General features: G+C 37.1%; 1 protein-coding gene and 2 long non-coding RNA genes across 4 annotated transcripts; all 3 read left to right on the forward strand.

Moving 5' to 3' along the window:
- Nucleotides 1-11,850: 11,850 nt before the first annotated feature.
- Nucleotides 11,851-15,348, forward strand: LOC145055000 (TATA box-binding protein-associated factor RNA polymerase I subunit B-like). Its single transcript, XM_079003282.1, has 5 exons — nt 11,851-11,998; nt 12,769-13,341; nt 13,413-14,240; nt 14,485-14,618; nt 14,687-15,348. The coding sequence occupies exons 2-5, from the start codon at nt 12,792-12,794 to the stop codon at nt 15,197-15,199; spliced, it is 2,025 nt and encodes a 674-aa protein (XP_078859408.1). The 5' UTR covers nt 11,851-11,998; nt 12,769-12,791; the 3' UTR covers nt 15,200-15,348.
- Nucleotides 15,349-18,984: 3,636 nt separating this feature from the next.
- Nucleotides 18,985-24,335, forward strand: LOC145055001 (uncharacterized). The gene is made up of 3 exons (XR_013685036.1): nt 18,985-20,383; nt 20,473-20,562; nt 21,649-24,335. It is a non-coding gene; the product is annotated as an uncharacterized LOC145055001 (long non-coding RNA).
- A 25,526-nt stretch (nt 24,336-49,861) lies between these two features.
- Nucleotides 49,862-71,107, forward strand: LOC145055002 (uncharacterized). 2 transcript variants are annotated; one of them, XR_013685038.1, is made up of 4 exons: nt 49,862-50,151; nt 50,649-50,777; nt 67,749-67,865; nt 70,146-71,107. It is a non-coding gene; the product is annotated as an uncharacterized LOC145055002 (long non-coding RNA). The 2 variants fall into 2 exon arrangements; XR_013685037.1 differs by lacking the exon at nt 70,146-71,107 and having other exon boundaries at nt 67,749-67,965.
- Nucleotides 71,108-72,089: the final 982 nt, after the last annotated feature.

Here is a 72,089-nt window from a genome sequence, read left to right on the forward strand (position 1 = left end):
ATCCTTGTGGTTTATTTTTGTTACAAACTTGATTTGAAATTACTATGATACCATTTTACAATTTAATTTTCCTTTTTTCATTTATGTAATTTTCCTTAAAAAAGAAAAAACCCAACCCCCATTCATCCTGTCTTCTCTTTCTCTCTCACCCTTTATCCTTTTCTCTTTCTCTCTCAACAACCTTCTTCATTGTTCAATCACTTCAGCTGTCACCTTCCTCCACCCTATCACTACATTAATTTTCCTCACACGTTCCATGATTTCGTCAATAAACAAACAATTGGTGGAGATCCAAATATGATAACTAATGGCGGTCATCACTCATCACAACCATTGTATCTACAAACAACCAGTAAAGTCATGAATACTTGAGGATTAGAATAGGGAAACATAACCATGACATCCTAGATTCATATAGAACCATGACATCCTAGATTCATATAGAATATAACATTGTTCCTCTATTACATTCCAGAACAAGAAAAGCAAACACTACAAGTAGGCAAAATCCTAAAAAGGGCATTTGAAACGATACATAAAAATGTATAGATCTCACAACAACAAAACATAAAGGATAAAAGACTATATGAAGAGCAACTATTCCACTGGACAGAAAAATAATAGTATTGTAACACTCAGTTTCGGACTTGCTTCTTTATTCAGGGCTGCGGCCCAATCTTCAAAGTTCATGAGGCTTAGAGCCTTGGAAAGAAAGGATTTGGCCCATTTCAGATGTGGGAGTCATAGTATAAGTGATCCAAGTGTTCGATTGTGTCTTCGGAGGCCAAAGGTATAATCGTAATTGGATATCTCAATCTTTTATGGATTTTGGCTTTTGTTCAGGAGGTCTTAAGGGTTGGGTGTGTTGTTAGGAGCGTAGGGATTCTCTCCACCTTTTCATGGATATAAGGTTCATTGGATTTTGGCTTTTGTTCAGGAGGTCTTAAGGGTTGGGTGTGTTGTTAGGAGCGTAGGGATTCTCTCCACCTTTTCATGGATATAAGGTTCGTTGGAAACAAACCTAGGATGAGGGAGTTATGGTATTTTGAAGAATTTGGCAGTATTGTCCCCTGATGGAAATATTTGGCAAATCAGTCCCATGCATGCAAGGAGGGTAAGCACGTGTTGGTTGAGTACGCCCAACGTAATCTGGGGTACGCCCAACGTAAATTTCAAAATGGACGCAGGGGGTTTGAGCTGTACGCCCAACATACTGGAACTATGCCCAACGTAGTGTGCAGGATCCCAAAACCCTAAATTTTAGAGTTGACTCACTATTTAAACACCTTAAATCCCAGGTGTGAGCCTCTCTTTCATCCTTCATTGTCATAAACCCTAATCTCAATCTGTAGCCTCATCCAAGGGTGTTGCGAGCCTTTTTATGTGCATCTTTGGTGGGTTTTAGTGTATATTCAAGAGTGGAAGTGTTTGCAAGGTGGTCAATCAAGGGGAAGGCTTGTGGATTTGGACTATTTGTTACATTCTTAGCTCATAAAAAGGTAAAAAGTTCTTAAATTTCCCTTTAGAAGTTGAGAAATAAGATTATGTGGGTTTTGGTCCCATTTGACCTCAAGAGTGAGATCTAGTGGTTGGACACCACTCTAGGAGCTTTGAGTTGCCACTTTTACCAGTTCTAAGGTCATAAGTTCATAAAAATGCTTGCTTGGTGTTTAGAAATGTCCCAAGCATGTTCTTGTTGGGTCTTAATGGATTTAAATGGTTATTGGGTCCTATTGAGTCATGTAAATGCATAAAGGTGCCGACTTTATGCATTAAGAACTTAGTTGGAAGGTGTTCTGAGATTTTGATGGAAGGACTTAAGAGATTAAGTCATGATATGAGTTTTGGAGAAATAACGGGTATGCCTCGCATAAATCCATGTATGCCCCGCGTACTGACTTGAGCCCCTAATATGTATCCTTGAGTACGCTAAGCGTACTTAGGGGGTACGCCTTGAGTACACACATTTGTAGGATTTTGGGCTTGTTCATGTTTGGGCTTCATACTTGGATTTGAGTTTTGTGTGTTGGGATTATTGGTCAGAGGAATCTTAGAGTCATGGACTCTTGTTTAGGCATGTCTAGTTGGGCGTAAGTTTTGTATTGGGCCTTGGTGGGCCTAATGGTTTTGGACTTTTGGGCCATCGGAGATTTATTATTGGACCAGAAATTGTTGGGCTTTAGGATAAGGCCCATATAGGGTTGGACCTAATTTGGAAAATTAGGCCATTAGCGGGCTTTTATGTATTTTATAGTTTTGGGCCTTTTTGGTTTCGGGCTTGGGCCTTAGTTTTGGTTCATGTTGGGTCAAGGGTAAAATGGTCATTTTACCCCAAGTATGGATTATGGATCATAGTTTGAAACCCAATGACTAATCGGGTGATATTCTGGTATTGATAGCTCGGGAAGTCGTCAGGTCAGTAGCTAAGGATTTCTTGTAGTGAGCTTCAACATTCAAGGTGAGTCTCCTCACTGTTTTATGGGTCGAAGGCACCAATGCCGACCCATTTGGTTTATGTATGGTAGGAAGACCCGGAGGTAACCCTTGGTATTTTGCATGAAAGACCAGAAGGTGGCTCCTGGTAATTTGTATGAAAGACCAGAGTCTGAACTCTGACAAATGTTAGTTAAGTAGTTGTAGATTGTATGCTAGTTGTCTTTATGATACTTGCATGGAAGACCGGGAGGTGGCTCCTGGCACTTGTGTAACATCCAAAATTTCAAAACAATTAAAACTTTTCAAAATCACCCATTTTATTAACGTTGTTACAAAAGGTTTTCAATACATTATTTAACAGAGTAATTTCCCAGGTTTATATCATAAGACACCAACGCGAGGAACGGTACGATCACGCCTTTGCCTTGCCACAGACTCTTGAGAACCTGAAACATAAAACCACAACTGTAAGCCCGAAAGCTTAGTGAGATACCCCCAGAATACCAACCACATATACGCCTTTCCAGGCCCTGACCTTCCGGTCCATCACACAACATATTGCCTTCCGGCCCATAACATATCGCCTTCCGGCCCATAAGCATAAAATGCATATATATAACATAACAAATAATCATATAGCAGTTCATAGACAACAATCGATCAACAGACCACATATCATAGCATTACTCTAAACAAGATACCGATCTAGCCGGTCACTATCATAACATTACCCTATGAATCAGTCAACATACTAAATGCATACATACGCCTTTCCAGGCCATGACCTTCCGGTCCACATAGTAATGCCTTCCGGCCTGTAACATATAATGACAACTACCCGGATTTCCATCCGGTAAAAAGGGTCGGCCTTGGTGCCATAAACCCTAGCGGTATAGTGAGGATAACTCACCTCGAAACTGCCGACTGAACAGATAGCTCAAGCTGCTCCGATCACTGATACGATCTCCACCTCTAGATAGTCACCAATGCACTGAACTCAAACAATAAACAACAATTACCAAAATACCCCTGAAACCACTGGTCAATCCTTGATCAAAGACAAGGTCAAAGTCAACCCCTGACTGACCCTACTCGCCGAGTCAACCATATGACTCGCCGAGTCCCCATACTCAGAACTTCACTTAACCCGCGACCTAACTCGCCGAGTCACCCCAAGACTCGCCGAGTTCAACGACTCTGAGTCCACTCGCCCTTGACTAACCGATTCCTTAAGATTCCTTTTCTACACGTCGAGTATCCCCTTTTTACTCGACGAGTTCCTCCTGGAAGAATCGCGAGGCCACCCCGACTCAACTCGCCGAGTCTGAAGAACAACTCGACGAGTCCCAGTGAATCTTCAAGCTACTCGCCGAGTCTGAAGAACAACTCGGCGAGTCCCAGTAAATCTTCAAGCTACTCGCCGAGTCTGATCATTGGACTCGGCGAGTCCATGCCATGCAGACGAGCAACTGCTTCCTGAAATACGTATGGTCCCGAGATATACAATCATGGGACTTTCTGGACTTCTAAACATCTTATTACTGGGGTATAATCGTCTGGGTAATAACATAATAACCCATCTAATCACTAAATGGGTTTCATAAACCCTAGATTCGTATACACATCAAAATAACAGAAATGGTCCGAGTATTACCTGAAAACGCACCCTCTGTGTCCCCAAACCTCAGGACTCGATCCTCCTTGATATTCCTTTGGCCAAACTCTTCTTCTTCTTGCCTAACAAGTTCCTCCAAGTTCCAATAGCTTTCTCTCCTGCTCTAGACGTCCACAACGATTAGGGTTCTTCTCAATCGGCCAAAAGACGGACAATGACGGCCTAAGAGGCGTTATATACGATCCAAAACCAAACGGCTAGGGTTTCTGCTGAACAGCGTCGACTCGCCGAGTCCATATCTGGACTCGTCGAGTCCAGTCGCGAACCCGCGACCAAGTCTGCGGTCCTACTCGGCGAGTCTGGCTCCAACTCGCCAAGTCCCTTCTTAAAACACCCCCAAAATCATAATTATATCAATATTTGGAATTCCGGACTGTTACAACTCTCCCCCACTAGAACTAGACTTGGCCCTCGAAGTCTCACTCTGAAAATAGCTCCGGATGCTGCTCCCACATCTCACGTTCCAGCTCACCGGTCATTTCTGGCCCATCCGGTGCTGCCACCGAACTAATACTAGAGGTATCTCCTTATACCTCATAGTCTCGATCTTCCGATTTCTGATGACCACTGGTCTCTCAGCATAATTCAGGCCCACATCCTCCTGAATATCTTCTAATGGGGCCACTGCCGACTCATCAGCTAAGCACTTCCTCAATTGCGACACATGGAAGGTGTCGTGGATCTGTCCCCACTCCGCTGGCAACTCCAATCGATAGGCTACCCGGCCTATCCTTGCAATCACCCGAAATTGCCCAATGTACCGGGGGCCCAACTTGCCCTTCTTCTTGAATCGAATCACTCCTCTCCAAAGAGAGGCCTTCGGGAGTACGAAGTCGCCGACCTGAAACTCAAGCTCAGATCGGTGGCTGTCTGCATAACTTTTCCTGTCGGCTCTGGGCGGTCAATAACCTCTGTCTCATCTGCTGAATCTGCTCTATCGACTGAAGCCCGATCTCTGTACTGTCCATCGCTCTCTGTAACCGAGAATTACCCAAGATGCAACTCTGCTCTAAATCCCAACAATCACTCGACCAATAAGGGTTAGGAAACCATGAACCACCGGATCCCCGATCCAAAGCCCACTTTGTCCATCCCGGACCAACTGAGAGATCCATTCTCACTCTCAGAGTAACTCTCACAAGTTCTCCTCTTGCCATCACATCCACATGCTGAACTAGCCCCAACACCCGCAGGTTGGAGGACCCGATACACTGATGATATCCTCGAACATCTCCCAAGATGAACCACTACATCCACCCTACACTCTGATCAGAATCACACTTGAGAATTTAAGATTCTCTCTCCCCCTGCATCCCTTCTGAGCCTCAACAGACATCTCCAACCCAGATGGGTTCCTACTTCGCTGCCGCGAACACGATTCTCGAAGCCATACTCGAAATACTCTAATCATAACTCTGCTCTGCAGCTTTCATTCTCGTGAACTTGCACTCCCCTTCGGAGTTACACACCTTTCCCTTTTCCTTCCAAGGGACCCTCTTGGCCATAATGCCACTCCAACCGGTGCCACGGTGCTTGCCCCAAGCGACACCACCCTTTTTGCGTAACCGCTATTCACATACTCTGGTTCTCATTGCAGGGGATCTCAATCCCATGCACTCTCTCCACTCATCAAAATCACTGCCTCGGCTAAACAAGATCACTAACCCGGGACCAGACCTTCCAATGCAATCATACTGCAACATACACGACCCGCAATCTCAAACTGATCCAGCAATACTAACAGAGTCTCCAGCATGACTGGACCGACTCTCATAACACATACTAGCCACTCGAGGCTATTTCTCTGTGGGTCCGTACACCCAAACTCTGCGAACCCTCAGGTTCTACTCTGGGAACCTTCCGGTTCCAACTCTAGAAACATGCACAACACAAATCCTGTGGGATTAATGCAGTACAACCCATCACGTACATCAAGAATACAAATACCCTGGTCGCATAACCCCGGTTACTTACTCAAGCTTGATCCCGGCCTTCTCTCAGGCCTCCACAATCAAATGCCCTAGGTCTGTATCCCGCCCCGCATACCCGACACTCGCTCTCGTCGGCCTATACTCTGAGCTGACAAACACCGCTGAATCCCAACAGCTAAGCACCCTCACATACTCATCGATCTCCCGGAGAATTCTCCAATTCTCCCCCCACTAAAGCACTGACTAACTGCCACCGATCGTCATTAACGACCTTTCAGAACAATCCTGCACAAGAGAACATTTAGCCACTGACTGCTTCCCACAAGCATAAGCAACCCTCAGCAAAACACATCTCCTCCCTGATCAATCCACTCAAAAGAATCCGGTCTTTCAATTATCCACTCTACGACTGCAGATGCTATTCGACATTCAACCCAGTGCCGCATCTCCACTAACAACCCTCACAAGCGATAACCAACGGAGTTCCCAACAATAACCCGTAACCAAACCCACCACCTGCCAAAGGATGAATACCACATCGAAAACCGCACAAGGCTACCGGCACCAAAACACCAAACCATAACCATACCAACCCATCAGGGAACAACGAATGCCAAAGCGAAAACCTGAAGCACCAATCCATAACCATGCCCAACCCGCGAAACAACGAATACCGCATCGAAATCCACACAAGATACCAGCACGAACAATACGCCACAATCAACGCAAGGCAATCAAGACATCAAGAGAGCCTCATACCCGCAGCTGCCTCCGGCACTGCACCGTCTCCCTCTGCCGCAAGCCGATAAGTACGACCCTGAGCCCTTGGGGCTCCGCTCTGTCCTGTCCTCCTCCTGAACTCCTCGAGGTGGCCGGTGCTAGAGCCTGCACCGGTCCTGCAGAAAGCTGTGGACAGTTGACCCTCAAATGTCCAACCTGCCGACACTGATAACAAATCCTCAAATCCCGAATTGGCACTGACTGCCGACAATCCCACGCATAGTGCCCTTTTTTTTTTTTTTTTTTTTTCGCACTTGCGGCATGCACCACCGGACCAACAAGCTCCGGTGCCATCCCTCTCACACTTCCTACAAGTGTGGCCGCTCCGATCCCCCCATTCTAACATCTACGGTCCTGTACCGTCTCGGCGCCGACTGCGACTGCATCGGGCCTGCCTCAGCTCACGCAACTGCAACTCAACCTCCAACTCACGCCACATGGCGGCCTCCTGCAACTCCAACAAGGTCTCACACTTCTGCGCAGACACGAACTGTCTGATATCCCTCTTGAGCATACTCAGATATCGGGACATCTGAGCCTGCTCCGAAGCGAACTCAGGGCAAAACATCGCCCTCTCAATAAACATCCTGGTGATCTCAGTCACCGGCTCCAAATCCTGCTTCAGCTCAAGGAACTTCCGAGCCGATCTCTCCTTTTCATCCCGCGGAACATAGCGAGTACTGAACATCTCTCTAACTGATCCCCTAAAACCGCAGCCCTCTGCGCGTCGGAATATGACCCCATGGTCAATCTCCACCAATAGGTCCAGAGTACACCTCGCCCTCTGATCAGCAGGGCATAAGCTCGTGGAGAAACAACCCTCCACGTCTGATAACCATCTCATAGCAGCAACCGGGTCCTGAACTCCATCGAATGTGGGAGGCTTCGTATAATAGAAGTCCCGATACTGAAAACCCTGACTAGCTCCTCTCTTTGCCGTTGCTACAGCCGCTGTAGCCGTCGCGGCAACCGTCTCTGCGAGAGCCGCATATCGCTCTTCGAAATACTCAATCATGGTGGTCTTGATCGACCCAAACAACTCCGACAACTCAGCCCGGAGCAATGCAGCAACCCCATCACGCAGGATCTCACGAATCCTCGCATCCCGCTCGCTCGTGCTCGTCCGATCGATGACCCTCGACGGCACTGATCCACCCGGAACTCGCTCTCCAGCTCCCGATCCTGATCCGGATCCACTATCATCTTGCCTCGAGATCTCCATAATGAAGACACCCTACCAATCTCAGACACTTCCCAAAATCCTGGGATCCAACTCTCGCAACCCTACCCTAGAGACCATGGTTTCCCTGATACGCGTATGGGTCCTGTGCTTTCAGTAGTACGGGCCCATACTACCTTCCACACCTACCCATATTTGTATGAAGTACTACCACAATACCCTAGGGAATATGCATAACAACTATCAACCCTCACCACTAGAGGAACACTGAGAACATCCCATAGGGGACCCTAGGCTACAGGCATCACATATCAGGCAACATTATCATGAATTCCTGAAGATCCCTAGCCTAACTCTAGCATGCTGTTCTATCAAGCTCAAATAAACAAATTTCATGTATGGTATCTTGGGGTTACTTACTGGCTCCGGCTGATCGTACCTCCGCGTCCTCCTTTTACCAAATTTGAAAACCATTTTAATTTTCTCATTTTAAAATCCTCCTCGATTTGAGACTGGAGTCACACGAATGTTTCCCCAATTCACTCAAACCAAGGCTCTGATACCAACTTGTAACATCCAAAATTTCAAAACAATTAAAACTTTTCAAAATCACCCATTTTATTAACGTTGTTACAAAAGGTTTTCAATATATTATTTAACATAGTAATTTCCCAGGTTTATATCATAAGACACCAACGCGAGGAACGGTACGATCACGCCTTTGCCTTGCCACAGACTCTTGAGAACCTGAAACATAAAACCACAACTGTAAGCCCAAAAGCTTAGTGAGATACCCCCAGAATACCAACCACATATACGCCTTTCCAGGCCCTGACCTTCCGGTCCATCACACAACATATTGCCTTCCGGCCCATAACATATCGCCTTCCGGCCCATAAGCATAAAATGCATATATATAACATAACAAATAATCATATAGCAGTTCATAGACAACAATCGATCAACAGACCACATATCATAGCATTACTCTAAACAAGATACCGATCTAGCCGGTCACTATCATAACATTACCCTATGAATCAGTCAACATACTAAATGCATACATACGCCTTTCCAGGCCATGACCTTCCGGTCCACATAGTAATGCCTTCCGGCCTGTAACATATAATGACAACTACTCGGATTTCCATCCGGTAAAAAGGGTCGGCCTTGGTGCCATAAACCCTAGCGGTATAGTGAGGATAACTCACCTCGAAACTGCCGACTGAACAGATAGCTCAAGCTGCTCCGATCACTGATACGATCTCCACCTCTAGATAGTCACCAATGCACTGAACTCAAACAATAAACAACAATTACCAAAATACCCCTGAAACCACTGGTCAATCCTTGATCAAAGACAAGGTCAAAGTCAACCCCTGACTGACCCTACTCGCCGAGTCAACCCTATGACTCGCCGAGTCCCCATACTCAGAACTTCACTTAACCCGCGACCTAACTCGCCGAGTCACCCCAAGACTCGCCGAGTTCAACGACTCTGAGTCCACTCGCCCTTGACTCACCGATTCCTTAAGATTCCTTTTCTACACGTCGAGTATCCCCTTTTTACTCGACGAGTTCCTCCTGGAAGAATCGCGAGGCCACCCCGACTCAACTCGCCGAGTCTGAAGAACAACTCGACGAGTCCCAGTGAATCTTCAAGCTACTCGCCGAGTCTGAAGAACAACTCGGCGAGTCCCAGTAAATCTTCAAGCTACTCGCCGAGTCTGATCATTGGACTCGGCGAGTCTATGCCATGCAGACGAGCAACTGCTTCCTGAAATACGTATGGTCCCGAGATATACAATCATGGGACTTTCTGGACTTCTAAACATCTTATTACTGGGGTATAATCGTCTGGGTAATAACATAATAACCCATCTAATCACTAAATGGGTTTCATAAACCCTAGATTCGTATACACATCAAAATAACAGAAATGGTCCGAGTATTACCTGAAAACGCACCCTCTGTGTCCCCAAACCTCAGGACTCGATCCTCCTTGATATTCCTTTGGCCAAACTCTTCTTCTTCTTGCCTAACAAGTTCCTCCAAGTTCCAATAGCTTTCTCTCCTGCTCTAGACGTCCACAACGATTAGGGTTCTTCTCAATCGGCCAAAAGACAGACAATGACGGCCTAAGAGGCGTTATATACGATCCAAAACCAAATGGCTAGGGTTTCTGCTGAACAGCGTCGACTCGCCGAGTCCATATCTGGACTCGTCGAGTCCAGTCGCGAACCCACGACCAAGTCTGCGGTCCTACTCGGCGAGTCTGGCTCCAACTCGCCGAGTCCCTTCTTAAAACACCCCCAAAATCATAATTATATCAATATTTGGAATTCCGGACTGTTACAACTTGTCTGTAAGACCCAGGGTTGTGGCCCCCGGCCTGGCAAGGAAGACCACAAGGCGGCTCGTGGCATAATGTCAAGACTATGGTTGGCACATAACACCCCTATTGAGTATGTTTATGTATGTTATGTAAGGCTCGTTTGATGTATGATATGTGGTATTTGGGAAACTCACTAAACTTCGTGTTTACAGTTTGTGATTTTCAGTTTCAGGTATTTCCGGTTCGAAGGGAAAGGGCATGGCTTGATCGCAACGCATACACTCGTGTTTTCCGCAATATGTGATCTTTGAGAATGAACTTTGATAAATGTTTTGTATTGAAATGTTTGGTTATGTTTGGAAAGAATTACTCTAGTGTTTTGAATATAATAAAAATAAAATTTTATCCTTAATTTTTGGGATGTTACAAGTATTTTTGTATTAACACATCAAAACCAAAAACCATGATATATATATATATATATATATATATATATATATATATATATATATATATATATATATATATATATATATATATATTGAACAGCTTGAAAACCATGATATTAAAGGATCAAATGAAAAATATTATACTTATACAAAACATAGACTACGATTATTGGACAAATAGAACATGCCCTTTTAGAATGGTTCAAGCCGATCAACTCAAAAACTTATAAAACTCAAGCATATATTAATTAGAAAATTAGAATACAATGACTCAGTAGCAATATCACCATCCATTGGCAGAGCTTCAGACCCATCATCTTCAACAACACTTACAAATCATTCTTCCTAATCTCTAAATATTCTTTCATCTTTTATGATTTCTCCGTAACAGTTCGATTCTTGAAGATTACAAATTGAAACTCTTAAATTATCCTACTCAAACTCTAATCCTCTTTCTTGCTAATCGGATCTAACCAACGTAAAATTGACATTATCACGATTATTAACAAATCTGTGTTGATTATTCACAAAAGAATCCTTTGCTGGCCTATGTATCATATGAAATTTTTATATGCTTGTAGCCTCGGTGTAAAATCTATTTTTCCGATTGGTCACCATCGATTTATGGTCCAAGATCCAACTCCGTAAAATGAAAGAGGGGAGGAAGACGATTATGGCGCTGGAGGTTTGGACATGGTGGTTTGTTTTTACCAAGTGAGAATATACCTAAGGTATAGAATGAGAAAGAAGGAGGATATATGAGGGTTAGGTGATGAAATTTCTTTTTTCCTCTTTTTTAATAAGTTTTAGTTAAAGAAAAAGATAAAAAAAAAAATTAAAAAGGTAAATAAGCTATTTCATATAGTTTAAAGACTAACACACAAGTTTTAAAAAATTATAAAGATCATATTCGTCAAAATAAATTAATAGAGACTAAAATTATAATTTTTGATAAACCACAATAACCATTTATATAATTTTGTCTTTTACACCTTCGCTTATTAAAGAAAACTCTTTATTTTACCATTTAATAAAATTGACCGATATACCCTTAGCCTAATAAACCTTATACAGCGACACAAACGCCTGCTTCTGTCGATCGTCGCCTCCTCAAGCTAGCCCTCCCTACTCACCTCCTCCCCTGTGAAGCTACCGGCCGGACACAAGTCGCACCCCACAGCAACACCGGCGACCTTCGACCCCACAGCAAAGGTTCGTTTTTGTTCAATTTTTCCTGCTGTCGAGTCCTCTCTTGCTGTCGATTTTATTTCCTAGCCTTTCATTCTTTCCTCTTTTCCTAGTTTCTGTTAGATTATTTTGTTAGTTCTATCAGTTGATGCGTAACAAACTCATAAAAGAGCTTGAAGGATTGGTTTTGAATGAAATACCGAGGAGTTTGAAGGATTAGCCAAACACTTTTTAAAAACTCCAAACCGCTGTAACTTAATAAACTATAAATTAAATAGTTAAAGCATTTTTAATAAGCTTAGCCAAGCACCCTCTATCTCTCACTCGATTCACGCTCGATCTCACTCAAACAAGGTCAGTTTGTTTATGTTTATTGCTCCAGTAATGATTACTGATTAGGGCAAATTTTAAATCCACTGAGTTAGGATTAGAGCTGGTAATTAAATATCCATTACAATCAATTGGATTTTTCTGTTTGAATTAGGATTAGGGTAACTGTTTACTTTGTTTTTTATTTGAAATTCATGAGTACTTGAACTTGATTGCAAGCCTTCTTGGTTTTTTATTTTCTTATTTGTTCCAAATTGTTCTTTATTCCAATCAAACTAAGTTACTAAAGAAAGCAATCAGTGTAAATAATTACTTGTTTCAACCTGTAACTTATTTAATCAAACCAAGTTATCAAAGAAAACCAATCAAATTCAAATAGTTAGCATTTTGCAAAAGAATCATTAAGTCCAAAACCAATAAGAGTCTAAACTTCTAATTTCTTACATGATGTTGTGTTTCTATAGGCAATTCGGCACCCAATCCAAAGATGACAGATGGATTAGGTTTGGAATGCCAAGTTTGTGGCTTTGTGGGATTGGATGATGGCGCTGATGGTTTCTTTTACTGTCAAAGATGCGGTTCTCAAGCAGATGGAATCAGGGATACAGCTGTTGATGATGATGAGATGCTTTTAACAAAGGAAAATGTTGGTGGAATTGTGCAAAGACGTGTAGCTGTGGTCAAACCTGAACCTCTCTCTCAATCCCAACCTCCTTCACAGTTTTGGGAAACTTTAAGGACCCAAGAGAATGATGATGATGATGATGGGGTGGGTCCCACTGAGCCCATTGATTTTGGGAGAGGGCCAAGAACATTGAGTTATGAAGATTATTATTCAGAAATTAGGATGAGGTATGTGATGGGATTGCAGATCATGATTGAGTTGCAGGTTAAGGCTTTGGTTGAAAATTTTAACGTGTGTCCTATAATTGTTGATATGCTGGAGCCCATTTGGTTAAGATTTGTGGCATCCACTAAGCTTTTCACTGATGATTGGGCTGATGAGGTTATTAATGAATCAGAATCTCAAGTACAAGGTATTTGTTTTATTGTTTTCTTTAGGTATTTTTATAAAGAGAAATACCAACATTTTCTTATTCTATTTCAGGGGAAACAGAAGCTGTTGCACCAAATGCTAAACACAAATCCGAACCTCGTAACATACTTGGAAAAAGATCCGTAATGATATGGTATAGATCCGTAAGCAAAACAATACCCTTACCCTATTCTTTAGCCATTTCTTTTTTACTCTGCCACCTGGCACGAGAGCCAATTTTATCAACTGATATAGCAAAATGGGCACTCGAAGGAAAACTCCCTTATTTCACAGCCTTTCTTGAAATAGAAAAACAAATCGGATCCCCAACTAACGCGTGTCCATTAAGTTCAAGTCGTATGTTCAGACCATTACATTGTATTTCTATTCAGAAGCTGGAATCATTAGCTGCTTCAATTGCTCATTCCATTGGATTGGAATTACCTCCGGTCAACTTCTATGGAATTGCTGCCCGGTATCTCAAGCAACTGTCTCTTCCAGTTGAGACCATTCTCCCTCATGCTTCCCGGATTTATGAGTGGTCAATGCCGCCTGAGCTTTGGTTGTCCGGGAATGAATTCCGGCTTCCTACACGTGCTTGTGTGTTGTCTATACTTATTTTTTCAATTAGGATTCTTTATAAGATACATGGATTTGGGAAATGGGAAAAGGGTTTGGGTTTATCATCTTGGAAGAGAAAAGACGGAAAGGAATCTAAGATTTTGGATAAAAAGGCGGAATCGGAATTGGAATCAGAGTCGGAATGCAAGATGTCGTCTCTTTCTAATAATCTTGTTTCCGAGAGTTATGATAAGCGACTACCGAAACAATCGAACTTGGATGCTACAGAGATTTTACTTTTGCTTGAGTCAAAATACAGTCAACTCATTGATACAAGTGGTAAGCTCTTACAAATTTCAATTTAGACTCTATACCCTAATCTCAAAAATGGTATAAATCGTTGCAACCTTTGATTTTCATGAAATTTACAATACGTTAAGTTGTTTCATATGTTTAGGTTAGTGATTGAATAAGGAAAGGAATGGAATTGTTCATTCCATTTCGCTCCTTTGTTATTCCATTCCATCCAACTACACCTACTCTTAGTATTTTTCTAACAGATTGTCTTTTCTTTGTTTGGTAGTTGATGGTAGGGATCTTGAAACGTATCTTGAATATTGCAAGAATGTGGTGTTTGCTGGTGTGGAATTGTCATTTGAGGATCATGAAGAAGATCAGATAATAGAAGATCTTTGGAATTATTATCATAAAGAAGAGGTATGTATGACATGATATAATTGAGCAGAGATTTACATATGGAATTCATGATAATTTTTTTTTTGTAGGAGGATCACAAGCCATCATCTCCAAGCTCTAGTTGTGGTTCCCACAAGAGATCTCTTGATTTTTCCAAAACCAACACTAACATGAACAAGGTCAAGAAACCTAAAGATGAGAATGCTTCCGAAACTAGCAATGAGACCCAAAAAGAAAAGGCAATAAGACGAATGATATCAAATATGGAAGAAAAAAGATTTTGTTATATTCCTCCAAGGACTAACATTAAAAGACCCGATGATTATTTACATTATACAAGGAAAAAAGACGATGGAAACCATACTTATGCTTCACATGCGGATTATTATATTTTATTAAGATCATGTGCGAGAGTGGGTCGACTCGATGTTAGGATTATGCATGGTGCAGTGTTGAGTTTTGAGAGGCGATTGGCATGGCTTGAGAAGAATATTGATCAATGTGTGAAGGAAATGCCTAGTTTTCAAGTGTCTTGTGAGCTTTGTCAACAAGATGATATGAATGGTGATGAATCCATGGATTTTTCTAAGTTAAACTTGTAACATTTTATGTATATAATGAGAAAGTTGAGACTTGAAAGGTCTGGCTACAATTTAAGCCTTTCATAGTCTAAAATCTTTTAGGACCATTTTGGATCGAATGAACACAAAAATAGTCTAAAATCTTTGGTATTTTGGTTTTGAATGGTTTACATCTTTGTTTTTTTTAAAATGCTTTTGAATCATGATACATCTTTATGAATGGTTTAAATTAGATGGTGATTCAAAAGCATTTAAAAACAAATGTAAGAAAGTAAGAAAGTATCACATGTAACAAACTATAGTCCGTTTACATATTTGGTCATTGTATTTTGTTTGTACATGATTTACCATTAACTCACATATAGTGTTTAATATCTATAATTTTGATCGATAATAGACAGTCTAGTTGGTTTCAACGACCCTTCCAATCGGTTAATGACTTTACATGGTAACAAACCATGCACTTTGTACACATTTGACCTTCAATGTATTTTTTATGCAAATTATCATTTAAGTAACGTTTATGTTCTAAAAACACTATTAAACATTTTTTGAACTTTTTTACAAACTTTTACGACCACTTTTGATAAAACTTGTTTTGTAGTTTTTTATAAATTGTTTCCAACGTTTTTACCAACTTTTTAGTATTTTTATTCTTTTTTTACAACTTTTAGACCTTTTTTTACAGAAGAGAAGTTGTCAAAAAATATATAAAAAAGTTATAAAAAATGTAAAACAAGTCTTACAAAAAGTTGAAAAGAAGTTTAGAAAAGTTTAATATGGTATATTTCAAACGAATGGTAATTTGCGTAAAAAAAAAGTGAATAACCAAATATTTTGAACACTACAATGGGTTGATTATGGATCTACATTTGTCTACAATTAATATTTTATTGTGCAGTTGTCTCTGATTAACATTTTGATCTTAGGATCATAGACCAAATTTAGGTGAAAAAAAAAATATTCATTTAAACATTGCAATGTCTAAAACCACTAATAAATAGATATTTCAATAAATAAAAAATAAAAAATAAACATATTAATACATTTAAGTTTTTCTATACAAAACAAGAATTAAGCATAAGTTCAAAATTTGCTATGTTAGCTTTCTAACGTAGAAAATCTTAATTTTGGAAAGCTTTTAATATAACCGTTGGAAGTCGAAAGGGTTGGCTTCGTATTCCCGCAATATATTCGTTCCCGCTCTCAACAGACCCAAACCCCTGACGATCTCTCTAACTCCTCCGCTCCCCGGAGTCCAAAACACCACCTTACTTCCTTCGCCGGAGATCTAAGATACCCTTTGAATTCGAAAGAATTGGTTTGTGGTCGCGCGTTCTTCGGTCATTCCGCCCAGACCCATAGCGATCTATGTAACTCCACTGCCGGAGACCTAAACACCCCCAACCTCGCGCAGGAAACTCTGATTCATCTCTCTAGTCCAAGAAATTATCAAGATCATCGTAAGTATCTGTTAGGTTTTTTATTTTGTGATTACGATATTGTAATTTCCTTGTAAATTAAAATTGATGTTTGAATAAGAAAGAGTCAAAGGTTAATTGCTATTTTCTTAATCTTATCTTATTCTCTGTCTGCTCGTTGGGATTAATGCCTTCTTCTTCTTCATCTATTCGTTGGCGGGTTTTTCTGTAAACTCTGATTTTGTCTGCTTAACTAACTGCACCAGATACATTACAACTTAAAAAGGAAACTGCATTTTATTGTTCTTTTCGTTGGTATTCTTGGTGTTCATCTTCTCGTTGGGGTTTTTCTTCTTCATGTATTCATTCTTATATTCATTTTTTTTTAAAAATTCTCTATTCTACTTTATTTGTCCAGGGGTTTTCTGCTATTGAGATGTGATTTTTTTTCCTGTACAAATAAAGTTTAATGTATGGACATGAAATCTAAGTCTATCAGATCACGATGTTTTAGTCAACAATCTTCCCTCGTATTTCTGTTTGGTTAAAAATAGATATTCTTTTCCTCACCTTCTCAATTATTAAGTTACTTTTTTTTTTTCTCTTCTATCTGTCAAGAAAATTTTGCAGTATGTGGTTTTAGGGAAGATGAAAATCAAAACCTTTGCAATTCACGGATGAGGACTGGAAACAACTGAATGACATTAATTATTGGATACAAGGAAGGTGATAATGATGAACAGTCTGGGAATAAAGATGACTTCCACATGAAACATAATTATGCTTCAAAACTTACTGAAGTTCATGAGTTTGTTGCTGACTTATAATGTGAGAACCTTGATTGTTTGATGAAGATGACTTCCACATGATTGTTTGCATAAAATTTCTCAAACATGCACAGGATGATGATGACAAGGATATTTATCTCCAATTCTTGCTCATGTGATTCTTTGTCTCAGGTGAGTGGGCTATGGATGGATGCTTTACAAAGCTCACACATGGGGATAAGGTCTTCTCTCAGAGGGATAATGAGATTCACAACAGTGTTTAAAAATACAAGGTCATTTGAAAAGCTTAATAATTTGGTTGTTAATTTTCATAATGCTACTGTGGTTGCTAGGGTTGTTGGAGTGCTTAAAATTCTTGGGTTAAAAGGGAAAAAGGTTAGCCATTTATTTCAACTTAAATACTTTAAATCTCATTTTAAGTTATGATTTGCAATTAAATTTTGCACCAGTGAGCCATCTGTGACAGAAGATGAACTCAAGCTGATGTTTAGGGTTGCAGAGTTGATGAAGAAGAGCAAGCATGCATAAATAAAGTTCATGTCACTTTTGTTTCCAAGTTTCAGTATTTCTTGAAATATAAAATTATAATAATTATTTTATTCTTATATAATACAGGATATGATTGAGAATGTGCTGGAGATAAAAGGCACCCATGTGAAGGATGTTTTATAAGTCTCCTCTTGTAGATGTAGTTACGGTTGATTCTTGGTTGGTTTTCATCACTTATTCAGTGACTCATAATATTCTAATAGGTAATTCTGAAACAATTAGTTTAAAGAAAGGAAAGATATATTTAATAATTGTTAAAATTGACTCATAGGGTGCCAGTATTTCAGCACTATGTGGATCTTGAAAACCTAATTTATTTATTTTAATTATGAATAACAGTCACCAATTATTTGAAGATGAGTTTGAAGGCATCTGACACTTAAATTGAGACACGTAGGCATTCTTTTTGGAATTCATATTCAGTGCTTGCTGGGTATGTTATGCTTCTGTTATTCATTTTCAATTTGAATGTTCTAATTGACAATGTAAGATATAACCGAGTGATACTAAACATCTGTATATTTAGTTGTGTGGTCTTAATTCTTGTCACTTATAGTGTAGATACTTAATCTTCCTTATGCTGATTGAGAAATAGCAAGATACTTTCAGTTCTTAATCCAGGTATGTTCTTTCTACTAAAAATATACCAAATATAGCATTGCACTTTAAGTTTTTCTTATTTTAAGAACATTTTCCTTTGAAAAATAAACCCAACTTTAGCATTGCACTTTTCAGTTTTCTTTCATTTGAAATTTCAATAAATTTCCAATCAAACCATTTTAATTTAAAAAGTACACCAAATTTAGCATTGCACTTCCAGTTTTCATATTATATGCATATATATCCCTTTAAAAAATAAACCCTACTATTTGCATTTCAGTTTTTTTGTTAAAAGATTGTTGTAACTTTGTAATTTTTTTTTCATATCAAGGCATTTTACTTTAAAACATCTACCGGTTATAGTATTGTACTTTGCATTTTATTTTTAAAAGCATGTTTCTATTTGAAAATTCAACCGGTTTATAACATTGCAATTTTTAGTTTTCATTTGTGACAACATTTCAACTTTAAAAGTCTATACATTTTTTCCTTATCTAGACATTTTACTTTGAAAAATCCACCACTTTTAGTATTGTACTTTCATTAGCCTGTTACTTAATCAGTTCATGTTGCTTTACACCACATCTTGTATCTTTAGGTTCTACCTATTTTTGATATGCTTTAGGGCACAAACAGTTTATGTCAAGGAAAATGTAACATTTCATACAACTCAGTATGCCATAGAGTTGATCAAACAAAGTTCTTCACTATTTGTTGTAATGTCCTATTTTTCTAAAGTACTATTTTAGTTTTTTGTAATGTCCCTTTCACTTCCCTTTTCAAGCACCATGATGAAATTTCAAGGGAATTTCTCTCTTTCCTTAAAAACTATTGTTATATATGTTGAAGGAGCATAACTAAACCCTAAATCCTTAAAACTAGAATCTTCTTGAAAATATGGCAACTCATTTCATTACTTTTCTTAAAAAGTATGTCATATATGTTTAAGGAGCATAACTATACCCGAATCCCTTAAAAGGTTCTCTACAAAAAGAATATTTTTTGAAATTTTGGTACTTGTTTCATGGTTTTAGTCAACAATCTTCCCTCGTATTTCAGTATTCATTGTTTTTGTTTCTGTTTCTGTTTGGTTAAAAATATGCAAACACACTAGACTGAGTGCATGGTTTGGTTAACTTTACAAAGGCAACTACATTCCATTATCAAAGTAGTGAACAATGTTGAAGAAGCCATAGAACATATACACATCATTGGAAGGTAATTTAGGTAAATATTCATCTTTGTTGGGGGTATTGTATTAATTTTTTTTTTCCAATTTCAGTTCCTACACTGAGTGCAATGTAACTTTCTTTTTCCATTTCTTTCTTTTTGACATGTAACTCTGTTGCTATTTTGTGTAAAAAATAAAGTTACTTGCACATATTGGTAAAAAGAGTAAAGTATGTTACTCATCTAACAAATCCTCTTTTTGTGGCTTTTTGATAGAAGAATAACTTAACTGGAGCAGTTAAGAGCACCTACAAATCTTGAAAAAAGCTAAATGTCTCACTATTATGCGTCTGGATGCCAAACTATTTGATAGAATAACCTCAACACATGTTGCATTCATTCAACCTTCAGTTCTTACATATAAAAAAGCAATGTATCTTCTATTCCATCGTAAATTTTTTTACATCCATGCTTAGTGTTAATGCATTTGAAAAGCTTAATTGTTTGATTGTAAAAATATGTTTTTAAACTCCCTAGGGTTAAAAGCGGTTATATTTACCATTTAATTATGTCTTATGCAGGTGTTACATTATGTTATGAACCAATAGTGAATGGTTTGGTTACCTTTTACTAAGGCAACTACATTCCATTTTGGAAGTAGTGAACAATGTTGATGAGTATGTTGTTTTTCTTTCTTATTTTTTCAATAGCATGCTTATTAAGAAAATAAACTTCCGTGATCATAGTTTGATGCATAATTGTGTAGAGTATGACAATCAGATTTCTCAAGAAAGTTGATTGTGGCAAATTGCCAAGACACTGAGAAATAGCAAAACACTTTCAGTTCTTAATCCAGGTATGTTATTTCTACTAAACATCTATTTATTTTGGTGTGTCTTCTAAATTATTGTTGTAGTTTACATTGATTAGCACTTCAAACCAAAAACTTCAATAAGCAAATGGGCTAAATGCAATAAATAGCTAAATACTGCTATGAACTTGACTACAAATTGATTTATAAAACAAGAATATCTGATTAAGTCGGAATCACTCAAAAGATTACAAGAAAATGACAATGTGCTCTTCTTCCATTCACGTAACAACCAACGGACAAAAATGACTAGCCAACCCTCCTAACAGAAATAAAACCAAAAATGCCTAAATTACCCTTCCATTACCAAAGATGCTTTTTTATTTGGTGAATTCCCCTTTTTACCCTCCTTTAGAATGCTCAACTTTGTTGAGGCATGGAATGCACTTTTCAGCTTTCTTTTGTATAAAACATCGTACAAAAAATTTCCAATCAAACCATTTTACTTAAAAAAATCCACCAAATTTAGCAATGCACTTTCAGTTTTCTTATTATATGCATCTTCCCCTTTGAAAAATAAACCCAACGATATCATTGCATTTTTCAGATTTTTTGTTAAAAGATTGTAAATTTGTATTTTTCTTTTCATATCAAGGCATTTTACTTTGAAAAATCTACCAATTAAAGCATTGCACTTTAAATTTTCTTTTTAAAAGCATGTTTCTATTTGAAAATTCAACCCTTTTATAACATTGCAATTTTTAGTTTTCATTTAGGACAACATTTTAACTTTCAAAAGTCTATACATTTTTTCTTTATCTAGGCATGTTAATTTGAAAACTCTACTAATTTTAGCATTGTACTTTCATTAGTCTGTTACTTAATCAATTCATGTTGCTTTACACTTCGATATGTTTTAGGGCACAAATAGTTTATTTCAAGGACAATGTAACATTTCATACAAGTCAATATGCCTTAAAGTTGATCAAACAAGGTTCTTCATTATTTGTTAATGTCCTATTTTTCTAAAGTACTATTTTAGTTTTTTGTAGTGTGATGATCTACTTAATTTTAGTCCGGGAGTTTCTTGCTGCAATTCAACATGTCCTCATTATCAGGTTTGTGGTTCAGGTCTAAAATGATACAGTAGTTACTACTTCAGAAGACAATCATTCGGGCAGTGGGCAGAGGCAAAAAACTCACAACCCTGCCCGAGATTTTTCGGTCAAGTTTTAGAAAAATTGTTTCTTGTGACAAGGAATGCCTGGAAAACAACTTCCCAACACTTCTGTGACAGCTTTGTTGATTTTTATATATGGTAAATTTCAGGAAATAGCAACATCATTTTTTTTATCAATGTAGGCAATATACTTTACTTTTTACCCATAATAGCAACATACTTATATATCTTTACATATAAAAACATCATACTTGCTTACAATTCCTTATTCATAATAACAACATACTTAAATCTCTTTACAAACAATAGCAAAGTATATTGCTTTTATCAGTAAAGAAATGTAAGTAAGTTGCTATTAAGGATTATTATTACATTGGTTCTATTGGTAAAGAAATGTAACTACATTGCTGTTATTGGTCAAAAAATGAGTATGTTGTTATGTAAAAACTAATAATATACATTGTCAAGTACATTGCTTTTCAATGCAAGTTTTTTTTTGTATACTCATATAAAAATTAAGTAATGCTAATTGTGTTGTACACAGGTCAAAGAAGGTCCTCCCTCTATCTCAATGTATAACAAGGGTCTTTTGGTCATTTAGTTAAAAAGAAGAATGAAACTGATTCCGTTTTTTTTTTTTTTTTTTTTTTCCGCTGTGGTTTCTAACATGTTTATTATTGTTTTGATATGGCAGCTGTTGGAACCAGTCAACAACCCATTAGTTCAAACAAAACAACAGCTTGAATTACTTTTTCTGTTTCCGTTAGATTCCAATCCAATTCAAAAGGCAAGTAAATTTACTCTTCTACCCTCACAAACTACAATGCTAGTTACAATTTATGACATGGTTTCAGTTAATTTGAATACAATAAAACAATAAGGTTATGGGAGGTGTTATGGAAACACTATTTAAGTGAACACCTTGCATTTATACGGAGCCAATGTGGTTGACGAATCTTGTTGATGAGTCAACGCAGACTGCAACTGACGAGAGAACTCGGACTTGTTCTGTAAGTGAACGTCATAGCTATGGTGTCTTGTTCAAGTCATCCACAAAGACATCAAAATGAAAGTGACATGTGAAAGAAAGGTCACACAAAAGATAAAGAGAAATGTCAGCTCCACTTTTCTTTTCTTTCTCATATGACACCTTAGCCTCTCTATTTTCTAGACTCTCTTTATTTAGTTCTACACTATGAGACCCTACCTCATTATTCCCTTATAAAAGCAAGGCCATCAGGAAAAGTCTTATGGGTTGATCCTGTCAGCTCAAAGTCAAAAAGTAGATTTGATTGTCAATTGAACGGTATTTAGGTCCAAATTGTTCAAAGAAAGAATTTATATTCAAGAAAGAAAAAGGATGCATGAAACAATGTTTATAGTTGTTCAATGTCTTGGAAAGATGCTTGCTCCTATTATGTGACATGACATCTCCTTTGTTATGGAGTGTGTTCACATGATTCTTTATGTGGACCATGTCGATCTCCTTAAGTACATGTAAGAAAGAATTCGTTCGTCATGATGGAATTAAAGCTGCTACCTATCATGAATTTCTCTTTATTTTTGATATATTTAAAAGTTTAATGAAACATGATATATCACGTTTGGTGGTGGAGTACATGGCATAGTACTTTTTTTTTGGTTTCGTGGTGGAGTACATGGCATAGTACTTTTGGTGGCTGCACTGTGATATGCATGCTATATATATTTGGTACTATGAACAATAGTTGTCATATCTGTCGAAAAAAGACATGTGTTGGTATGGTTTTTGTGTAAAGCGAAGAAGTCTTTAACAAAGAAATTAATTTTGATATGAAGCATGTCACGAGGAATTGAGTCTCACGTTCCTAGTAATAAAGTTAAAGCCATTAAATGAATATTCAATGATGCTTGTCTCAAAATGAATTGCATGTCACTTAATGTTAGAGGAATTGGAGAGGCGGTGAAAGTCAATTGGGTTAGAAGATTAAAAAACCTCCATAAGGTCAGCTTCATAGGCATTCTGGAGACTCAACTCACTGACCATGGAGACATTGACGTTATGGTAATCTGGATGCATACCTAGCTGCAAAGTTACGGTACTTGAAGACGGAAATCAAAAAGTGGATCAAACAGTTCACGAAGAAGAAAAAAAGGAGTTGAATCTTATTAAGAACACAGTTGCTCATCTAGAAAAAATGGCGGAGACAAGAACTTTAACTCGGTCTGAACTCAACAGGCGAAGTGAAGGCTTACAAAAGATATTAGAAATGGAGAAAATTGCGGTGTTAGACTTGAAACAAATATCATGTGTGAAATGGTTGGTGGACGGAGATGAAAACACAAAACTTTCCAATGGGTATATCTACGACAGGAATAAGAGCAACATAATTAACGGTTGTTGGTGAATGGCAAATGGACTACTAAGGTGGAGGAGGTCAAATGTGAAGTACTTCGGTTTTTCCAAAACAAATTTAAAGAAAAATGGATTTTGAGGCCCAAATTTATTAGTCCAAACTTCAAGTCCTTGACTATGGTGGAAGCTATAAAATCAAATCTCCATCTCTCCGAATAAATAAAAATGTTTTTGTCATTTGTCCTATTCTTATAAGTTTTGATAAATGTCAATTTTTGGTAATTTTAAATTAAATTTTATCCACGTTTCATATTTTGGTGTTTTTCACTTTAGATGAGGAGCTGACATGGCTGCCATATCAGCTTGTTATATTAATCTGAAAAATAAATGCAGCATGGAAAGGAAAATACGCTCCCAGGTTGATTCGAATTTGAGATCTTAGACACAAAGGTGTAAAGCCTTAACCACCAAGATAAGAGTTCTTCAACACTTTGTTTTCTAATTCAATACTTATTCTACTCTTAATACTAATCTCTAAAAAAAATTGACTTTTAGCTTTTCTAATACTTACATACATAAATATATCAAATGAGTTTGACGTTAATATTACTACACCTCATTTTCATTTGTGTTAAGTTTCTTAAAAAGATTACCAATTTTCTCTAATAGATTCGATTTCTCTTAATTTTATTTTAGTTTTTTTATAAATTTTGATTACTTATATCATTTATATATATAGTTCGATTATTTTAAAAAAGTTTAGAATATGCACCTTAGGCTAAAGGGTATGGTGATGTTTTTGTCAATAGTAAAAGAGTGACACATAGGCGCCACATAAATTTTTACAATTTTTGTCATAATTTGTCTAGGAATGAGATGTGGTGGTTTTTTTAACAATGGTATATATAGTGGTATTTATGTTAAAAAAAAATTACAATGACCAATCAAGAAACAAAAAAAAAATGTTTACCATTGAGATCTGTCATTGGTGAAAGTTCACCATTGAGATTTACCACCGACAAAAAAAACGGTTGGGGTGTGATGCATGGGGTGTGATGCAGACATTTTACATATGACAAAACTCTCCCACGTTGTTTAGTTTTATAGTATTAGTTATTTATTTTTGTCTATGTTAGTTTGTTGTATTTAATTTTTATCTTATGTACTCTAATAAATAAATATCATTTACATGAAATGTCAACTTTTTTTTTTTTTTTGAATTAGACACATGTTATTTTACAACTTTATTTCACTTGTCATTTTTTTGTTTTTTTTAATTATTTTTTATTCAAACGTCACTAACTAAATGTCACCTCATATTAGTTAGTTTTATTAATATACTACTTAATGTATATTAATGTAGATGGTAAGATTCCATTTATAAATTTTTATATTTAGGTTTGAAACAAAAAGAAAAAAAAAAGTTCTTTAAAATACATATTTAAACTATAAAAAAGAAAATATTGTCGTTTTGAAATCAAAACTCTTAAATAAACGAATAGTTAAATTTCTAAAGTTGAAAAATATTATTATTATTTTTATTGAGGATTGAATCGAAACTTGCAATTCGCAATCGTGAACTCAAACATCTTTAACGATACTTTGTAAACAAAACCATCTAATTATATTTTTTAAAACAATGATTCTATATATATAAAAACATGACACATTTTGACATTAACTCGTTTTTGTACGAGCTATATTGACAAGTGATGACTTGCGTCCATCAATATGTGATTTATTAAAATTTAGTTTACATATATAAATATAAATTTGAATTATGACTCTACTAGCATATTTTCTTTTTTAATGTTTATATTATTAATTATTATTATTCTTAATTTCTAGCTAGTCAATAAATTTAATATTAACAAAACATAATATGTTATTTTTATATTTATAAATTTTGATTATATATATAATGATATTTTGGTTGAATCAATATAAATTAAACATTTATATAATGTTAGTTTTAAAACTAAAGAATAACTACTCAATTAAGAAGCATGAGAATGTGACTCTACTTTAAAAACTAAATTATAGCTACTATAAAGATGTGAAAATGGAATATGTTAAAGTGTAATGTAATTATGAAGCTTTCTCGTAGTATCCAAGTTGCTTAAATTTGTGAAAAATCTTAGTATATATGTTGATCTTTGAAAGTTTTTAGATATGTTTACGACTAATAGTCAAGTGGTGGTGGCGAGCGAAAACGGAGCACAAGTCGTTATGGTGTAAAGTGATTACAGGCATACACAATCTGCATAATAAACCCCATGATCAAATAGAAAACAGACACCTCAACGGTGTATGGAACAACATAACATCAATGAGGAAAGATCTTATAAAACACGGGATGGATGTTGATGACATTTTTCAAACTACACGTTAAATCAGGAGACAACACGAAGTTCTGGTACGATAAATGGATCACGGAGGTACCCCTCAAAGATAAATACCCCTCTCTCTTTAACTTATAGTCAAGGAAAAAATGTGTAGTAACATATAGATTTTACGAAGGTGAATTTGTGGGCAACTGGAATGCATGCCTGGGAACAGCTGGATTAGCACAAGATCTATCCAATCTTCACATGGATCTGAACTTAATCCAACTTTCAAGCGGTGAAGATAGATGGAGCAACTTACTTGATGCTGCTGGAAAGTTCATAGTTGGAGCGTTAAGAAAGAGATTTGACTAATAGGAGACAACACATGTTTCTACCCATCACCCCTAGTGGATTAAAGAAATTCCAATAAAAGTAATACTCCCTCCGTCCTAAAATTATAATCTGCCTTTCCTTTTTAGTTTGTCCCAAAATAATAGTCTACTTCTAAAAATAAATAACATTTTTATCAAAATACCCCCTTATTATTACTTAACCAACTAAGCATTTAATGTTTAATGGAACATTAAATGCAAAGTAAGGACAAAACTGACATTTTATTGTATAAAGTTAGTGGTAATTAATGCTTCCTTAATCTGTGTGTGTTTTTTGTGGACAATAATTTTGGGACGGAGGGAGTACATTTTATCTCGAGAGCGGTACAAAAGAGAACTCCGACAGTGAAGGCACTACAAGAGAGGGGCGTGTTAATCGAATCATCAGGCTGTGGATCTTGCATTTCTGGTTTCGATTGTGTTGATCACATTCTTGTGCATTGTCCATTCGCAGGCGAGATAAGAAGAATAATTGGTTCATTGCTATAGGTTATGGAATGATATGGAATATATGGAAATATCGAAATGATAGACTATTCAAATCGATATTCACTAGCCCATCCAAAGGTGTGGACTTCTGAAACAACCCCAAAATCACGACAAAAAAAAATTTCCTTTAAAAACATTACTAAAACCATAGTTATAAAACCATAACATAAGTTATAACATAAATTCGGAGTATCAATTCAAAACATGTTCTTATTATCAGAGTAAACATCCCGAGCTGACTGACTATGGTGGGTGCCATGCGATCACCCCGAGCTCTTCCCTCTGCTATTGGAAGTACCTGAAACCAAAACTGAAAACTGTAAGCACAAAGCTTAGTGAGTTGCCCCAACCTACCACATACCATGCACATAATCACATATAGCAAATACTGGGCCTCGCCCACTACCTCGGGCCCCGCCCGCTACAACAGGCCTCGCTTGGCTTCGAGCCCCGCGGTGTACAGATCTGTTTCTCTTAGGCCCCGCATGTCTCTGGGCCCCGCCTGCTAACATATACTAACATACAATCATATCATAACACATAGACTGAAACATATACTACTAGATCCTGTTCTAAGGCCTCGCCTATCTTGGGCCCCGTCCCTGTCTTGCTACTGATGAGTCATGGAACCCTGTCCACGCTCCTACTGATAGTGAGATACGAGCCCAGCCCACACTCACTCCCTTCCTACCTTGGGCCTCGCCCCTGCTCTGCTGCTAATGAGATATGGAACATTGTCCACATTCTACTATTGGTGAGGTATGGGACCTCTCCCACACTCACCTCCCTACCAAACATATACATGTATCACACAGACAACAAGTATAAACTATCATGTAAACCATTCATTGGGCACCCGCCCACTAACACTGGACCTTGGTCTTGAATATCATACTAGCATACAATGCCTAGGCCTAACTGTAACATCCCGTTTATTGATTAAACAATTAGATAAAGATTATAAATGGTTAATGGTCCTAAATTAAATAATATTGAACGGGGTGTTGGCGCTGGGGAGATTGATATAATTATGAATTTCGAGGGTTAAAGTGTAATTTCCGGGCCACCTTGTAAATATTTCTAGAGGCGAGGGCTGGTTGGTAATTGTTGGGACTTCTATTGTAATGAATTATTAATGATAGGGGGCTGATTGGTAAATATGGTATTTAAGTTGAAAGAGAAATGGTGGGGAGGGACCAGAAGTGAATAATTGAGCTAAGTTGAAAAGATCACGGGATTAAGCCGTGCCTTTTTCCCCCTCGTCGCAACAGGAACCCTAGCTCACTATTCCATTGCAGCCGCCACTCATCCTTCCTCGCTACTTCGATCAGGCAATGGTGCCGCCCGCTGCTCCACCGTTGAACGCCACCATACGTTGCTGCCGGAGATGGGATGTGAAGCCGGAATAAGGGTCGAGACCCTTAGATGAAACTGTGAACTTCATCGCGAGTCATGGTCGACATGAAACCTTTGGTAAGCCAACTACAATCTGATTCCTTCTTCCTCCTTAATTTTTCCGACATGCGTGCGACATGGGTATGCCCTAGCAGCTGTTGTCGGCCTCAGCCGCCGGTTCTGTCGATGGTGTCGCTGCCATCCTTAAGCGGTGGCTAATGGTTGTGTTGTCATCGTATTTTCTTTGTATTATGTTGCTGGATTCGGGATTATTGTTGGACGGAGGATTGGGCGCACCACCATGGGAGCCAACCATGGTGGCTGCCGTTTCAGCCATGTCTCGCCGCCACCAGCCACCGTGGGAGGTGGCTGTGGGTGTGTTAATGGGTTTAATGTTGAGCATAAGTGCTGATTTTGGAAATTTTGAGGTGGAATGAGTGTTTGTATGGCCGGAAAACCCCCACCACCACCATGAGGTTGTGGTTGCCGCCGTGAGCCGCCACCGACCACCACCGCCCGAGGTAGCAGTGTGTGGTGCCCGTTCTAGTGGAACCCTTTTGGGCCAAAACACTTAATATTGGGCTGGGCTGGTTCGTTAGTGGGCTAGAAACCCTAATTAGGGTTTAGAGAAAAACCCTAATTATAGTTTGTTGGTATGGGCCTATTTGGACCCGTGTTTGGACCAGTGGACCAAAGTTATAACTCATGATGATTCTATTGTATGATGGCTTAATGGAATAATAAAATTAATGGGTTAAGTCCTTAATGGGTTAAGTGAGAACACTTAACCCTAATCGGCATTTCATGTGAAAACCCTAATTTTGTTTGGGCCTGAGTTGGGCCTTTTTATTGGGCTTTAGTGTTTGGGCCATTAATGAGCCATCGAAGAGCAGTCATGTGGACTAGAATATTTTCATGGGCTTTAGGGGTAAGGCCCATGTGAGGGTTTTGGGCCCAATTTGGAAAATTGGGCCATAGTTGGGCCATTAGAGGACTTTTGTGAACCCATTTGGTATTGGGCCTTGGTGGGCCCATTGGGCTTGGGTTATTTCTGGATCGGATTGGTGGACCATATTTGGACCTAATGTGTGAATGTTTGGTCTTAGATTCTAATGAGGTTAATTGTGGGTGACTCGGTGTTAGAAGCCGGAGTACAACAACAACATTTATAGGATCTATCCGCCATCCGAGGTGAGTCTTCTCACTATACTTACCTGTGTGGTGATTTGTGTGAGACCGGAGGGTCTTATTCGTATTATTGACCGGAGGGTCTTACTTACACTGTTGATCGGAGGGTCTCAGTATATTATTGACCGGAGGGTCTTGGTACATATAGACCGGAGGGTCTTGGTACATTATCGACCGGAGGGTCTTATTTGTTTATTATGTGTTATGTGTTATCGTGCATACTGTCTTTGTGACTTATGATGTTATGGTAATATGTGTATATCTTGGTCTTATGTGTTTATTAGAGTACTATGATATCCTGCATTATGTCTATGTGAATTATGTTGTGTATTTATTATGAGCTTACAGAGTTAGGACCGGAGGGTCCACAACGTTAGGACTGGAGGGTCCATAGAGTTAGGACCGGAGGGTCCATTAGAGTTGTGGGACTGGAGGGTCCCACTGAGACAAATTGACCGGAGGGTCTTACAGAGTTATAGCCTCGAGTGGCTAAAGTGTATTTGTGGTATTTTGGGGAACTCACTAAGCTTTGTGCTTACCGTGTTATGTGCTATGTGTTTCAGGTACTTCTCAGGATCACGGGAAGGCGACGGCTCGATTGTACACACGAGAGGAAGAGTCATGTTTTGGAGGATCCTGGATTATTAATCAAACAATTATGGATTTGTGTTTTGTTAATTTGATAACTGGGGATTTTTGTGTAATATATTATGAGAATTTGTGTGATTTAAAAATGAAAATTTTGTATGAAAATTTTCGGTGTTACACTAACCCCCGGGTCTTCCTACTAATAACTACATGGGCCGACATTGTGGCCTTAGACCCATTCACACAGTGAGGAGACTCACCTTGCACTGCTGAAGCTTTGACTGGTACCCTCCTGATTACTATCCAATAACTCTCCGAACTGCGGCTCCTCTAGCTCCCTGAGCTACCAATATCAATATAACACTTAGTCCCAAATTGTCCTCCAGAAGTCTTACCAAGTCAACTCTAGACAAGTCGCGACTTGACTCACCGAGTCACCCCATGACTCGTCGGGTCTTCCAATCTCTGAGTCCTATCCTGTCCAACTCACTGGTCTCACTCAAAACCAGAAGGGATTAGGGTTTCGACCTGACTCGCCGAGTCCAAGAACATACTCGCCGAGTCTACCTTCATCATCTTCAATTTGTCAATTACAGTCCAATCCATTGCTTCCTAATTGTAGATCTGGATTCCTAAGGATAACATTACACGTAAAGTTGCTAACTTTACGTGCATGCAAGGTGCTATGAAGCTTAAACACCAAATATAAGCTACAAAGGAGGTCTAAGTCATGAAAGGAAGCCATAGCTGAGTAAAGCTTCTCACTCAGAGCTTCTAGAGCTCAGAAATGCTTAGATCTAATCTCTATTCATCCTCAAAGGCTCAATACTCAGGTTGGCCTTGGAAATGGTCCCAAAAGTGACAAGATACAAGAAAAGAAGGGGATCTAGATGATTAATAGCCAAGGTATGAGCTTCATACCTTCAAATGATCTGAGATGTCATCCAAACTCTGGATCTATACTCCTTTCCTTGCTCCTTTCTCCTACAACCTTCAAGATGCACTCAAAATGGACCTTAATCTTCTCACACAGGCTCAAGAATAAAGTTGGGTGGCTAGGGTTTCGTCTCTGGACAGTGGAGGCTGCAAATGAAGCCCTAGAAATGAGAATAGAGCGTTTGAATAGGGCACCAAGTCCCGAAATTAGGGTTTCCCAACCCATACCTGACTCGTCGAGTCAGCCCCGCGACTCGCCGAGTCAGCTACTTAAGTTGCAACACGGAGCCCGCTTCGACTCGTCGAGTCCCTCCATGGACTCGACGAGTTGACCCTTTAACTTAGGGCTTTCCTTTCCTTTCTTGGTGCTGCTGGATTAGGGGTGTCACAACTTCATTAAGTCATCGGTGTACCTATAGATCAAAAGTAGGGGTATATGTGAAATTTGTAAATGGAGTGATTAGGTGTCATCTTCATTCCATATGTGTTAACTTTGTATATTTTCTCGTTACTTTCTGACTATGTTTCTGTTTTTTGTTGCTGCTCCTCCGCTAGTTACTTGCTTGGAGGTGGCTTGTTTTTAATATATTTGCCGTTTAAAAAAGACAATATTTTTCCTGGAACAAATGGAAATGTAACAATACAAAGATAAATGCATTTTGCCAAGGAAATTTAAAGTTATAATTAATGTCTCCATGATATTGTCATTAAGGTGAATACACATAATAAATATGATTTGCATCATGGGTTATGAATGCATGATGATGGGATCATTTAATGTCGCAACACATTAAAAATGTTGGTCATGTGTATGTTAGAATAAATTTATTGGCATGTGTGGATTAGAGCTTTAAGAGTATTAAAGATTAATTTAAAATGATCGAAGTGATTCATGAAAAATAGCAACTTATGGAAGTATTATTTGGTTGCCCGTGTATCAGAGAGTACACCTAGTAGGGCAGTTAATGCAAAACAATTAAAGCCATACTTGGCTTTTAAAGCTATAATTAATATCACCATGGTATTGTCATTAAGTAGAATACTTATAATAATTATGACTTGCATCATGGGTTATGAATGCATGATGATGAGATCATTTAATGTCGCAACACATATTAAAAATGTTGGTCATGTGTATGTTAGAATAAATTTATTGGCATGTGTGGATTAGAGCTTTAAGAGTATTAAAGATTAATTTAAAATCATCAAAGTGATTCATAAAAGATAGTAACATATGAAATATTATTTGGTTGCCCGTGTATAAGAGAGTACACCTAGTTAATCCAAAACAATTAAAGCCATACCTGACTTTTAAGATCATCAATAAATACACAACCACCATGTATTTATGAAGGGCATTGATTTTTCCACGACACATTTTCATTGATCCACTAAAAATTTAATGCATGGACAATTATACCCCTAACTCATTTTCATCTTTATAAAATGCAGATTTGTGTATTTAATGAGGATCTTCTTCATTTCTCAATCTGCTTACTTGGTATGCAAATCAAGATGTTATTTTGCATCTAAAATCAACTGTCAAAGTATTCTATTTGTATTGGTTTTTTAGATTTTGAAATACTTCGATCTGTAATTTTTGAAGATTTCATTTTTCATTGGAAACCTAATTATTAAACGAGGATTCAACATGTGAACAAGAGGCGTTGCAGAACCACCCAGACGAAGAACCCAGATTATACACCTCATTTTGTGCCTTATAATTATTATTGTCCAGACTAAGAACACAGATGATGAACACACACACGTTTGCAAATCCATATTGAACACACACACACACACACAGCTGCACATCGATATTAAACACACACACACACACTTGAAAATCGATATTGAACACACACACACACACTTGAGAATCGATATTGAACACACCCATACATAATGATGCACACACACACCCTTACAATCATATTCCTTTGGAGTTTGGGGAGTTCAAGAAGAAACTGTAAAATCGCTAGTGATACTGGTCAGTAAATCGAAACAAGAAACCAAAAAGTATCATGCTCCATGCCAAAACGAAACAAGAATTCATATCAGGTTCCAATCATTCTGGTGTCACACATGAGAATAACACAATTATGAAAGCCAAGAGTCCAATTTTTAATGCACCTTTGAATTTTTACATGGCCGATATTCCGTTTTTACACTAAATTCAACCGATTATTCTGCTTGCCTAGGTCTTTATTTCCGTTCCAGTGATACCGTGACTTCGTATCCAAGCATGAGTGTATTTCATTTTCGCCTAGTTCACTTATTGTTCAAATCGAAGATGAAGACGCATCGATCGGCTGAAGAGGTATCTGTGGAAATTATTGAGTTTATTGAATAGGAGATGCAACTGTAAATCATTGAGCCATCTGGAAACAATTTATTTTCTCTTTCTTCAACATCATAAATTACAACTAAAATTGGTTTTGAGGGGTAGAAGTGTCCATACATTAAACTTTCAGTGGATGAATCAAAAGATAACGTGGAAAATCAGCTCCCATTTATGAAAGTGAAGTAATGTGCGTCTGTCATTCATGACTTCTACCAAACATGCCAAGTTACACTTATATTCCCTCCTGGACCATAAGGAAATTGTCATTTAGTTCATGACTCCACAGATCTTAACAATCTCACACTTGGAGGCTTGAACAACTTAATATTTCCCTGCCATCCAACTATTGTAACATTCCTATCTCTCTCTCCCTCCCTCTCTTGCCTCTTTCATCAAACTTTCGAAAGGCTGGTGGAAGCTATACAAAGCTTCAACTTCTCAATGGTAATCATATTGGTGAACATAACAGTAGCTCACATGTCGTTTTGTTTTCTTGCACTCCACAAAAACACATTATATGCTTGGCCATAGGCCACATACCTATAGGAGTATGGATGCCAACGAGATGAAATGGGAGCGTAAATAATTGTCCCCACCCTGCCCCCGAAATTGTAAAGGGATATAATGTTTTATTACCTCAATTCTCCTCATGTCTTCATCATAATGTAAATTATCACCATCAATAACACAACCTAACAAAGAAAAGAAATAATGGTGATAAGCAAAATATGTTAAAATGAATAAAACAAATAATGGTTCAGGCAAAATCATACATACCTTTTTTACCCGCCCATAGCCAATTTCGAGTGCATATGATAGTTTCAATTGTTGATGGAAGAAGTTTGTTCCTATGTGGACCCACAATTCTATCACCTGTGGAAAAAGAAGACTCTAAAGCAACATTGGAGATGAGAATGGCCAATATGTATCTTTAATCAAACACAATGCACGATACTTAATCTCATTTAGCTTCCACCAACCTAACACATCAAACTCACGACTCCTGGAGACCCACGATTCTACCATTTATAGAAAAAGAAGATTCTTAAGCAACAGTAGAGATAAAGGAGCTTATGATGATACTTTAGGAGTTATTGGACAAAGGTTTCATTAGACCTAGTTCTTCACCCTGGGGAAGGTCTTCATCTTCCTATCCAAAATAGCCACCAGCCTCTCCACATAATTCAGACGCTTATCGACCTGAATGTTGTCCATGGGGACTACAACGGAATAATCAATCACACACTTTCGAAGATGAGAAACATGGAAGGTGTTGTGAATCTGACTAAGCTCCTCAAGCATATCCAATCAATAGGCTACCATGGCCACTACTTAGAACAGTCCAATAAATCGGGGCCCTAACTTGCCCTTCTCCATGAAGCGCATAATACCTTCAATAAAACCATATCTCCGATCTTGAACTCTATCTCGGATCGTCTTCGATCAGCATAACTCTTTTGACGACTCTGGGTTGTCTGCAATCTCTACTTGGTCTGTCAGATAAGCCCCATAGGATACCTCAAGCTCTTGTGATCCATAAGATACCTCAAGCTCTTGTGATCCATAAGATACCTCAAGCTCTTGTGATTCGTGCAAATGATACAACGGACCCCATATAGATAATGTCGCCAAATCCTTAGGGTAAAAACCACTACCCCCAACTCCAAATCACGAGTCGGATATCTACTCTCATGAGGCTTCAACTGCCAAGATGCATAAGCAACGACTCTACCTCTCTGCATAAGAACTGCCCTTAAACCTGTGATCGATAAATCATAATACACCACAAAATCCTCAGCACCCTTAGGGAGGGTTAAAAATGGGCTCCACATAACTTCCTCCTCAGAGCCTTTCACACCCCCGAACCAGACGGCGGAAACGTCCGAGGGCTCGCGTGACTTAAATTGAATATCATCACAATGAATATACATGAAACATAACATAAACTTCACCATGCATTAATACATTACAACTAACATTGTTCACATCAAGTACAATGTCTAAATATTACATATTCATATCATAAATTGTTTGAAAGTTTTCAAAAGCTTAACACCCTAACATACTTGGTACTACTCCTCGGCTTACCTGTTACCTGAGAATACAAGTTATTTTGAAAAACGTCAACATATGGAATGTTGGTGAGTTCATAAGAAGGGTTGTTTTGAAAATGTTTGTATAGTTTATAAAACCCAGAAAGTCCGATATTTTCTAAAAAGACAATTGTTTATACCAAAGTGTGAAGATCCATAGTTTTGTACGTGAGTGATTTCAAAGTGTGTATAAATGAAAAGTTTTGCATGATAGTAATTGAAAGGTTCAATTGAATGGTGTTGATCTCCTCAAAAAACCCGATGTTTTCTGATAACATAATATAATATAATTGTTTCGAATTGTTATACCATCACAACGAATGATTATGCTTTTCCTTGATTACTCGGATAGTATTGGACTTATTTATGTGAGTCGTTATAACCATGCATGATAATGACTAGTTCGTCTGTCTTGGCATTCTAACGAACGCTAGAATTAACCTTAAGATTTTGTCACCCTAGACTAGCCGAGTCTAACTGTAGCGAACAACTGAGGTGTGGGGGAGTCACCCCCGTAAAGATCTATACACAAACTCCCGCTCTCCCTCTAGGAGACTTTGATTATAACTACAGACTACAAATGACCCATAAAGGTGCCGCCTGTTATTACTCACTGAATCTAAATTGAATTTGATTACCATTGATTAACGACCTGTATTTCTTTACTGAATTGAAGGTAAGCCTAACAAACGAGGATAATACGATTACAAGGTCCTGCTAATTTCGTGTATTATTTAAGGTTGTTGGGTATACGAAGAACACGTTGGCCCATTTCGCATTTGATTTATTTGGACCTTACTACCAATGGTAATGGGCCACTGAGGCCCAATAGCACTTGAAAGCCATTGAGGGTTCCTTTAGCATGTAATTGGGTCACAGGAGGCCCAATAAACATTTATTACTATCGTTGGGCTCAAACGTCACGTGAATGGGTCACAAAGGCCCAATAAGCATGATTTATAAACTTTAAAGCCCAAAGATTTGAATATTTACTTGTTTTAGGTATTGTATAATTGTCAGAAAGTTTGATTGAACGATTATTAAATTTCGTATTGGCACGAGGCCGGTCGGTTGTTTATAACGATATTTGGAATTATATGTATTTTCATCATTTTATTTTCATAAGTTATAATTTGGTACTTTTGACCCATTATCTTAATAATAAAATAATTGACTCAAAATATTGGTTTGACCCTTTTTCAGCCCTTCTTTAATAAAAATGACACTTTTAGTCCCTTATTTAGAAAAAAAAAAAGACATTTTTGGCCCTTAAACCATTTTCTTGACATTTTTTACCCATAGACTTGTTTAAGTGATGTTTTTAGTTCAAAATTTACTCTTTGGCAGTTTCAGCGCCTCCAGTAAAGAGTTTTTCAGTTAAAGTCCAAACTTTTTGCAACTTTTACAATTTTGGCCCAAAATCCAAAAAGTTTACATTTTTTATCCTTGTTTGGAAAAAAAATCATTTTAACCCCTGAATTAGTTTTGTTTACCCTTTTACCCCCTGTTTTGAGAAGTTTACCATTTCAACCCCTTGAAATTTTTATTTTTCGCAATTTTTGGCTCAATGGGCCGAAAAGCCCAAAATTGGCCCATTAAGCTACAAATTACATTTCTAGCCCTTTAAAGAGTATGATATTCATAAAAACATTTATTTTTACTGTTTTGAATCTTTTTGTCCTTAAGAAAACCATGAATGACAAATTTCAACTCAACTTTTGTTTATTTCACAAATTAAGCCCAAAAATGAGTTTTATGTTGCAATATGTTTATTATCACCTTAGAGGGTAATTTTTCTTGACTTGTTTAGTGTAATATATCTTAGATCATGTTTAACTTCATCCTAGAGCCATAGATCTTGAGATTTCCTTCATTTTTGTTACTTATTTACCACATAAACACATGAAATCACACATACACATACACATAGATCTACACATTTTACTTGTATTCTCCCCCATAAAACTTGGGAAAACCGAAAAGAGAGGGGTATGAACTCACCTTTTCTTGTTGATCACGATTTTGAAGAAGAAATGGAAGAAAGTGATGTGATTTTCGGCCCTCGCAACACTTTGGTGATGATCTCGATCTTGAGGTGATTCTAAGAGTATGATTACCACAATTGTTTAAGAGAAGGGATCTCATCATGAGAAAAAGAGTTATAAAATCATAGGATATGTGTAATTAACCAAGAAGTGATGATAATCTCTTGAAATTCTCTTGATGCACAAGTAAAATTTTGAGACTTTTGGAGTGGGAAAGAGGGGAATTTTTGAGAGAGTTTAGAAGAGTTTTGGTGTTGTGTGTGTGTGTGTGGTTTGGCTCTCGACCGATCATAAGAAGAGAGAGAGGGGGGGGGGGGGAGAAGAGAGAGAGGTGAAGGGATGGTTACATGGAGGTATGTGATGTTGCTTGGAAGTCCGTGGTGTTATATGGAGGTGGCTAACCCTCCTTATTTCATAAATTTCTATTTTTTTTTTGTTTTCCTCTTGGGCCGAGAAAGAGAGAAAAGGGAAGAGGATTTGTGCCTTTTGTGCTTACGTCTCCTAATATGAAGCACAAGTTAATGGTTTTCGGCCCAGTGGGCCCTTAAGAGGTTTTACGGGCCAATTAGGTTAATTAGATTTGTTATGGCCCAATAAGGGTATTTTATTTCATTCTAGGCCCATTATGGCCCAAAATGTTAACATAAATGAAAGTGGGTCCAATTAGAACCGATTTAAGAGTTCTAAGCCCAAAATAGTCAAATTGGGAGCTTATTGGTCCATTAGGCCCAATAAGAAATTCCTAGTCCAAAATGGACTTAAACCGGGATTTTTAGGGTTTCCAACTTTTGTTGACTATTTGAATGTTTGTATAGGGTATTTGATGGAATTTTGTTGTCATTGAATAAACACCATACATGTTTTAGCTACAATGTCATTTTTTTGTTAAGTGTTTACAATGTGTCAGAATTCCTAGTTGTGACAAAGTCTCAAACGTGACTTGCTTCTCAGGACCCCAAAGGAAATCCGCACCCTTCTTCGTCAGACGGATCAGAGGAACAACAATCTTGGAGATATCCTAAATAAATCTTCAATAATAACCAATCAATCTTAGAAAACTTTGAATCTCATATGGGGACTTCGAGTCCTCCCACTGCATCACCGCCTCAATCTCGACCGAGTTGACCAAAATCCCGTTCTGGTTGACAAGGTGTCCCAGAAACTGGACCTTTTGTAACCAGAACTCACACTTGGAGAATTTGGCATAAAGCCTCTCTAGTCTAAGTACTCCAAGTAGGTCCCTTATGTGCTCCTCATGTTGCTCCACGATCTTAGAGTAAACCAGAAATACCATCAATAAAAACAATAACTGATCGATCAAGTATTAATCTGCATACCGGGTTCAACAAATCCTTGAACTCTACAGGCGCGTTGGTGAGCCCAAACGGTATCACCACGAACTTGTAATGACCATAACGAGTTCGGAATGTTGTCTTCTCCATGTCTTCCTCATTGACTCCCATATGATGGTAACCTAACCTCAAATCAAACTTGGAGAACCAAGATGCACCCTACAGTTGATCGAAGAGATCATCAATCCTGGGGAGTGGGTAACAGTTCTTTACTATCAACTTGTTCAATCTGATAATCTATACACATGCGATGAGACCCATCCTTCTTCTTCACAAACATGATTGATGCTCCCTAAGGTGAACTGCTCAGTCTGATAAAATACTTGCCCAACAACTCCTGAATCTAATAGGAGAACTCCTGTATCTCTGGTGGTGCGAGGTAATACAATGCCTTGGAAATCGGTGTCACACTGGGGATCAGATCGATCCTGAACTCCACCTGCCTCATGGGAGGCATGCGGGTAATTCCTCCAGAAATACATCTAGAAACTCTCTGACCACAGACACATCCGTAACCGAAACTCTATCCTCAAACTGAGTGTTTACCACATAAGCGAGGTAACCCATACATCCTTGTTGAAGATATCGTTGAGCCCTGACGACTGAACAAAAAGTCGAACCAACACTGGTACCCTCTCCATAAATAATCAGTTCTCCCTCACTTGGGGTTCAAACTACCACCTGTTGTCTTTCACAGTCGATCATAGCTCTGAATCTGCTCAACCAGTCCATCCCTACGAACACCCCCCCCCCCCCCCCCCCGTAGGGATGAGAATTAAGTTGATCAGATAAGACACCCTAAGTATCTCCAAGGTATAATCCCAAAAAACTCTCATTGCAAAAATACCATGTTCGTTGGGGATGGAAACTCACAACGAACACTCCAACTCTCCAAGAATCATATCGAAACTCCTACTGGAGGATTGAGACACAAAAGACCGAATCGTACCTGAGTAAAAAAAGCATAAGAGAATTCAAGGAATTCACTAAGAAAGTACCTAGCAGAAATACAATCATAAGCATATAATAAACTAACGAGACAAAATAATAAATGAGATCATATCAGTAACAACGTCAGGCGTTGCCTTGGCCTCCTATGTTGTGAGATGAAATGCATGACACCTAGCCATCAGGGTCTCAGCCCTTCCATGTCGCCCATCTATGATCCTAAGAATGGTAGGAGCCGGTACCTGCACTGAATTCACAGTAAGCAATGGACAATTGGTCTTTACATGGCCAACCTGATCATAATGGTAGCAAATCTTGGTGCTCGACGGCGGGGTCTGATAGCGGAAATCCTTTGCAAAGTGCCCCTCCTTTCCCCAATTATGACATGTTGTCGCTGATCGACACACTCTCTTATGAGCCTTTCCTCACTTGCCACAAGTGCGGCCCTTATAACCTTTAGATTGTGAATCGACAGGCTTGAACCGCTTCACTTCTGGCTATGAGTGAGTTGGGGGTCTGACTCTTCTCTCTCGTTTGGGTTTCAATCTCAGTCTCCCTCATTCGAGTGAAATATTGTAACTCAGATAGAGAACTATACCGCTGGGTAGACGCAAACTCCCTGATCTCTGTCTTGAGCATGCTCGAGTAGCGGGACATCTAAACCTGCTCCAAAGCAGCATACTCGGGGAAGAAAAGGGCTCTCTCTGTAACATATTGGTGATCTTCATTACCGACTATGTCGTTTGCTTCAAAGATATGTACTTATGGGCTAATATCTCTCTTTCCACCAACCTCCACCAACCCTTTGCCCCCAAACGAAGAATGTTCAGGGCGAACTTGACCTTCTGGTCCTCCGGGCACGAACATGTGAAGATACAACACTCCACATTAGGTAACCACCTCATAGCAATAATCGGATCCTTGACCCCGTCAAACTCCCGGGGCTTCGTGTTACTGAAGTCCCGGTACTAAAATGACCATCTCCCCTGAACCCTTGCAATAGCAACAACAATAATAGCCTCGGTCACGGTGACTAATCGCTCATCAAAAGCTCAATCTTCACGATATTAATAAATCAAAAACCTATGGGATTGCCTCCCAAACAACCATGATCACCTGAGTGTTGATCATCTCTCGAATGTCATCATCCGTCAATCCTGGTCTCGTCGGGCCTCCCGCTCCTGATCCTGAGCCCCTAGTGATCGGCATACCGAAACAACCCAGAATATACATTAGAAAAGTCACAATGCATACTATTATAACATTATGGAAAGACCAAACCCTTGGGGTCCGTGACTTCCTTGCTATACATATGGGTCTTGTGCTTCTAGTAGTATGAGCCCACACTACCTTCCACACCTACCCATATTTGTCTCAAGGGGTCTTCACGGACTACCCGACCATAAGGCTCAACATCTAGGATACACATACATCCTATACATATTCCCTAAAGAGTGGTTAATCTTTCCTCACAGTGACCTGCTATAATCTATATTCACTCATGAAACTTGTACTAACTCTTCAGCCGCTCATGCATGGTAATCATACATAACATTTGATTCAATAGACAATTGGATACTTGATTCTACCCTAAGCCCACAACCAGATGAGGAACATGAAATAAGGCTAAATCCAACATTCTCAGGCTATACAATTTTAATTATTTACAATTATGATGAACACACTAAGCAACCATAGTAATAATGTTCGTTCCATTTAGCATAACAAGAAACTTACCTTGGCTATTAGATATCATATAACATGCAACTAGATCATGCAATTCCTGAAGATCCTTAGCCTACACACTAGCATGTAATTTTATCAATACACATAAAACAAGTGTGGGTATCTTGGGGAATCATTTTCCTTGGCTCCGGCTGATTGTGCACATCACATCCTTTTTGTCGGTTCTTTTATGATTAAAATTTTTGAAAACATTTTGTAGATCCTTAGTTTGAGTCTGGAATCGAAAAAGTGTTTATCTAATTCTCTCAAACCAGGACTCTGATACCAACTTGTAAAATCCTAAAAATAATAACGAAAAATTTCATTTTTAAAATCATTCCAAAATCCATAAGTTATACAATAGCATAGTTTCCAAAACCAAAATAGAAATTAGAGTATCCCAAAATCATAAGTCAATAAAATCCAGGATGATGTGAACAATCAAGCCTTCACCTTGCCACTATTCTCTGAAGTACCTAAAACCATAAAACCAACAGTAAACTAAAGATTAGTGAGTTCCCCCAAAGTATACTACACAACCAAACAAATACACATATTACATGTTGGGTCCATAGTCTCCCGACTAGATTACCCTATTCCATAGTCTCCCGATTGGTTTGCCTCTCTAGCCCAATGTCTCCCGACTGGATTGCCACTCTGGCCCAGAGTCTTCCGACTAGATTTCCACTTTGACCAACACCATGTCGACATATGCACAAATAAACATATAACCAACAAGTACATGAAATCACATAAATCTATTAGTCTAACACATAACTAGTATATATACAGGTAATCATACAGATCTACCAGTCTAACATGTAACCATTATAACATCATACCATATATCAGGATACATAACCTAGTGAGTCGATATTGGTGCCTTCGACCCACAAGTACAGTGATGAAGACTCACCTCACATTCTGAAAGATAACTCAACTAATCACTTCTCCAAATACTATCTCTAAAGGTCACCTATACAATAAACATAGACCAAATCTCAATCTAGTATTCAAACTACCCAAAATGACCTAAAGTCAAACTTGGTTAAAGTCAATAGTTAATGGTTAAAAGTCATTAGTCATGACCAGACCGAGTACACCGTGTGTACTCCATCTATACATCCTGCGTAGAGGGTGACTTGCCTTTTATGGGAAACTTATGGGCTACGCATTGTGTACCCTTAGGTATGCCCCGTGTACTCAATTCAAATTCCAAATCTTCATTAAGCACTTATTCCCTTAAAACCTTTCATCCAAAACTTATATCTAACCCTAAACAACATCTAAAATCATAAAAGTTTCCAACTTTATGACTTTGCTGATGGGTTTTGAGCATTACATCAATCCTATGGTGCACATGCAAACCATAAAGCTTTGGATCTAGTTTATCTAGTTGTACATGCAATAATCATCCAAAAATCATAAACCCTAGATCTAGCATACTATAATCGAAATTAACATATGAATAAGGTTAGGAATATTACCTTGATTGTTATGTAGCAATAACAATCACAAACCTCCTTGATTTTGACTTCTGAAAGCCTAGTGACCCAAGTGTTGCACCTCTAATGGAGTCACAAACACCACTAGCAATAAGGATGAACAAGAGATAGAGGAGAAGGCATAAAAACATCCAAGATCTTCTAAGAAAGTTTAGCCACATTTTTGGGAGCCTTAAGGGTCCTTATATAGCCGAGGCTTCTAGGGTTATTAACTTGGAAACCCTAATCCCATTGCTTAGTCCTCAAGCAGCCCAAAGATCCTTCCAGAAGGCCCCTTGGACGATTTCTATATGGACTCTCATATAGAATTCATCTGTTGCTTCCTTGTGGATCCTAAGCCCAACTTTGTAACTGTCTTATAATTACAGTATCAGTCCCCTTGATTTAATTAATCTCTTTTGACCATAAAATTAATTATAAATTAATTCTTGATCAATATTAATTAAACAATATGATTTCTCATTTAACATATTATTCATATAATATATTAATAAATCATAATTGATCCTCTTTCTCCTTAATTGATCCTATCAGTTGCTATGGTGAAGGCAACCCAAAAGGACCATGCTCATAATCGGGTCAAGTACGTACCAAAATAGTTATGGGCTTAGACACCTAATTCAACATTTGCATGGCTAGAAAGTGCCCAAGATCAAAACCCTAACTTATCATAAGATCCTAAGCTCCCTAACTCATGCATGGGTGAAAAGAAGGGACCAATATAGCATTTTTATGACTCTATGCACTTAAAAACGTCAGAAAAAAGCTACTCATAAGGTCTGGAGTAGTTCATACACATACATACCAAGAATATGGGACAAAAACCTATAGATAACAAGATCTAACAAGAGATTCATCAAGTTCTGAACTTTATACCTTAGGGAATGCTTAAGATGTGCAGATCCTAGATCTACAATGCTTGAAGCTTTCCAAGCAACCCCACAAACTTCTTCTTCATTCAAAAGCACCCAAAAACACTTTTTAGCTCACAAGGCACAAATATGGAGTTAGGGTTTCAAGGGAGTCGTTTGGAGAGATGGAGGCTGAGAATGGAAGAAGTTTATGAAAGTTAAAGTGTTTAAATAGGGCTCAAAACTCTGGATTTAGGGTTTTTACTTTGGTCGAGTACATCCTGTTAATGACTCGAATCAACTTCCCTTCTATGTAGCACACAGATGCTATCTACGCTAGGCCTGTCGGAAAAACCCGAAACCCGTTCTACCCACCCGACCCGTTCCGAATTCGGGTAGAATGGGTCGGGTAGAACGGGTAACGGGTATGAACATTCGAGTAATAGGTTAACCCGATAATAATATAGATCGGGTTTTAGGTATGAATATTTATTTTCGGATATACCCGAATACCCGAATTCCTTTTTTAAATAATACCAAATATACAATGCAGTCACGTACGCACACTTCAAATAAAACAAAACCCTTCGTTTCCTTATTATGTACGACGGCTCAACAGTCGACGCAAACTTGCAAAGGGAATACGACGCTGAAGCTGAAGTCCTGTACCGTCATCACAATTCTCAGTTTATCTCTATCGCACAGAATGAAATTAAAAAAAGTACATAACATATTATAATGATTTGTATTGTTATTATATATGTACTTTTTAATTGTATGAGGTATTTTCCTACCCAATTTTTTATTAAACCAACCAACATGTAAAAATAAAAAATAAAAATAAAAAAAAATTATCAGTAAGTGTCATTTAAGAAATTTTCGGGTATACCCGATAATTACCCGACCCGACCTCAAACCCGAATACCCGAATACCCGAAACCCGAAAACCCGAATTCAATATAGGTCAGGTATCGGGTATTATTTTCTTAAGGAAATATCCGTTCTACCCGACCCGTTATACCCAAAACCCGAAAATTTTACCCGTTCGACACCCCTAATCTACGCCATACGTAGACTTGAACCTCGCAAAATCTTAAGAATGAAAGAAGGGAAAGTTTTTACCTGAAATAACCGGGTGTTACAATTCTCCTCCACTTGAATCAGACTTTGTCCTCGAAGTCTGATGTTGTGAATTAGTCTGGTTAGTGCTCTCACATCTCTGTCTCGGGTTCCTACGTACACTAGGAACCCTTCCAATGCTGCCACTAAACCTTGACTAAATGTACCACCTTGTTGTGCTAGGTCTTCGTCTTCCTATCCAAAATAGCCACCGGTCTCTCCACTTAATTCAGACGCTCATCGACATGAATGTCGTCCATGGGGACTACAAACAGAATCATCAACCACACACTTTCGAATTTGAGAAACATGGAAGGTGTTGTGAATCTGACTAAGCTCCTCAGGAAGATCCAGTCGATAGGCTACCATACCTACCCTGGCCACTACTCAGAACAATCCAATAAATCGGGGCCCTAACTTGTCTCTCTTCCTAAAGTTTATAACACCCTTCAAGGGTAATACCTTCAGTAAAACCATATCCCCGACCTGGAACTCTATCTTGGATCGTCGTCGGTCGGCATAACTTTTATGTTGACTCTAGGTTGTCTGCAATCTTTGCCTGATCTACTGGATAAGCTCCATAGTTTGAAGGGCCACTTCGGTCCTCCCCATGACCTTGTGACCGACCTCGCCCCAACACACTGATCTACAACACTTCCTTCCATAAAGAAGCTTGAAAGGCGAAACACCAATACTAGAATGATAGTTGTTGTTGTAAAAGAACTCAGCTAAGGGAAGGTAGGAGTCCTAGCTCCCAACGAAATCGATAACGCAAGCCTTCAACATAACCTCGATTTTCTGAATGCTTCGCTCACTCTGTCCATCAGTTTGGAGGTGATAAGCAGTGCTAAAATGCAGTCTCACACCCAACTTCTCGTTGAATTTCTGCCAAAACCGAGAAGTACATCGTATATCATGGTCAAAGTCGATAGAAACTGGCACCCCGTGGTGAGCAATGATCTCACGCACATACACATCTGCCAACTTCTCGGCTGAAGAATTCTCTTGAATGGCGAGAAAGTCGCACTCTTGGTCAACCGGTTGACAATAACCCAAATCGCATCAAAACCCTTGGCTGTCCTCAATACTTTGTTGGGGATTAGGAACATGAAAGTATCAAAAATCTTATATGACGATGATGTCATTTTTGTTGGATATTGGGAACGTAAAGTATATGAAATCTTGCTCGCATTTGAAGATGTTTTCATGTGTCTTCTGGCCTAAAGGTCAACTTCCACAAAGTCCCTACTCTTTGGTATTCACATCTCTGATTTGGAATTACATAGTCGAGTTATAATGTTGGGTTGCTTGAAAGGCTCATTCTCCTTTACTTACACGAATCATCCAACATGCAGGTGCCAAAAATACATGTTCAATCTCTATTTTCAAAAAGTAACTCAGGCTGTCCCTAGAAAGTCATTTTGTTGCATGCTTCGTCCCCTTCCTAACATGAAATGACTATATCATAATTTTCTATTTCTTTTCCCTTTTTCCTTTTTTTCATTTATTTTTATTAATTATAACTTTGTGAAAAATGTTGGTCAACAATGTAGTATATCATGTTCCTGCCACATGTTACCTCTGATAACCAGCTACATTCGACCACCATCCTACTCTGACTACCAGACACCTCTAACCACCAACCACCTACGATCATCCCTTATAACATATCATATCTCAATATATCTTCCATGTATTCTTTCTAAAAAAACTATGAGAAGAACATCCAACAACCACTAGGTTCTACTTTCGACAACCACTTGTAATCCACCCACCCCACCCCACACGAAACCAAATTTGAATCAAATATGAAAATCATAAAACTCGAAACCTTAAAATCAAACCATAAATCTAAAATCCCAAACCTTAACATTAAAACACATCAAATCGGAAAACCCAACCCTACAATTTGAAAATCCACTTGCATAAGTTGAGCAACGATGATGTATAAATTAAGCACATCTGTGGGTGAGGGTGAGAGGGAGTAGGTTGGAGACCACGATGGGTGAAGAAAGAAGGTTCGCCAGAGGGAGTAGCCATCGATGGCGGGTTCAAATGTGGTGATGGTGGAGTTCAGTGGTAATGACGACGTTTAATTGTAATGGGGGAGATTGCGACTTCGAAAATAACCATGGTTGAGAGAGAGAGACCCTCGCCTGAAACATGCCGACAAAGTTAGTGGCTTACGGGGATGATGGTGGTGGCTTGGAGGCGACGATGACTGATCGGAGGCGATGACGACAATTACTTGCAAGAGGCGAAATCGGTGGTGTGAAAGGATGATGACGGTGGTTTGAAGGGGATGACAACTAGGGGTGAGCATTTGGACCGGTGGACCGGACCGAACCGGACCGTTTTTTTGGACCCCCAGGCCGGTTCTCGGTTCTAGGAATCCATCCCGGTCTGGTCCGGTTTTTACTGGGTTTAGAACTGGTTGGACCCGGTTTAAAAAAATTTGTAATTTGTGAATTTTTTTAAACAACCATAACACATTTGTTTTAAGTCGGATTGACACACGGTTTTTTCCAATGTTTAATTTACAATTTGTAGATGAATTTAGACTATAATTTTGTTGATTTTGGTATTATATTCCATGAGTTACAGTCTTTCAAAGTTGAGCTATCAAAGCTGAAAAATTTCAGCTTTTCAGCAACATTTTTAAAACTTTGTAATCTATGAAAATTTTTAAACAACCATAACTCATTCATTTTAAGTCGGATTGACACGCGGTTTTTTTTCAAAGTTTAATTTACAGTTTGTAGATGAATTTAGACTATAATTTTGTTGATTTTGGTATTATATTCAATGAGTTGAAGTCTTTCAAAGTTGAGCTATCAAAACTAAAAAATTTCAGTTTTTCAGCAAGATTTTTAAAATTTTGTAATCTGTGAAACTTTTTAAACAATCATAATTTATTCGTTTTAAGTCGGATTGACCTGCGCTTTTTTCCAACATTTAGTTTACAATTTGTAGATGAATTTAGACTATAATTTTGTTGATTTTGGTATTATATTCAGCGAGTTACAATCCTTCAAAGTTAAGTTATCAAGATTGAAATATTTCAACTTTTTAATTATTATTTTAGACTATAATTATGAATTTTATGTATCTTTGAAAGATAAATCATATGAAAGGGATCATGGTGAACTTGATTTATATGTTAGTTGTTTTTATTTGGAAAATTAATTTTGCAAGTTATAATATTTTAACATGAAGGTAGATTAGTTATGCATGAAACGGAAACGTAATCATTTTTACAAGTTATATCGTATCAAACCCAATAACATATTCGTTTGAACGAGTTCTATCAAACCCAAAAACATATTCTAACGAGTTGTACTCTATGCATGAAACAGAAACGTAATCATTTTTACAAGTTATATCGTATCAAACCCAATAACATATTCGTTTTAATGAGTTCTATCAAACCCAAAAACATATTTTAACGACTTGTACTCTATGCAATTAAAGTTGTACCGGTCCAAACGGGTCCAAGAACCAGAAAACCCGGACCTGGACCCGGACCCGGACACGGACACGGACATGACTCATCCGGTCTGGTCCACGGTCCACAATATTATCCATAACCGATCCGGTCCAAGAGCCGGTCCGGTCCAAATGCTCACCCCTAATGACAACAACCTTAGTTATACCTGCGGTGGTTGGATTTTGACTTCGTAGGGGAGATGAGGCTGTAGATGAAGATGGAGAAATGGGAAGGAAGATTTAGGGTACTTCTAGGTAAATGGGGTGGGGGCGAGTAAGGGTGATATGTTTAATTGTTTAAAAATAATTAATTATTAAATATAAATAAATGGTTGGCATTTTTTGACTTTTTATAAATACAAAATAAACTAGTAAGGGTAATATAGTCATTTTATGTTTGACAAAAGATGAATCAGGTAGATTTAAACTCACTCGTGATGAAATGTGCAAAATTAAACCAAACAAAAGATTGTCCAAATTAATTTTTGAAAATAAGAAGTAAACGTACCATTTGATATCCGCACGAGAGACTATTCGTATAAATTACTCTTAAAGATGTTATTTTGACTTTATAGGTGAAATTTAGATGAAAACAAGATAAATTTTAATTTGAACATTGCAATGTCGAAAACCCTGAATAAATAAACATTTAAAAAATTTAAGTTTTTCTATACAAAACAAAAATTAAGCCTATTAATAAGTTCAAAATTTAATATGTTTTTATAAGTTGTAATAATTTAGAAAATCTTAATTTTGAAAAGCTTATAATATAACCGTTGTTGGCTTTGGGATCTAACTCCTCTACTCTAAATGTGTTTGGGATAACTTTTTAAAATAAGTTATTAGCTTTTTAGTTTTTCAAAATGCTAATAAGCTAAAAAAAATATTTATATATTTAAAAAACGCTTTTTGGATAAGAAAAAAATAAAGTTTTAGAAAAATGAGAAATCTTAGCTTTTTGGTTTTTTAAACTATTTTATTCATAAAAAAACGGTTTTTGTTTTTTTCAAACACTTTTTATTTATTTATTATAAGATAACAAACACTTTAAAAACATGTCACTCCCGTTCCCAAACCCCAAACATGCCCTAACTCCCGTTCTCACAAGACCCAAACCCTGACGATCTCTCTACTCGTAACTCCTCCGCTCCCCTGAGACCAAAACACCACCTTCCTTTCTTCGCCTGTGATCTAAGAAACCCTTTGAATTCGACAGGATTTGTTTGTGGCCGCGCGTTCTTCAGTCATTCTGCTCTCAACAAACCCAAACACCCCTGACCCATAGCGATCTGTGTAACTCCACTGCCGGAGACCTAAACACCCCCAACCTGCGCAGGTAATTCTCATTCATCTCTCTAGTCTCTAGGGTTGTTTTTTTTGCGGTTAAGATATTGTAATTTCCTTGTCAAATTAAAATTGATGTTTGAATAAGAAATAATCATAGGTTAATTGCTATGTCTTTAATCTTATTTTGTTCTCTTTCTACTCGTTAGGGTTTCTAGTATTACCCTGCCTTCTTCTTCATTTATTCGTTGGCGGGTATTTTTGTAAACTCTGATTTAAGAAGGAAACTGTAATTTTGTTGGTCTTTTCGTTGGGATTCTTGGTGTTCATCTGTTTGTTGGAGGGTTTTTCTTTTTCATCTTTTCATTCTTATACCTTTTTTTTTTTTTTTTTATTCTTTATAATACTTTATTTCTCCAGTTTTGTTTTTTTTTTTTCAATAAAAGTAAAGTTAATGTATGGACATGAAAACTAATTCTATCAGATCAGGATGTTTTAGTCAATAATCTTACCTCGTATTTCAGTATTCATTATTTCTGTTTTTGTTAGGTTAAAAAAAGAATTTGAACAAAAAGGCAACAACATCAGGCTGAGTGCATGGTTTGGTTAACCTAATGGAAGTAGTGAACAATGCTGAAAAAGCCATAGCACATATAAAGTTATAAACATCAATGGAAGGTAAGTATTTATCTTTGTTGGGGTCTTGTAACTTTTATACTAGTAATAATTATTATTATTATTATTATTTATTTTTTTATTTCAGAGTTCCCACAGTGAGTGCAATTTAACTTTCATTTTCCATTTCTTTTTTTTTGACATGTAACTAAGGTGCTATTTTTGGTAAAAAAAAATAAAGTTACATTGCACACACTTCGAAAAGAGTAAAGCATGTTGCCATTTTCTGTGATTTTCCAAACTTGATATCTGCACGATTTTAATGTCAAAATTAACACACAATAATTTCTTTTGGTAAGACACGAGAACAACAAATCTTCTCAAAATCATAAAGTTTTCTGATCAGTTTGAGTTTTATAAACAATTCCTCTTAGGCTCATTTTATTAACTTTTATTTTTTGTTTAATTGTTGCCGGAGTCTCTAGGAGCATTAAGTTTTAGTTACATTTTATTTTAAGTGATAACGCGGTTATTATTATTTGTTGATGCAGTTTTCTAACCGCACCAACAAATATAGCATAAAAAAATAACAATAAACATGAAAAACCACCTTATAAAATATCTAAGTGAAGATCGCAAATCGCACCAAAAAATTAAGAACCACTCTATTAAATAATAGCACCAAAAAATACAAAATCGTTCTAAATAATATCACTAAAAAATATAAAACCAACCTAATAAAATACAACATAAAAAAACAAAACCCCACTATAAAAAATAACATATCATTATAACAAATCATCAATAAACAAAAACATATTATTAAACAAAATATCATTATACAAAAAACCAACAATTTCTAGTTTACATTTTATTTATAATAAAACGCAAAACATTATAATTCTTATAAAGTTCTTTTCCGATCATCTCGTTTACCATGTCAATTAAACGAGGTACTATTTTTAAGACCATATTTTCAAGTTTACTGGCAAAAACAAAACTTTTCTTTTTCCAAAACTACAACAAACAAATACATATTGATATTTAAAATATATATAACTAAATAAAAATATTGATATCTTAAATATATACAAAATACTTACTTTATTTTCTAAATCATGTTGAATGGTCTCAACAAACTTCTACATATGTTTTAGAGAGAATTTCATATATGTCATTTTTAAACATCAAAATATCATATCTACCCATCTTAATTTCTAAATATCATATTTACCCTTCATAAATTTTCTAAATATCATATTTACCCTTCATTAAATTTCTAAATATCATATATGTCATTTTTAAACATCAAAATATCATATATGCCCTTCTTAAATATCAAAATATCGTATATGTACTTTTTAAACATCAAAATATCAATGGTAATATCTAAAATATCCTCCATATACATGATAATAATCAACAACAACAAAACTAAACAATCAAAATATAAATTCCATAGAGAGGATTGAAGATGAATCTTTTTGTTTGTCAAGAGGGCGACATTCCAATAATTTAGAAGTTCATATTTCATCATCATAGACGTAAGGATAACATGGTTAACAAGTAAGCATATATGTGTAGTGTGTATATAAATGTGAACTTATTATGGAAAAAAAATTACCTCTGTAAATATGGAGCAAAAAATATTGTTTGCCTTTATGATATGAAAGTACTTCTTTGATGCGTTTTTTATATCCGTTATATATATATATATATATATATATATATATATATATATATATATATATATATATATATATAAACTTACATCGCAAACCAATGCATAATAACTTAATCAAGCCAATCTCTTAAAAATAGTTGTAACACCGAGATATATGAGATGGTAAATTGAACCCTGAGGCGATGCCTCTCTTTGGGTGAAAAAATACTAATGACATTTGCATTCCTAAAAAACTTTGATACTTAAAAATCAACAGATAGAAACTTAGGTCATTATTGTTGTACTTTGCTTAAGGAGCCATACACAACTCAAGATCTTCAAATGTATAAAATTCAAGTTCGGGTTTGGTTTTGGATTCAGATTTGAGTTCAGGGTCGGGTTTGGGTTCGACTCCGGCTCGGGTGCATTTAAATCAACTTGTGGTGGATTCATAGACAATATCTAAAAACACATAACATTAGTACATAGATATGATTATATACAAACATAAAACATCTAAAACAAACATAATAAATCTAAAAACAACAAGCATAAAACAAGTTTTTAAGACTAACCATATCAAGTAAACCACCCTGAATATGTTCATTAATTTCATGATGATAAAGAATGTGGTTTTCCTCAAACTAAAATATCAAACAAAATGTTATAATATTAAAAAAATCAAACTAAATTAACAAAAAATAAGAATGATTTGGTCGACTACCTGTGGATGATAAACTGAAGTCGTCGTGATGTCATCAACATTTATCTACAGCGAACTGCGATTCGACCCCATTCCCGTGCCACTATTTGACTTGCTACATGTCTTGTTCACAAGCTACAATACTTTGTAATATTTAAATAAAAATATACTAAAATATATAGTTATATTTAAATTTAAATATACCTTTATTGCATATCTCGACCATTGAATGAGGGTATGCAAAAGATGTTTAACATATTCAACTTCTTCTGTTCGTGTGACAACATTCACACAACATGCACAGGAAGGTTCTCATATATTTCGATGATTTCATCAACTTGAACTTTCACACAACCTTTATTACCGTTTCAGATGTTGGCCATGCAATATCATAAGCTACTTTCAATTGAGTATCAACCACATTCACTAGCAAATCACATTCTATCCTAACCTGAAAATGATACAACATTTTTTATAAATATAATATAAAAACGTAACTTATAATATATATAAATATCTTTTTTATTTGGAAATTATAAATATATTACATCAATAGGTAGATATTCTGTCAACCGTCCACCAGACACACCACTAGATTCATGGACTGTTGGGATCATGTTAACCTGTGGTTTCGTGCTTTGACTATTTTCCACATTCTTAAACAATCCACCGTAAACTTGAGTAGTTCCAATGATATTGGATATTCTTTGTGATCGCCCCCGTGATCGTGTCCCATAAGTCTAACTAATGGGTATTTTTTATTTTGAAAATAACTCCCATCGGTCATCGTTCTTTTCTCTTTTTGTTCCTATGAAAAAAAATACTTGGCAAAAGATATCTAGTAAAAATTAAAATCTTCATCAAGTGAAAAACATAATTGTTTACCAAAAAATGAAAATCTTCAATTGACCATTGTAGAAGATCATACATATTGGTTTCTTTGTTTTTATTGCGAAAGCCGTTAACTACAGCCTAGACCGTTCATTTTGTATACGATCCAGAAACTCGTATTTTGATACAAGTTGAGGCCATATAATGTCTTTTTTTTCAAGACCCTGCCATCCACTTCGTTTTGTATAGTAATAATAGTAATAATAATAAATAAACAATTAAAACATACAAAAAACTCTGGGGGTAGTTTTTTGTGCAACGAATCAATCCTGTCAGGTTTTATAAAACCATATTTAAGACAAGCATTTAATCCTTGGCTCATAAAATTTATAACAAGGTATGATTTAAAATTTGATGCAAGCTTCATAGCTTTCTTCTTCATATAATTTTCCTGATCATTATCAGACTTAATGTTCCACTATTTTATAATTTCAAAACAAAAGAGGTTAAACATAATAATTAATTAACAAGTTATTTATATTTGTAATAAATTAAAATATAAATACCTTGGTTTCCAACCATAAATCTTTAAAATATGTTTTCTTCAAGTTTATGCGTCTGTATATCTGTAGAAACCTGTGTCGAACAATTATGCTATACCAAGAATTAAACCTGATTGACATGCCACCGTTTGGGATATTATTTTTATGGAACTTCACTTGATACTTTTCTGGAGGAATCTTTGACTTAAATGCACCAATACTGTGTTCACCTCTTTTTCTTGTTTGTACATTTTCCATTTTTATAAGCCTAACAATATTGAAAAAATTAAAAATAAGTTTATCCATAGATAACAGAAGACAGACATTACATAAGGACAGCAACCATAATCCAATACAATAGTATATTACATGAATACAAAACCAAAATCCAACATAATGCAATGAAAAGGATCGATCCAATAAATTGGTAGACCTTATATATGTGGGGCTAAATATTACATTTATTAAACATGGTCAGTCACGTTTATATATTCTAAAGATTCCAAACTATAATGTAAAGTAATAGCACTTTTTCACAACAAATCAATATTGTAAAGATTATAAACTATATGACATGAGACAATCATGTTCATATCAATTCTAAAAGATTCGAAACACCTTTTCACAATAAAACTTTTTAACAACAAATCAATGTATATACACCTTAGTCGAGACAACAACAAATCAATGGATATATATACCTTATACGACAGAGACTCAAAAACGAAAGTATTACAGAAAAAAGGTTTACGAATTCGGATATGGAGGTTTGAGAAGAGAGTTTATACGCCTTAGTCGAGACAACAACAAATCAATGGATATATATACCTTATACGACAGAGACTCAAAAATGAAAGTATTACAGAAAAAGGGTTTACGAATTCGGATATGGAGGTTTGGAGAAGAGAGTTTGCGCGCAATGAAAATATTTGAAAAGCAAATGACGAAAATCATATGGAGGTTTAGGTATTTTTTGGGGGGATTAATGTGAGCGGATATCGAAAATGTTACAGAAGAAGGGTTTACGAATTCGGATACCCCCCACATTAATCGCTCCAAAAAATACCTAAATCGCTTCACAAGGGTTTCCCTCTTATGATTTTCGTCATTTGCCTTGCAAATCTTTTCATTGTGCGCGAGCTCTTGTCTTGAAACCTCCATATCCGAATTCGTAAACCCTTCTTCTGTAATACCTTCATAGTTGAGGCCGACGGAAATTCCCGTTTTAGTGGTCCCGGACGGCTAAATCGATGCTAAATCTCACACTTATCGGACAACATTCACTAACTCCGTCGTCCACATAGTCTAATTCGCTCCACAAGTCTCTGCGTCACAATGTCATTTTTGAGTTTCTCTGTCGTATAAGGTATATATACATTGATTTGTTGTTGTCTCAACTAAGATGTATATATATTGATTTGTTGTCAAAAAGTTTTATTGTGAAAAGGTGTTTCGAATATTTTAGAATATATATGAACGTAACTGTCTCATGCTGTATAGTTTAGAATATTTACAATATTGATTTATTGTTGTGAAAGCAGTATTGGTACATTTAATTCAAAGATTCCTCCGAAAAGTATCAAGTGAAGTTTGATGAAAATAATATCCCAAACGGTGACATGCCAATTAGGTTGAATTCTTGGTATGACATGATGGCTCGGCATAGGTTTCTATAGATATAGTGACACGTAAACTTGAAGAAACATATTTTAAAAATTTATGGTTGGAACCAAGACATTTATATTTTAATTTATTACAAATATGAATAACTTGTTAATTAATTATTATGTTTAACCTCTTGTTTTGGAATTGTAAAATAGTGGAACATTGAGTCTGATGATCAGGAAATTTTTTTGAAGAAGAAAGCTGTGAAACTTGCATCAAATTTTAAATCATACTTTGTTATAAATTTTATGATCCAATGATTGAATGCGTGTCTTAAATATGATTTTATAAAACCGGATGTATAGAATAAGTTCGTTGCACAAAAAACTACCCTTGAGTTTTTGGTATATTTTAATTTTTTTTATTGTTATTGTTGTTATTATTATTTTGTTGGTATGTATGAAGGCAAAAAGTGCAAAAGCTAAAGAAAGCAATGCCAAAAGGTTATTCATTGTGCGCTTAGCACGAAGTGGATGGCGGGGTCTTGAAAAAAAAGACATACTATATGGCCTCAACTTGTATCAAAATACGAGTTTCTGGATCGTATACAAAATGAACGGTCTAGGATGTATTTAATGACTTTCGCAGTAAAAAACAAAGAAACCAATATGTATGATTTTCTACAAAGGTCGATTGAAGATTTTCATTTTATGGTAAACAATTATGTTTTTTCACTTGATGAAGATTTTGTTTTTTATTAATTATATCTTGCCAAGTATTTTTTTTTCATAGGAACAAAAAGAGAAAAGAATGATAGTCGATGAGAGTTATTTTCAAAATAAGGAAGACCCATTAGTTAGACTTTTAGGATACGATCATGAGGCCGATCACAGAGAATATCTAATATCATTGGCCCTACTCAAGTTTACGGTGGATTGTTTAAGAATGTGGAAAATAGTCAAAACATGTGACCGCATGTTGACATTATCATAACATTCCATTAATCTAGTGGTGCGTCTTGTAGACGGTTGACAAAATATCCACTTATTGAAGTAATATATTTATAGTTTCCATATAAAAAAGATATTTAATTATATTATAAGTCATGTTTTTGTGTTATATTTAAAAAAAATGTTGTATGATTTGTAGGTTAGGATAGAATGTGATTTGCTAGTGAATGTGGTTGATATCCAATTGAAAATAGCTTATGTTGCATGGTCAACATCTGAAATGATAATACATTCAAAACCTATAAATAAAGGTTATGTGGAAGTTAAGGTTGATGAAATCATCGAAATATATGAGAACTTGCTTGTGCATGCCGTCACATGAACGGAATAAGTTGAATATGTTAAACATCCGACCGTGATATGCTATAAAGGTATATTTATATTTAAGTATAACTATATATTTTAGTATACTTTTATTTGAATATTTTAGCTTGTGAACAAGACACCTAGCAAGTCAAATAGTGGCATGAGAATGGGGTCGAATCGTGGTTCGCCACAGATACATGCTGATGGCATCACGACGACTTCAGTTTATCGTCCACAGGTAGTCGACCAAATCATTCTTATTTTTTGTTAATTTAGTTTGATTTTTTTTAATATTATATAACAATGTGTTTGTTATTTTAGTTTGAGGAAAATCACATTCTTTATCATCATGAAATTAATGAACATATTCAAGTGGTTTACTTGATGAGATTAGCCTTAAAAACTTGTTTTATGCTGCTTGTTTTTAGATTTATTATGTTTGTTTTTAGATGTTTTATGTTTGTATATAATTTAGATGTTTTATGTTTGTATATAATCATATCTATGTACTAATGTTTAAGAGTAAATTACACGAATGGTCCCTATGGTTTGAGGTATTTAGATGTTTTATTTATGAATCCACCACTAGTTGATTTAAGAGTAAATTTCACGAATGGTCCCTATGGTTTGAGGTATTTGCGCGTTTCGTCCCTAACTTATTTTTTTAACTCGGAAAGTTCCTACTGTTTGTTTTTGTTGCACGCTTGGTCCCTACTGTTTGTTTTTGTTACGCACTTTGTCCTTACTGTTTGTTTTTGTTATGCGATTGGTCCCTCTCTTACCTAAAAAGAATATTATTTAAATAGGAAAAAATTATGGGATAAGTAAGATACGGTGAGGGGGGTTGGGGTTGGGGTGTGTTTATTTAAAAATTTTAAAAAATCAAGGGCAAAATAGTTTTTTTAGGTAAGAGAAGGACCAAGCGTGTAACAAAAACAAATAGTAAGGACCTTCCGAGTTAAAAAAATAAGTTAGGGACTAAACGCGCAAATTACCCTAAACCATAGGGACCATTCGTGTAATTTACTCTTGATTTAAATGCTCCCCGAGTCGGAGCCGAATTTGAACCCGAACACGAATCCGAAACCGAACCCGAACCTGAATTCTATACACTTGAAGATCATGAGTTGTGTATACGCTTGAGCAAAGTATCAACGTTTTTTGGGAATGCAAAAGCCATTAGTATTTTTTCACCTAAATGGATTTATCGTCGCAAGGTTCAAGATACCTATCAAGGTTTTACAACTATTTTTAAGAGATTGACTTAATTATAGCCTTATGCATTTGAAAGGTTTTACAACTATTTTTATGATTGGCTTGATATATACCCAATTCCGATTGTGGTTTTTTTTATCCGCTTTGCATTATAAACTTAGATACTAAAAACAATTTGTCGCCCGTTGTTGAACATATCTAACAAATATTTTCGTATCATAAAGGTAAACAAAATTTTCTTGCTTCATATATATTTATAAAGGTAATTTTTTTTTCTTTCCATGATATATACACTACACTTATACATATACACACTACACATATATGTTTATTTGTTAAATAATTCTTATTTTTGCAGTAGATATTGGGTGTTTTTTATCCAATGTTCAGAAAACAAATGCGGTTATTAATGATTCTTAAATTTATGAAAAGAACGAGGAAAAAAAAGGACGATTACCTATTTGCTTGTATAATTGATAAAATATTCCCGGGACGATTTAATAAGTGGGAAACGGTAAAGATATGTTTTCTATTAGTTTTATCAATATATTTCAAGTGGTTTGAAATAGATTGTGAATTAAATGCATTACTACAAACAAAAAGGTGGATGGAAATGTGGATTTATAGTAATAAAACATATGAACGAGTTTGTTGAGAACATTCAACATGATATATAAAAAGAAAAGTTTTGCTTCGACTATTAAACTTGAAGATAAGGTCTTAGAAATAGTACATTGTTTAATTGACATGGTGAACGGTGGTCGGAAAAGAACTTTGTAAGAATTATAATGATTACTATAACTAAAATATAATTAGAAATTGTTGGTTTTTTGTATAATGATGTTTTGTTTAGTAGTATGTTTTTGTTTATTGATGATTTCTTATAGTGATATGTTATAATGATGATTTGTTTAATGATATATTATTTTTTGTAGTGTAGATTTGTTATTTTTTTGGTGTTGTATTTTATTAGGTTGGTTTTGTATTTTTTATTGCTATTATTTAATAGGGCGGTTTTATATTTTTTGGTGCTGTTATTTAATATAGCTGTTTTGTGTTTTTTGGTGCAATTACTTAATAGGGCGGTTACTAAGTTTTTGGTGCGATTTGTGATTTTTTACTTAGATATTTTATAAAGACGATTTTTCACGTTTGCTAATGCGGTATAACAAACCGCATCAACAAATATCGTTTTTGTTTGATGTTATATGTGTTGGCATGGTTAGAAAACCACATCAACAAATAATAATAACCGCATTATCAAATCTCTTCTGTACTAGCGAAAGAAGCTGCGCTGCATGTAGGGTCATAAACTCTTTAACTTTTCTAATTACAACAGTTGAAGGATTTTGTTCATGATAGATTTATCATGCAAAGATATTGTTCCTAACACAGAGCAAATAATTATGTAGAGCATGTTTTTCTTTCTAACTTTTTCAATAGCATGCTTTTTTAGAAAGTAAACTTCCGTTATCATGGTTTGATGCATAATTATGTAAAGCATGACAGTCAGATTTCTCAAGAAAGTTGATTGTGTTTTGATCCGAAGTATATATTTGTTTGTGAAATGGCAACATACTTTTGTTGATTTATTTATTATAGCATCCTAGGTTTGCTTCTTGTTGTTAGGAACATTGTAATTTTAAAATCTACCAAGTTAACAATGTCCTTTATATGCAAAGCATTTTTCATTTCTATAATAGGGGTCAATTTTTGAAAGAATAATGTTCTAATAAGACAAATACAGTAGCACATTGATGTGGTTAGATTTTTTAAAGTAGAAGGCATTTAGTAAGAAAAAGTTTAATGTTGTAGTGGAGGTAATTGAAATAGGATGTTGTAAACTTGTAATACACAATTAACCGGAAGTTGACGTCGCCATATTTAGGATTAGTTATGTTAATTTTAATTAAAAACGAGGTTTTTAAGCCACGCGTTGCGGCGGGAGATTGAACAATAACTGTTTTTATATAATATGTTTTTTGAAGTTTAAGTTCACTTACGTGTAACGACTTACCCAAAATAGCAACATACTTAGACATTTTTACTAATAATTTTATGGGTAAAAAAGAAGATACATTAGCGAAATTGGTAGTGAGGATCGATAAAAATATAATCGTCATACATGGTAAAAATTTAAAGATACAATATTATAATAGAAAAAAATAAAAGTGAAATGTTAAAAGAAACTACACAAAAATACATTGCCTCAAATCAAGAAGCATTTTCAACCCTTTTGTGGGTAAAAAAACATGAAGGGCAAAACTTTGCCTAAAGTTATAACCTCTGCACCAAAAAATTAAAGCAGTTAGCAATTTTTAAGTTGTGTATGGGTAAAATAATAACCTTAAAACAACACCAATAGATGAAAAATATTGTAAGAATTAGTAATATATTTTAGGTGATTTATTTATTATTATTGTAACTTTTTGCAAAGGGTCAAATTCACTAAAATAGAACTTTTTAATAGTACATTATCTTTTCTTTAGGCAAAACAAACTTCAATACCCATAATAGATTTTTGTTTGAAGCACCTTACTTAACTATGGACTTTTCTAGAAAAAAAATAGTTAATCGGGGAAAACACAACACATTTTAAACAGAGTGCTCCTCATTCCTCCTAGCCATTTCCTAAAGAAAGTATTAGAAGCAAGAAAATGAAAAACAAAAATTAGTTAATTTTACTTGGTCATTGGAAAATCGGTAATTGTCACTTTTAATTTTCAAGATCACAAATTCTGTCAAAATATTCAAAGGCACTTACACTTCGACTTCTTCTGTTTACATGCTTCAGTGAACTTGATTCTGAACAACAAATAGATAATTGTCACTTTTAACTTTCAAGAGGTTGCTCCATATCTTGTTGTACAAATAAGTGTTTAGAAAAACATCTTAGACAATGACATGATATCTTGAAAAGATAGTAATTATCCTACAAATTGTGAAACAAAGACAATTTGTTAAATTGTGAAAATCATCATATATTGGGTCAACATATAAGGAATCACATGTCTTAAACCTTAAATATATTAATAGAACCTGCAACAACATAAATCATATCTTTGTTTAATTGTGAAACAAAGAAGTAATCATCAAAATCAAAAAAAACAAAAAACGACATAAAGATGGGTTTGTCTATACCTTCATCAGGGTTATGATACATCAGAGTTAATTCTTCAACGTTTCAGCAGTATTCACCAATAGACCACCACCTAGTTTCACACGTCTTTCAACAAAATTCAAGGTTAAATAGGCTTAATGTTCCAATTTCAAAGATAATGTTAAAAGGAGAAACAATATAACGGTGAGGCTGATCTCAACATACTACACCAACAATATTAACATCTTTCTTGAGATTCTTAACCTGTCAAAAATGTTGATGAAGTTTTTAGTAAAAACAATAACCAAAAGATAACTTGTGTAAGATATTTGTAGAATGCTAAGTGGATTAAAATTTAAAAGATCATTGGATCTATAACTACTCAAAAGTTATCATTCAAAAGTGCATTAAAATCTGAACACCATTCAGCCTCCATTTTAGCTTCTAACACTCCTATTTGAAGTTATACTTACAAATTAGTCCAGTTTCTAATTGCTATATAGGACTTGTTTTACTACGAGATTACACTTGTGGAAGTAAACGTCCTGTATCAAATCAAATGGTTTCAAAATATCTTACCAAAATGGATTTCAATTGTCATCAAATCAAATGGTTTTAAATTGTGTTAAAATGACATCACGTCACCAAAAGTATTTCAAGATGTTAAATTCTTTAAATGATTTTATAAACTTATATTTTTCCCCCAAAAATCATATATATATATATATATATATATATATATATATATATATATATATATATATATATATATATATATATATAAGATTTAAAGGGCTTAGGACTGATAACTCACTTTATTTCATTTTCCTTGTTTGGATGTGGGCTTAGAGTATCGGTTATTTGTCCGTCGTTTAAATTTTAGTTATATATTTGTATATGTATATAAATATAAAGGTTATTTCATTCAATTTCAATACCCTTTGTAACATGTCGAGCAAGGGATTGCATTCATGAACAGTTAGTATCAATTCAGAAAGTACATATAAATTATAATAGGTGTACTTTATGATTCATAGAACATTAATTCACGAACCAAGTATACTAGAGTACACCATTTTACAAGAACAATCGAGAAAACCCGTTTGCACGAGAGTTTCGGCGGCAACCTCGTGACCTAAAGGAGCAGCAATCAGATCCACTCCGGAATCTCGGAATCAAGATTGAAGTGCCTGAGTTTGACGGAAGGAATGACCCAGATGTTTTTCTTGATTGGCTTCAAACAGTGGAGCGTGTTTTTGACTTACGAGACGTACCTGAGGATGTGAAGGTAAAACTAGTAGCCCTTAAATTGCGTAAATATGCTTCACTATGGTGGGAAAACATGAAAAAGAAAAGAGCACGTGAAAGAAAACCTCGAGTGACCACGTGGGAGAAGATGAGAAAGCTCTTACGGGAGTGGTTCCTTCCCCCAACATTCCACCAAGATGCTTTCTTGGATTACAATAATGTTTCTCAGAAATCTACTACAGTGGAGGAAGTGATTTCTGAATTTGACAGGTTACGAATCAGATGTGGGATAGAGGAGGAAGAAGAACAGTTAGTTGCCAGGTTTTTGGGGGTTTTAAGGCCTGAAATTGCTGATGTAATCCAGTTACAACAATATTGGTCTTTCAATGATGTGTGCCAGTTAGCCCTCAAGGTTGAAAAACAGAAGAACGGTACTAGAATTATGACTCGGCCCGCTACAGGTGGACCATCCAGTAATCGTTTCCATTCGTTTAGAACTGAAGGATCGAATAATTCCACCACACCCGCGACGACAGCGCGTGGACCACCCTGATGTTTCAAGTGTGGGGGTCCTTGTCACTTCGCGAGGGACTATCCCAATACCCAAATTATCACCCTCACCCAAGACACAACGCCCATGTATGACACTGAAAACGAAAAGGAAACTCAGGAACCGAAGGATATTGATTTAGAGATCACGTACCCAGACAAAGGGGAAGCCCTCATTGTCCAGAGGGTCCTCAGCACTAACTCGTGTTACAACCCGGATGATAATTGATGGCTTCGAAACAACATTTTCCGGACCCGTTGCACGGTCAAAGGGAAAGTGTGCACCATTATCATTGATAGGGGTAGCTGTGAGAACATGGTGGCAGAATCAATGGTCGACAAACTGGGGTTGAAAAGAGAAGACCATCCCGAACCCTACCAACACACGTGGTTAAAAAAGGGGAACGTGGTTAAGGTGCGAAACAAGTGTCTCATCCAATTCAGCATTGGCACTCGATACTCGGATGAGGTGTGGTGTGAGGTCATCCCCATGGATGCTTGTCACATCCTCCTACGGCGACCTTGGCAGTTTGATCAGCGCGCAAAGCATGACAAATACTTGAATACCTACACATTCAAGAAAGAAGGCGTGAATGTTCAGCTAGTACCCCTTGATGCGCGTGCTATGGGAACAGAAGCCCTGGTTCATACCAAGTCAGCTTTCTTGGATTTCACAAGAAACACAAAGCCACCCTTCGTGTTCGCGATGGTCAAAACAGAAGTCAACGACAACAGAACCACCGAACCGCCACCTGAAGTACGACCCCTCCTTAGTGAATTTGCAGATGTGTTGTCAGAAGAAATACCCGCAGGCCTTCCACTAGTTCGCGAGATCCAACATTGTATTGACTTCCTCCTCGGAGCAGTCATCCTGAATAAACCAGCCTACCGGATGAACCCAACCGAGTACGGGGAGCTACAACGCCAAGTTACCGAGCTTCTAGACAAGGGGCTGATTCGTGAGAGCATGAGCCCGTGCGCCGTCCCCACTCTCCTTGTTCCAAAAGCTAACGGGACGTATCGAATGTGCATTCACAGCCGCGCAGTCAACAAAATCACAATTAAGTACCGTTTTCCCATACCCCGTTTGGACGATTTGCCGGACCAGCTACGGTTCCTCCGTTTTCTCGAAAATTGATCTACGAAGCACGTACCACCAGATCAGAATGAGACCAGGAGATGAATGGAAAACCGCCTTTAAAACGAGAGATGGATTATACGAATGGATGGATGGTAATGCCGTTTGGGCTCTCAAATGCGCCTAGTACATTCATGCGGTTGATGAATTGCATATTCAAGCCCCTTATTGGTCAATGTGTCGTCGTGTATTTCGATGATATTCTTGTTTTTAGTCACACGGTTCATCAGCACCTCGAGCATCTTCGTTCAGTTTTCATGATATTACGAGACCAGAAACTTTACGTAAACAGTACCAAGTGTTGTTTCTTGTCTTCTGAGGTATTGTTTTTGGGTTATCTAATATCGGGTAACGGTATCCGCATGGATGAATCGAAAGTTGAGGCCATCACCTCATGGCCTGTACCATCGACGATTCACGAGGTGCGTAGTTTCTTGGGTTTGACATCGTTTTACTGCAGGTTTATCCGTAACTTTAGTGCCGTGGCAGCCCCTATTTCCGACTGCTTGAAGGGGAAAGTCTTCTACTGGTCACCGGCAGCAACAGTCGCATTTGAGGAATTAAAATGCTGCTCACCAGCGCCCCAATTTTGGCGCTACCAAACTTCAAAGACACATTCCAAGTTGAGTGTGGTGCGTCGGGTTTTGGTATTGGTGGTGTTCTTAGTCAAGGGGGTCGGCCCTATTGCCTTCTTTAGCGAAAAACTAAATGAAGCTAACTATTGTCCGAAGTTTGGAGTTCTGGAGACATTATCTTTTGCATACCGAATTTATTTTGTTTTCAGATCACCAGACATTGCGTTTTATTCAGGGCCAACATAAGCTAAACCATCGACATGCTAAATGGGTTGAGTTCATACAAGAGTTTTCATTTGTCATTCGTCATAAGTCTGGGGCAACAAACATAGCGGCTGATGCTCTTAGCCGCCGTCGCGGATTACTTACGTCACTCCAAGTTCGTGTGGATGTGTTTGAACAATTTGCAACGCTATATTCGGACGATCCGGATTTCTCAGCTATTTGGACCGCCTGTCGGGCTGGGCCGTCTCAGGGGTATTCGCTACATGACGGGTTTCTTTTTAAAGGTATTCGGTTGTGTGTGCCCCAGTGTTCGTTGCGGGATGCGATTGTGTTGGAGGGACACCAAGGGGCGTTGGCGGGGCATTTTGGGCGATATAAAACGTTAAAACTCGTAAAAGAACGTTTTTTTTTGGCCAAAGATGAGTGTTGCTGTAGCACCCGGTTCCTGGTACGTAAATGATATTTGAGTATTTCCTTTCTTTTAGTCTTGGACTCGGCGAGTCATAGGTCCGACTCGCCGAGTGGATGCGGGACCCGGGACACGTTTAAGTTGGCGACTCGGCGAGTCCATATCCTGGACTCGGCGAGTCACAGCTGTTGGATGAAACCCTAAGTTTCAGGGGTTTGCACCCTATTTAAAGGACTTATCTGCCCCAGGCCAGCCCCCATTCTCTCCCCAGAGCTCCCCAACCCTCGTTTGTGCTTTTCTTTGAAGATTGAAGTTTTGTTGTGTGATTTTGAAGGCTTTGAAAGAGGAAGGAAGTAGATCCAGAAGAAAGGAAGCCATCCAGGCCATTATTGTGTTTTTCCAGCAGTTCCTTTGAGGTATAACCCGTTTTCCCCATGATTCTATGCTTAGTACTTCATTTGGGCCTTTCTTGGTCAAATCCCCAAGTTTGTATGTGCATTATATGTCGTAATAAGGCGTTTGGCCTTTGGATCTAGACATGATTGAGCTCCAAGGGCTCAGATCTGTTAGCTTTTTGGCCCCATGTTGCTTGTTAGCCCTAGATCTACCCTTTTGAGACATTTTGAGCCCTAAAATCCATATTGATGAATATCCACACGTAAAGTTGGAAACTTTACGTTTGATTCGTGTCCTAGAAGTCCAGATCTATGAATGGCTTGGAATGGAATCGAGCAAATCGGTATATTTTAGGAGTGCATGGCAACGACTCGGCGAGTCGTTCATGTGACTCGGCGAGTCTGTTCGCGAGTCTCCGAGTTTGTCCCCTTTTCGTAGTGTCGAGTGAGCAGTGAGTCACGGGGTGTGGCTCAGTGAGTCGGAAGCTTAACTCATCTATGGAGGTACTCGACGAGTCAATGCCCTGACTCGGCGAGTTCAAGGCAATCTCCTTAGACCAAGAACAGACTCGACGAGTTGTTCATACAACTCGGCGAGTCTTAGCATGTGTGTTCATCGGATGAAGATGAACTCGACGAGTTGTTCATACAACTCGGCGAGTAGGACGAAGGACTTGAATATTGGTTAAGAAGGTGAACCCGTCGAGTCGTTGCCTAACTCGACGGGTAGGATCGGGATTCAGGGCAGTCGTTAGGATAAGGACTCGGCGAGTTGGGAAGCCAACTCGGCGAGTCGGGTCAACTGAAAGTTGACTCTGACTTTGACTTAGGGCATGGTCAGGGGTAAGATGGTCATTTTACCGGTCAGCGAGTAGTGTTTGATTGGGTATATTGTGGGAATTGCAGCCGGAGGATTTCCGGAGCAGCAGCAGCAGCAGTAGGCAGTCAGTTCCCGATCAGATCAGTAGTTACTTCAAGGTGAGTTACCTTCTAGTAGCGGTGGGTCTAAGGCCACAACGCCGACCCACCAGTAGGAGACGTATGGTAGATGATTGTCTTTGTGATATCATCTAGGTTTACTACTACCTGATATGTTATATGCTATGATACGTTGTATGTGATAGTAGCCGAGTTCGGTTGTTAGGACCGACGGGTAGTCAGACACCCTAGATACGTCTGACAGTATATGATGATATGTTTGCATGCTGGCTTGTTATGTTATATGCGATAGAGGTAGTATGAGGGGACCAGTCCCTGTGGTCGGTTGTTAGGACCGACGGGTAGTCAGCACCCCAGAATGGCTTGACATGGGTAGTCAGCGCCCCAGAATGGCTTGACATGGGTAGTCAGCACCCCAGAATGGGTTGACACGGGTAGGACGGCACCCCAGAACGGCCGTACCGAGTAGTCAGGCACCCCAGAATAGCCTGGCAGTATGTATGTTACGTGTTTGTATGGTATGTGGTACGATGGGGGAACTCACTAAGCTTTGTGCTTACAGTTTTCAGTTTTGGTTTCAGGTACCTCCTCAGCTAGGGGAAAGGAGCCGACGCGGTAGCAGCATGTCACACACACACTCTCCGATTTCCGCATTTACGAGCTTCACTGGGATTTGTATTCTGATATTTTGATTGAATGTATGAATTGGCTTTTAGACATGGTTCATTTGTGTTATAATTTGATCAGACAATGTTTTTAACTTTTAATATTTTCTAAAGTAATGTTTTTAAAACGAAATTTTTGGTCATGAAAATTGGGTCGTTACAGTTGTTGTCACGCGGATTGTTGATCGTTGTCGAACATGTCATGTTGCTAAAACACATCGATCAAATGCGGGTCTCTACATGCCGTTACCAGTTCCAGAGGGCCCATGGGAAGATGTTAGTCTCGATTTCATGGTAGGACTTCCCCGCACGCAACGGCAGAAAGATTTTGTCATGGTGGTGGTGGATAGGTTCTCTAAAATGAGTCATTTTGTTCCATGTGCCAAGACCTATGATGCTAGTCATGTGGCTCGTTTGTACTTTACGGAGATTGTGAGGTTGCATGGTGTGCCTAAGTCGTTGACTTCTGATCGGGATGTGAAATTTGTGAGTCACTTTTGGCGTACGTTGTGGAAGCGGTTGGGGTCCCGGCTTCACTTTATTAGTGTGCACCACCCGCAAAGTGATGGTCAGATAGACATAGGCGGATCCACATTGGAGCCTGGGGTATCCCAGGATACCCCTAAAAAAATTTAAGTAGTATATTTGGTTTATGTTGAGCTTGAAGTGTCTTCTTCCCTACTAAAACCCTAGCCGACCTCACTCATTTTTCAGTCTTTTTCTCTCGGGTTTGGTAGCTAAGAGGGAGGGAGAAGCGATTCAAATGGTCCAAGGGAAGGTTATTAAGGGTAAGGTTAAAAGGCTTTCAAAAATTCGAGCACTTCTATGTTTAAATCGAGCAAAAAAAGCCATGGATACGCAGCTGCGTTGGCTGTTATCAAACAGATGAATATATTACATTTTGACACAATTGACCACTTGGGTTTAAGCATATAAACATAATCTACCCTTAAGCCAATATATCTAATTAAAACAGTTTCTGGAAATTGCTATTTACCCCTTTGATATATATATATATATATATATATATATATATATATATATATATATATATATATATATATATATATAATGTTGATTCAAAGAATAATGATTTAATTCTATTAATACTATGAATATTACTTTTATTATTATTATTATCTTTTATAACAATTAAAAGACTTAATTACCCGAATCGAAACGGATGTTACAAATATCGAAGATGTGAACTTTAAAACGTAACTTTGTTATGGAAGTTGAACTTTTTGTGTAATAGAATTCCGGTTTTTATTGTTTTCTTATTGTATATTACATGATCTTTTTTTTTGCGGGGATACCACTTTACTATGAACCTGGCTCCGCCACTGCAGACAGAGGTTACGAATCGAAGCCTTGGAGATTTGTTGCGGAGTCTTGTGGGGTCGAATCCAAAGCAATGGGACTTAGTACTTCCTCAAGCCGAGTTCGCCTATAACAGGGCCACGCATCGGTCAACAGCGATGAGTCCTTTTCTTATTGTGTATGGTCAAAATCCTTTCACGCCTTTGGACTTGGCCCCCTTACCTGTTGCTGAGTACTTTAGTGTTGAAGGGGAAGAGAGGGCGGATCACATTAAGAATATCCACAAAAAGGTACGCGAGCAAATCACCAATAACAATATTGTGTATCAAAGGAGGGCCAATTTGCGACGTAAGAAGGTGGTGTTTGAGGAGGGTGATCTCGTGTGGATCCATCTTAGCAAGGATAGGTTTCCTGGGGGTCGAACGAGTAAGTTACAGCCACGCGCAGATGGACCATTCAAGGTATTGAAACGGATCAATGATAACGCGTACAAGATAGATCTACCTAGGCACTATAATGTGTCGGCCACATTCAATGTTGCAGATCTATCTCCGTTCCTCCTTGAGCTGGACGACCCATTTGACTCGAGGACGAGTCCTTTCGAAGTGGGGGAGGATGATGCAGCTAGGCCCCGTCAAGACCCGGGCCCGTCCAGTTAGGATCCGATTGAAAGGGAAACACGTGGGAATTCAACAAGTATTTTATCTTATCTTCGTTTAAAATTAGTTAGTTGTTATCAGTTTAGCTCTTAATAATCCTGAAGGGTAGTTCCTTTTTTTCAGGGGTAGTTTTAGCCTATTAATTGTTGGATTTTCTATGTTAATTGGAATTTTTTAGTTTTTGGTGATGAAATAAAAGTGATTCCTTTTCCCTGAATTTTATGCCTCGTGAATTATTCCAATTACAGGGGTAATCACATTATTTACCCTTTTGTTTTAAACATTAGTTTTTTTCTCTCATATCATTAAACTTCAGTTGTTTTTTTCCCTACAGGAGCTCAAAAGTGTATACACAAACAATTGAAGCCAGAGGCAACTAGAGGCAACTGAAGTTGCGTGTAAAGGCTAAGGAAGGTTTCATTGAATCAGTAAAGCTCAAGGTGGGGCTGAATGGCTGATTAGTTTTCTCTCAATCACATAGAGGATTTGAAACCCTTTGAATGGGATGAGGTTTGATTCGTATGTATATATTCACCATTGTTAATTGATCTTTTAGATTTCATCTTCCATGTCATTGTACTTCAGGTGTTTAGTTACTTTTTTTTTTCTTCTATTCGATGAGAAATATTTTTGCACTGTGTGGTTTAATGGAAGATGAAAATCAAGCTTTGCAATTCACGGATGAGGACTGGAAACAACTGAATGACATTAGTTATTGGTTACAAGGAAGATGACCATGGGGGGTGTCCTTCACATGAAACATAATTATGCTTCAAAACTTATTGAAGCTCATGAGTTTGTTGCTGAGTTATCATGATATATGCTATTTACATATGTATTTGTTATGAACTTTATTGTTCGTTTGGTGCATAAGTGCATTGAATGGGCATATTTATTGGAGTTTGCCTTCAGAGAAAAGAAAGGAAATGGGTGGAAATGAGAGGAAAGTAAGAGAGATTGATGCTCTCGAGTTTCATTAAAGGAAGGAAATTGAAGGATCACTTTCCCTCCTAACTTTCCTTCCGATTTGAGAAGATTTTAAAAGAAAGAATAAAATAACTTTCCTTCCATTTCTCTCCAACTCGGGAGCACAAAAGAAATTTTTGTTTTCCTTTCTTTTCTCTTCTCTTCTTTTCTTTGCTTCAACTCAGGAGCGGGGTGTTAGGGTACGTATTTATTTATTTCAATTTTGTATACCAATCACCAATTATTTGAAAATGAGATTGAAGGCATCTGACACTTAAATTGAGATGAAGGCATTCTTTTTGGAATTTAGAGCAATTATATTTAGTGCTTGCTGGGTATGTTCTGCTGTTGTTATTCTTTTTCAGTTTGAATGTTCTCATTGACAATGTCAGATAAAAATGAGTGATACTAAACATCTGTATATTTCTTGTCACTTATAGTGGAGATACTGAATCTTCTTTTTGCTTAATGTAGGTAATATACTTCACTTTTTACCCATAATAGCAACATACTTGCATATCTTTACAGATAAAAACATCATACTTGCTTACAATTCCTTACTCATTATAGCAACATACTTAGATCTCTTTACAAACAATAGCAAAGTATATTGCTTTTATCAGTAAAGAAATGTAAGTAAGTTGCTATTAAGGATTAGTACATTGGTTCTATTGGTAATGAAATGTAAGTAAGTTGCTATTATGGGTAGAAAAAATGAGTATGCTGTTATGTAAAAACTAATAATGTACATTGCCAATATTGGTAAAAAGAGTCAAGTACATTGCTTTTTCCATGCAAGTTGCTTTTTGTATGCTCATATAAAAATTAATAGAAAAATAAATCAAGTAATGCTAATTGTGTTGTACAATGGTCAAAGTAATAAGTTATTTTTTAACACCTACAAAGGTCCAATAATTTGCTACAATACTAATTACATGTGATATGAAAAAAGTTGAAGTTGTGTTGCATGTAGCCCCTAAAGAATGTTTAGAGCTTCTTGTAGTCCACCCTTAAACCAGTAGAAGAGTGGGAGACTATCTCCCCCACTCCAGCTGTAGTTCATTTAAAAAACTGTCTTTATTGTTTAATTTCTGAATTGAAATCGATCTTTTGAATGTAAGACTACAAAGAAGAGGGCCATCTAATTATACACTTCAACCCAACAGGTTACACAAGTTCAAATTGCATCAGATGTTCGACAACCAAATGTTGAGGTATAAGCATATCTGTTTAGATGCCCACAACAGTCATCACATGTAATAATGTCTAAGTTCGCTATATTATACTTTTTTCACTAAAATTGTATATACTA

Source organism: Lactuca serriola, chromosome 5, assembly GCF_051521515.1.
Source record: "Lactuca serriola cultivar US96UC23 chromosome 5, Lser_US96UC23_V15, whole genome shotgun sequence".
Taxonomy (NCBI): domain Eukaryota; kingdom Viridiplantae; phylum Streptophyta; class Magnoliopsida; order Asterales; family Asteraceae; genus Lactuca; species Lactuca serriola.

Coding starts and splice junctions, on each gene's coding strand:
- LOC145055000 (XM_079003282.1), top strand. CDS start 12,792: ATGACAGATGGATTAGGTTTGGAATGCCAAGTTTGTGGCTTTGTGGGA. Junction 13,342..13,412: donor ATCAGAATCTCAAGTACAAG/GTATTTGTTTTA, acceptor ATTCTATTTCAG/GGGAAACAGAAGCTGTTGCA. Junction 14,241..14,484: donor TCAACTCATTGATACAAGTG/GTAAGCTCTTAC, acceptor TTTGTTTGGTAG/TTGATGGTAGGGATCTTGAA.